This window comes from Sinohyriopsis cumingii, chromosome 8 (genome assembly GCF_028554795.1).
Source record: "Sinohyriopsis cumingii isolate HCF-2022 chromosome 8, ASM2855479v2, whole genome shotgun sequence".
NCBI classification, from domain to species: domain Eukaryota; kingdom Metazoa; phylum Mollusca; class Bivalvia; order Unionida; family Unionidae; genus Sinohyriopsis; species Sinohyriopsis cumingii.
The window spans coordinates 121,808,451-121,878,517 of NC_142968.1; the positions used below are offsets into that span (position 1 = coordinate 121,808,451).

The following is a 70,067-nucleotide window of genomic DNA, read 5'->3' on the forward strand; positions in this document are numbered from 1 at the left end:
TAATTCCATTGATTCCAATGACAGTCTACTTATTCCATTGATTCCAATGACAGTCTACTTATTCCATTGATTCCAATGACAGTCTACTTATTCCATTGATTCCAATGACAGTCTACTTATTCCATTGATTCCAATGTTAGTCTACTTATTCCATTGATTCCAATGATAGTCTACTTATTACATTGATTCCAATGATAATCTACGTAGTCCATTGATTCCAATGACAGTCTACTTATTCCATTGATTCCAATGATAGTCTTCTTATTCCATTGATTCCAATGTCAGTCTACTTATTCCATTGATTCCAATGACAGTCTACTTATTCCATTGATTCCAATGATAGTCTACTTATTCCATTGATTCCAATGATATTCTACTTATTCCACTGATTCCAATGATAGTCTTCGTAGTCAATTGATCCCAGTGATAATCTACTTATTCCATTGATTCCAATGACACTCTACTTATTCCATTGATTCCAATGATAGTCTACGTAGTCCATTGATTCGAATGATAGTCTACTTATTCCATTGATTCCAATGATAGTCTACGTAGTCCATTGATTCGAATGATAGTCTACTTATTCCATTGATTCGAATGATAGTCTACTTTTTCCATTGATTCCAATGATAGTCTACTTTTTCCATTGATTCCAATGACAGTCTACTTATTTCATTGATTCCAATGACAGTCTACTTATTCCATTGAGTCCAATGATAGTCTACTTATTCCATTGATTCCAATGACAGTCTACTTATTCCATTGATTCCAATGACAGTCTACTCTTTCCATTGATTCCAATGACAGTCTACTTATTTCATTGATTCCAATGACAGTCTACTTATTCCATTGATTCCAATGACAGTCTACTTATTCCACTGATTCCAATGATAGTCTACTTATTCCATTGATTCCAATGACAGTCTACTTATTCCATTGATTCCAATGATAATCTACGTAGTCCATTGATTCCAATGACAGTCTACTTATTCCATTGATTCCAATGATGATCAACGTAGTCCATTGATTCCAATGATAGTCTACGTAGTCCATTGATTCCAATGACAGTCTGCTTATTGCATTTATTCCAATGACAGTCTACTTATTCCATTCATTCCAATGATAGTCTACTTGTTCCATTGATTCCAATGACAGTCTACTTATTCCATTGATTCCAATGATAATCTACGCAGTCCATTGATTCCAATGACAGTCTACTTATTCCATTGATTCCAATGACAGTCTACTTATGACATTGATTCCAATGATAATCTACGTAGTCCATTGATTCCAATGATGATCTACGTAGTCCATTGATTCCAATGATAGTCTACGTAGTCCATTGATTCCAAAGACAGTCTACTTATTCCATTTATTCCAATGTCAGTCTACTTATTCCATTGATTCCAATGATAGTCTACTTATTCCATTGATTCCAGTGATAGTCTACTTATTCCATTGATTCCAATGACAGTCTACTTATTCCATTAATTCCAATGACAGTCTACTTATTCCATTGATTCTAATGACAGTCTACTTATTCCACAGATTCCAATGATAGTCTACTTATTCCATTGATTCCAATGACAGTCTACTTATTCCATTGATTCCAATGATAATCAACATAGTCCATTGATTCCAATGACAGTCTACTTATTCCATTGATTCCAATGACAGTCTACTTATTCCATTGATTCCAATGACAGTCTACTTATTCCATTGATTCCAATGATAATCTACGTAGTCCATTGATTCCAATGATAGTCTACGTAGTCCATTGATTCCAATGACAGTCTAATTATTCCATTGATTCCAATGACAGTCTACTTATTCCATTGATTCCAATGATAGTCTACTTATTCCATTGATTCCAATGATAGTCTACTTATTCCATTGATTCCAATGATAGTCTACGTAGTCAATTGATTCCAATCACAGTCTACATATTCCATTGATTCCAATGTTAGTCTACTTATTCCATTGATTCCAATGTTAGTCTACTTATTCCATTGATTCCAATGACAGTCTACTTATTCCATTGATTCCAATGATAGTCTACTTATTCCATTGATTCTAATGACAGTCTACTTATTCCATTGATTCCAATCACAGTCTACTTATTCCATTGATTCCATTGATAGTCTACTTATTCCATTGAATCCAATGATAGTCTACTTATTCCATTGATTCCAATGATAGTCTACGTAGTCAATTGATTCCAATGACAGTCTACTTATTCCATTGATTCCAATGTTAGTCTACTTATTCCATTGATTCCAATGACAGTCTACTTATTCCATTGATTCCAATGACAGTCTACTTATTCCATTGATTCCAATGATAGTCTACTTATTCCATTGATTCTAATGACAGTCTACTTATTCCATTGACTCAAATGACAGTCTACTTATTCCATTGATTCCAATGACAGTCCACGTAGTCCATTGATTCCAATGATAGTCTACTTTTCCATTAATTCCAATGACAGTCTACTTATTTCATTGATTCCAATGACAGTCTACTTATTCCATTGATTCCAATGACAGTCTACTTATTCCATTGATTCCAATGACAGTCTACTTTTTCCATTCATTCCAATGACACTCTACTTATTCCATTGGTTCCAATGATAGTCTACTTATTCCATTGATTCCAATGACAGTCTACTTATTCCATTGATTCCAATGACAGTCTACTTTTTCCATTGATTCCAATGACAGTCTACTTATTTCATTGATTCCAATGACAGTCTACTTATTCCATTGATTCCAATGACAGTCTACTTATTCCATTGATTCCAATGACAGTCTACTTTTTCCATTCATTCCAATGACACTCTACTTATTTCATTGATTCCAATGATAGTCTACTTATTCCATTGATTCCAATGACAGTCTACTTATTCCATTGATTCCAATGACAGTCTACTTTTTCCATTGATTCCAATGACAGTCTACTTATTCCATTGATTCCAATGACAGTCTACTTATTCCATTGATTCCAATGACAGTCTACTTATTCCATTGATTCCAATGACAGTCTTCTTATTTCATTGATTCCAATGACAGTCTACTTATTCCATTGATTCCAATGACAGTCTACTTATTCCATTGATTCCAATGACAGTCTACTTATTCCATTGATTCCAATGACAGTCTACTTTTTCCATTGATTCCAATGACAGTCTACTGATTCCATCGATTCCAATGATATTCTACGTAGTCCATTGATTCCAATGACAGTCTACTTATTCCATTGATTCCAATGACAGTCTACTTATTCCATTGATTCCAATGATAGTCTACTTATTCCATTGATTCCAATGTTAGTCTACTTATTCCATTGAGTCCAATGATAGTCTACTTATTCCATTGATTCCAATGACAGTCTACTTATTCCATTGATTCCAATGACAGTCCACTTATTCCATTGATTCCAATGATAGTCTACTTATTCCATTGATTCCAATGACAGTCTACTTATTCCATTGATTCCAATGATAGTCTACGTAGTCCATTGATTCCAATGACAGTCTACTTATTCCATTGATTCCAATGATAGTCTACTTATTCCATTGATTCCAATGACAGTCTACTTATTCGATTGATTCCAATGACAGTCTACTTATTCCATTGATTCCAATGATAGTCCACGTAGTCCATTGATTCCAATGACAGTCTACTTATTCCATTGATTCCAATGATAGTCTACTTATTCCATTGATTCCAATAATAGTCTACTTATTCCATTGATTCCAATGACAGTCTACTTATTCCATTGATTCCAATGATAGTCTACGTAGTCCATTGATTCCAATGACAGTCTACTTATTCCATTGATTCCAATGATAGTCTACTTATTCCATTGATTCCAATGACAGTCTACTTATTCCATTGATTCCAATGATAGTCTACTTATTCCATTGATTCCAATGACAGTCTACTTATTCCATTGATTCCAATGATAGTCTACTTATTCCATTGATTCCAATGATAGTGTACTTATTCCATTGATTCCAATGACAGTCTACTTATTCCATTGATTCCAATGACAGTCTACTTATTCCATTGATTCCAATGATAGTCTACGTAGTCCATTGATTCCAATGACAGTCTACTTATTCCATTGATTCCAATGACAGTGTACTTATTCCATTGATTCCAATGATAGTCTACTGATTCCATTGATTCCAATGATAGTCCACGTAGTCCATTGATTCCAATGACAGTCTACTTATTCCATTGATTCCAATGACAGTCTACTTATTCCATTGATTCCAATGATAGTCTACTTATTCCATTGATTCCAATGACAGTCTACTAATTCCATTGATTCCAATGACAGTCTACTTATTCCATTGATTCCAATGACAGTCTACTTATTCCATTGATTCCAAGGACAGTCTACTTATTCCATTGATTCCAATGACAGTCTACTTATTCCATTGATTCCAATGTTAGTCGACTTATTCCATTGATTCCAATGATAGTCTACTTATTCCATTGATTCCAATGATAATCTACGTAGTCCATTGATTCCAATGACAGTCTACTTATTCCATTGATTCCAATGATAGTCTTCTTATTCCATTGATTCCAATGACAGTCTACTTATTCCATTGATTCCAATGACAGTCTACTTATTCCATTGATTCCAATGATAGTCTACTTATTCCATTGATTCCAATGACAGTCTACTTATTCCATTGATTCCAATGATAGTCTACGTAGTCCATTGATTCGAATGATAGTCTACTTATTCCATTGATTCCAATGATAGTCTACGTAGTCCATTGATTCGAATGATAGTCTACTTATTCCATTGATTCCAATGATAGTCTACTTTTTCCATTGATTCCAATGACAGTCTACTTATTTCATTGATTCCAATGACAGTCTACTTATTCCATTGATTCCAATGACAGTCTACTTATTCCATTGATTCCAATGATAGTTTACTTATTCCATTGATTCCAATGATAGTCTACTTATTCCATTGATTCCAATGATAGTCCACTTATTCCATTGATTCCAATGCTTATTCTTGAACACCTTTAATTTTATTTTCTACACAGGCCATCGAGTATTTCAGAATTGAATTGGCTTGAGTGTTTATTTAACACCTCTCTCTCCCTCTCTCTCTCTCAAACACCCTACTGGATTAGTGTAACTATCTTTACTGCGCTAATGTGAACCATACGATAACAATTCTTCTGTAATGGAACGTCAACTGATAAAACCTTACGATATTTTACAGTATTGAGAGACTGGCCAATAATTTTTCCAAGTGGAATGGGTTACTAAACTTTTCTTGGACAATTTGATTATATTTCTTGCTTTGTGAAATGTTTAAGTTAATTAATATCGGACAAGTGTGTAAATTAGAGGAGCCCATCAAAGCAAACTATTTTTCTCCAGGAAATGAAAATAAGGGAGTAGCTCCTTTTAACCTTGACTGCACCACAATATAGATTAAATAATCGGTGCATAAAATACATGTTAAAACTTCGTTCGAATGACTGTGTGATTAACGTCCAAGTCTTAAATGTTATCTGAGCGATTATGCTAGGAAACGATGTTGTCTTTTTGATGATCCTTCTAATCCTACAAAATGATTACTGCATAGTTATGACATAGACTGTAAGTGAAAGTCATTTATAACGAATTCTGACTCGCTGGCTCCAAATAGAAAAATGTTCCCGTCAGTGGCAGTCGTATGTCATGAAACTCTTCCCATCAAAACCTTACAGGAGTAACTGGATCAGTCCTTTGCACGGCAGTATATTTTGCACATGTTGTTTTGGACATAATTGTGTTTCGCTAACCAGGTGTAAAAATGCACGAAATTATGCAATATCCGAACTGGACATACTTTGTGAGCATGCGCATTAGAGCCAAGGGAAGCAATAATTTAATCTATAATCAGTAAGTAACCCCTTTGCAACAGCGAAATCATCTGTAGGGGCCCTCCACATATGTTATGAGCTTATGAGAGAGAGACAGGGTTAAGGTGAAGATTTTGCAGTTTACAGCATGCACAATGGAGACAATGTTGGCATACTTCTGTGTTATGTTCATGTAATGATGCTGAACTTATTGTACATGTGGAAGCTGTACGTCATTTACGTACACAGCCAACCAACACGACTTCTCCCATGCGCTCGAACAATCAGCCTTAATTAATCTCACCAGCTTTAGCAGTTATTATAAGGAAAATGAATTCGTCAGACTAGACAATACCACCCTCAGAGAGTGTAATGAACGAACTTCCATATATATGTTGTTGTTGTTGTGGGGTTTAACGCCATTCTTCAGCACACGATAGGTTATACATGGCGGCCAGTATTAATGGTGGACGAAGAACCCGGAAAACCCCCGGAAAGAACCACCGACTCACGAGAAGCTACTGGCAAGCTTTCGCACATACCAACATTGGCTGAATCCAAGTCTCGAACCCACGCAGACCGAGGTGAGATGGCAGTGATCCGTAACGGAAAGCGCTTTAGACCAGTCGGCCACTCAGGGCCCCTATATAACAAAAATATCACCTCTTTTTCCACAATGTGTCCTTGATATCCAGGAAGTGAAATGAAGTGAATATGACCAAAGGGAGAAAACAGTCTATTTACAGTAGTACCTCTAAAGTAACGTCAAACTGAATGCTCTACAATTCATGTTAGACCCATCAATTATATGCAAACATAAAAAGAATTAAACGTTCTTTTAACGGTACCTAAAATAAACAATGTCTTTTTAAAATAGCCAGTATAACCAGTGAGGAAATTCATTTTTGAAAGATCTTACCCTATTGTTACGAGTCTAGGCTCTTACAAAAAGTAACACGAAAAAAGTGAAGATAACAAGCTTTGTAAAATTTAACAAACAAGGTACACATGAGAATAAAAACTTACGGTTCTAAAAAGTCGAATCCAAAATATAATCTAAGAATAATCCAAGAGTTAGAAACAACAATAGTCCGAATCCCGATGAAATCCCAAATGAAATATGCTGTGGTCAGCGGCGTACTGTGGTGTGTCAGTGTGTTGAATCACAGAAAATAATATTCCATTGTTTGAATTTTGTGTAAATTTTGATAAAATGTCCTTGTCCAAGAATTAAAATTTAAATTACTAGTATTTCAAGGGAAAACAAACATGTAATCCAAATAAATTAAATTAAACAAAATAATTAGCCAACTAGCAGTCACAACTTAAAAAACTTTTTACTTCTCAAGTATTAAGGCACTAATGACTATTCCTTCTCAAAACCTCAATAATAAATCTAGCTACAACGCAAAACAGATGGCCGGATGTGGGTCAATCGTCTAGAAAAACCTAATTGATACATGTTATTTGACACGTAGGGCAGATATGGCCTTGATGCCATTTAATGAATCTTATTCCGAGAAAGAATTTGAAAAGATTTAAAAATGTTGTTTACTAAAAACTATGACTGGTTCTGAAACAGGTCTAATACTTTGTCATCATTTGATACAATATTTCTATAAAGTTGGTTACGTCAAAAATAAAAATAGAAATCAGTCAAAACTGAACTAAATCTCTTGACAAACCCAATCCATTGAATCAAGTTATATTACAGGTAAACTTTAAAACTAACAAACACACAATTAAATTAAATCAAATATAAATTAAATCAAATATACATCATAACACTTCCCCCATAAAAGTAAAAGAAAGATTTATATAATAAAGCTTATCGTGTACGTGAAAAAATATTTATATACACGGGAATGTGCCCCTTTTATTAAATTGTCTTTTCCCTTGATGTGCCTGATGCCAACATTATATTTCTGTAACAACAATCACCACCTAATTAGTCTCTGATTTTTATTTTTCATCTTGCCGATGAAAGTAATGGGGTTGTGATCACTAAACACAATAATCGGAGAAGGAGCTGAACGAAGGTAAACTTCAAAATGTTGTAAGCCAATATCAAAACCAAATATTCATTCGAGAATGTTGAATAATTTTTTTAGTGCTTATTTAATTTCTTAGAAACAATTGCACACTGGATGATCAACACCATTTTCGTATTCTTGAATCAATACTGCTCCAACCCCGACATCACTTGCATCAACATACAGTTTAAATTATTGGCTGAAATTTGGAGCTGTAAGAACTGGTACACTTTTAAACATGGCTTTTAACTTATCAAAAGCCTCCTTACAATTTCAGGTCCAAAGAAACTTGCTCTTTTTGTTCAATAAATCTGTCAGGGGTTCAGCAGTTGTAGAACAATTGGAACAATATTTCCGACACTATACAGCTATACCTAAAAACCACAACAGTTGCATTGTACTGATAGGCACTGGGAATTCCAAGATAGCTTTGACCTTAGCAGCTATAGGTTTAACTTGTCAATGTCCAACGATATGTCCTAGAAATGTTAAACTAGCACATTACATTTTTTGACACGTAGGCCAGATATGGCCTTGATTCTCTGAGAAAGAATTAAAAAAATTTAAAAAGGTTGTTTACTAAAAACTATCAATAGTTATGAATCGAGGTCTGAAACTCGGTGATCATTAGATACGTTGTTTCTATAAAGTTGATTACGTCTAAAATAATAAAAAAATCAGTCAGAACTGAATTGAACTTCTGAACAATATCATATCCACTACATAAAGTTACATTACAATAAAATTTTAAAACTAACAAACAAACAATTAAATTAAATAAAAAATACATAGCACTATTCAAAATGAGAAACTGTAGAGTACCACCATAATATTTCATTTGATTGTTCCATATATGCATGCATATATCAAAATGCATTGATACCAAAGAAAATAAAAGGTTCTATTGTACCACTTAACAATAAAATTCTAAAACTGTAGTAATGCAAAATTGCACAAAAGCATTTGGGAGAGAAACCCTTCGAAACATATGTAAACATGAAATACATCATGATAAAATATATAAAGATGCTAAAATTCTCTACAGGGTATATAAAGCTGGAAATAGAGGTACAACAGTTAAAATTCTTAAACATACGGTCAAAATATAAGTCGTATGCAGTCCCCTGTTTATCGGTGTATCTACCTGTCTATATATCTATCCAGTGGATCTCACGTGATTGCATTTCCTATTTGCATATTCTGTATGGGTGCATATAATGTCATTGCATATATTGATTTCTATTAATTTATAGTAAGATGTAAGTCTACCTGTTATTTGCATAACAGGCATATTTAAAACTCCAGAAAAAGTTTGCCGTTATGCAAATAACACACATTAGTTTCACTGTTTATTACGTCAAGAAGGTATCATTGTTCTTACTGAACCGATGAGATGTTTTTGAATTATATCATAGTCTTAAAAATAAATCGTTAATACCATTTCACTGATTATTCTTGGAAATTTGATATCCATTGAAAAGTATCAAGTTTGACTCAACAGATATGTTACATACCTAATGACTTAACGTACCGTATGTGGATTTCATGCATTTTATATTCGATCATTAATTAATTGCATTTGAAATGAAACACTTAGTAATAGCTATCAAGTTAGTCTGCCCCTGTACATTACATACCGTTAGCGGAATTTTCCTCTCCGGGATACGTATTACATATTTTACCCTTTCATATCTTATTGTGTTTCTCTGGGGGTATTTTTTCACAGAAGGGAAGCAAATGATTTATGAAACTGTTAATCAGTATTCATCTCAAATTACTTGAGCCATCGGTGGTACAACATCTATCCTTCTCGCTTAAAATGCATAATAAAAGAGAGAAAACATGAAGGAGTGAAACATCGTAAAACCTCAACAGCTATTAAAAGCAGAAGATAAAATTGCAACACCATTTTGAGATGCTGTATTTGGTTGTCCACTTATTGTGTCGTATAGACTTTCTTTTGTGCCTGTATTTAAGGGTGCGAAAATGCTTTACGTGTTATCAAACAATCTCTCATTGTGACAGAAAGTACAATGCTCACCAATACTCTTGTGCAAAAAATGTAAACTCTCTCTCTCTCTCTCTCTCTCTCTCTCATGCTCTGAAATACGAAGCAGACATCATACATCTTATTTTGTACTGTTTCCTTGGAAGTTTCCTATGAACTATATCGAGTTCGTTGCCGGCTCCTGACAATGTTAATACACTTTGCAAGGGAATTAAATTTTCAGACAGGGCGTATTCTGGACACATGAGTATACTTCAAGAAAACTGACACTCATCAATTACGACAAAAAACTGTGTCAATGTACGGTGGTCTCTTATGATTATCGTTAGATCTCAGACATGGATTTCGAATATTTGAAGTAACCGAAAGACTTGCATGATGTTTGGTGTTTGCATACTCCGGGAATATTTACAAAAAAAGGCTTGCACTGCGGGAAGAACAAAACGTCTAAGTGATGAGAAATATCCATAGAAAAAAAACGAGAACCGACGTCATGCATTATTCATTCCAGTTAACATTCAGCTTCGTCAGTTCAACATAATATAATAATTGATATTTTATCAACAAAAATAGATACAGAAACATAGAGAAAATAAACTAGCAGTTGGAATATATCCTTTTAACGTAATATGAACGTAAATGACATTTAAATGAGATTCAAATTTCCAATTAATGAAACTATAATTATAGGTAAAATATTTAATTTTCTCGTTATTCTAAAGACGGTAAGTTAAGATGTTGTGATAAGTATAAAAATCACCGATTTACCTAACTGACATCGTTCCCTTCATCCATCGGTTTTCCAGTTATTAGATCAGTTCACCATTTAAACCATTAATCTATCTATCTATCTATCTATCGATATACATACATATATCTATATCTATCTATCTATCTATCTATCTATCTATCTATATATATATATATATATATATATATATATATATATATATATATATATATATATATATATATATATATATATATATCTTACTATACGCAATTATGTTTCTCGCTATATTGGAGTATATGGAATGTTGGAAGAGATAGTACCTTTAGCTTTCTTAAGCTGCACACCTGGACAAACCGAATCGCCGATCTCACTGCTGGATCCATGTAGCTGCTTATGGATTGCTGTGGCCCCATCCAGACATACCGTGTCAGTTGGCGGGCTAAACGTAGTGATGGGGTTCGTTTTGTTTAAATACTGACCAGAGGAACATCAAAAGCACAAAGTTTCCAGGGCAGAATATAAGATACTCTGAGCAGCTCCCAAATAATAATGTATTATCTCGCCACAGCCCGCTTGCATCAACGAGCGGACTGAAATCATTTCACCAGGCAAGTCAAAGGAGAATCGAAAGAAGAAACCATTCAATAAAATATAATGCTTGAATATCAAAATCATGACAACTGGAGTGTTCCAAAACGTTCAAAAGATTAACGATGCATGCATAATTGATGCGATACGTTTGGAGCTGAAAAGACTAAATGTTGACATTGCAACCCTCGAAGAAGAGCGTAAATATTAAGAATGATTTGAAGACATTCTAACGAACAAGTTTCCCATAGATTGTCTTCAACCTAATCTTCATGTTTACGATGAGTGGGATCAAGGATTTTTGATGTAGTTGAGAAACTAAAGTCACTGAAGTAAGCCCAGGTTTCCTCAACAGTCTCGGGGGTTATAGCAATTGTGTCCTGTTGGCTTCACAGTTGTGAAACAACTGTATATTTCACATTCTCATGTTTCAATTTGGCTAAATTAAGGCATTTGGGCACCTTTTGCCTTGTGAACTGTGAACGTCTGCTAAGGTGAATCTGGATCTTGAGCCTGTAGATTACGAGCTTGTGGTCAGTTCAGAATTCTGCAATTCCTCAATTGACATAGGCCTGTCTATTGTTCTGCCGATAACGTAATCATTGAGATGACAGTGCTTGCAGCTTGGGTGCGTCCAAGACATCTTATTGCGATTTGGAAGGCGAAGGAATTTGTTGGAGATTAGGAGGTCGTATTCAGTGTATTTCTCCAGGAGGATGAGTCCGTTGTTGTAACATTTGCCACCTCAACTTTTTGCCGGTCTGGTGATCAAAGGTGATGAGTTTGTCACTAAAGATGATGAGTTTGTCACTAAATATGATGAGTTTGTCACTAAAGATGATGAGTTTGTCGGACTTTGGTGCTTCGGAAATAAAAGGTTACAGTTCTTTATAAAATGTGTTCTTGGTCTCATCTGGGGTGATCATATTGTATGCATATCACTGATGATAGTTGCATGTCTTTCTCCAAACACTGGAAGTCTCGTTTGCATTAGTCTGTCATTCGCACTCTTTAGGAGATTTGTGAGTTTGCCTACTAGTTGTGATTTAATGGCGAACCCAACATTAGCTTCAGGCTGCTCGTCTCTACTCTCTGCCACTCCAGAAGAAGTACCTGGGTTCTATTTCGGTGAGTTGTCCTTCCTTATCCACGCGAGTTTTACTCAGGGCTGCTATTTGGATGTTGAATTAGACAAAATAAATAGAATTTAAATCTTCGATACCCAAAATGTTAATAGAAAGATTGTTCATTCCAGGCTGTCAATTATTAAGTGACTTGTAAACATAATCCCAGATGAAGAGGTAGAATTAATACCATACAAGGATGAGAAGGACCTACTATCTGATATATTGATGAAATGTGTGAAGGAAATAGCTTTGAAAAGCTCTATTATGTTTAGTTGTTAGCTTTCGGTTCATGCATCAGCCTCTAGTACAGATGGCTAGAAATGTTAACGATGACAGGTTCTTTAGCATAATGGAATATTTTGGTGACATGACTTTATGAGTATGTACCACGCTTATGCTAACTCACAAGACAATGCGTTCTCCGTTGGTGCATTGATAACTTCAACAGAGATATAAAACATCAGTTTTTGAGAAAGGAAATCTACCGATACTATTGCATAGATGTCTTCAATAAAAGAATACCACTCAAAGAAAAGTGTTGCTAATCACGCAAGGCTACAAATATGTAACAATGGGAAATATCATTGTAGGTCTCCTGTTCCTGTGATTCTACACTTGCATTTGAGAACACTCATCATCATGACCACAACTTAAAGAAAACTACTTTCATTTTCAGAACGTACATAGGAGAAACACTACGAACTTAATCCAAAACACAACTGCGGTGATCTGGATTTAGCACATGTTGCGAGTTGGAGGATATTATGTTCAGTTAGAACATTTGTTTGACTGCGAACTCTTTTAATGATCGAAATTAGAATTCGTGGTACATTATGTACGATACTGCATAAGCAAGCAAAAGAATAAAAAAAGTATTATACGTGGAATGTACATTTAAAAAGACAACAATTCTGACGGAACATGTACCTATGCACTTCGAATCTTTACAGATGGAAAAAATCTAATACAAAACAATGAATAAAATAGAAAATAATATCTGGCAAATAACAAGCAAAATGAATTGATAGAAGAAAACCTGTCTGACTATATGGTAATAGGGATAACGGATGCATATTAAAAATAGATCTGGTGATTCCATTACACACGCAAGACAATTTCAAGGAATTTCCATTAGCTCCAGACAAATTACTTCCATATAAAAGTACTTATCATCCTTGGAAAAGAGATTGACTTGTGATTAAATAGGTACAAAACCAACTGTAGCAAAGCCATTGTCTACATTAAAGAAGAGAAGTATATCAATACATAAAAATGCAAATCTGAACATGCAGTCGGGTTTGAAACCGAAACGAATGGAAATACTAATCTTAATTGTTAACAACCTTGGCCTCATTCCATCAATAAATTACGAATTCGAGATGCAACGCTTTACGTGATTTTGAGAAAAACGTCTTGAAATTATTATAAAGGCATCTTTCAGTGAAGTACTGGAGAATATAAAAAGGATACGAGTAACAGTACATACAAGAGAAAACAAATACGCAAACGTTTTAATAGTATCTATCATTCCAAAAACAGACCACTAACAAAGGTTATGTGATAGTCAGTCCGAAAAGATGAAATTAATCAAGCCTATCTGTGATGGATATAAAGTGCAAAAGAATTTTCCAATTTTCAGAATGGATGTTTACGAAACCTATAATACTAAATTGAAGCTAGAATACGATGATAGGATGAGGCTCTTAGTTCTGATACAGATTCGTTATGCATTCAAGCTGAGACAGTACACATTTACACTTCACAAAAACAATTTATATGGATTAGAACCTCGAATTATATTAACTCAGTATGAATAACGATGAAAAGAATGTATGCGAAATCATAACATATATGTCAATAAAAAATAAAAAATTATAGATATGTCCAAATTTACTTTTCAAGGATAAAAAAAGTGTATCAAATGATGAATTATTGCTGTCATACAACCACGAGCTGTATTTTATCAATAAGAACAGGAAGATATTCATTCGCATTACAATCATAGTGATATTTCGAAATATTTATAAAACATTGTGCAAATATAATATCTGAAATTCTGAGAATGAAAACAAGCTTATATTAATGATACTCTGTCAGCATCTAAAACTTATGTGGTCTTCCAAATATATTCTATATATTAAAACTGTACAGATTATGTACATTACAAACTGAACAGATTCTGTGCATTATAAAATGTATATATTATATGTATTTAAAAAAGTACAGATTATGTGCTTTAAAAACTGTACAGGTTACGTGCATTTCAAACTGTTCATATTTTATGCATTACAAACTATACAGATTCTATGCATTAAAATCTCTACAGATTATGTGCATTAAAAACCGTTCAGATGTTGTGCATTAAACACTGTAAAGAGCGTGTGCACTAAAAACTGTACAGATTATATTCATTAAAAACTGTAAAGCTTTTTTTTTGCATTAAAAACTTTGCATATTACATGCATTGAAAACTGTACAGTTTCTGTGCCAGTATTGCGTGTAGTTTCATTCCCTGTCCTCAATACCATCCAGTAGTATGTGATTTGACGGCTATGAGCGCAATTCCATACCTTTCCATATACAACCTTTATTTCGGTCTGCAAACCCTTCTATGTTGATTTTTAGGTGTGCTACGAGCAACCCCTAGTTGCTTTAAAAATATAGTATCCGTTGCCTGTGAAAACGCTTAGAAAAAAAAAAAACAATTTTTTATTGCTCGTCAAAAAAACTAATTGCTTACTTGTTTGATATTTAGCATCTCGCGGCCGTCAAACCACATACTACTAGAAAAAGAATGATGACTAACGCATTTTAATGTGAGTATAATTACATCATCAAAATGCTTCTATACTATGAGATAAATCTCCTTGATTGTGCTAACAATGACGTCTATCAGGATATTTATAATAACAAAAAAAATTGATTATCAGATGTTGCTAAAGAAATAAGATTTCATGACCCACCAAACAAAAAATTAATCAGTTAAATGAAAGATGAATTCTGCTTCGAGCCAATCATCGAATTTGTTGGACTACGTAGCAAGATGTACTCTGTACTGTCCTTAAACACTAAAAAGAGCATGATGGAGGCCAAAGGCGTTAAAAAGGCGGTTTCTTAAGAAAACGTTTACCCACGATTTATTCAGACAAGTACTATTTGATGAAGAAAAAAATCACATTGCTAAGATGGCCGCTATAAGGCCAGAAAAGCATCAAATCAGAACAGACAAAATTTATAAGCAATGTCTGGTTAATTTGGAATGATAAAAGATGTATGCTGATAGTAGTGAATGGGGACACTTTACGTACAATGGGAATTAGCATTAAAAACACCCTTGGGACACTTTACGTACAATGGAAATTTAACATGGCGAAAAATCGTGGGACACTTTACGTACAAGGGGAATTAACATGGGAATAAATCGTGGGACACTCTACGTACAAGGGGAATTAACATGGGAATAAATCGTGGGACACTCTACGTACAAGGGGAATTAACATGGGAATAAATCGTGGGACAATCTACTTACAAGGGGAATTTAACATGGGAATAAATCGTGGGTCACTTTACGTACAAGGGAAATTTAACATGGGGAATAGATCGTGGGACTGTCTAGGGACAATGGGAAATTTAACATTACGGAAACCCCTGGGGGATATAGCCTCAAGGGAATTTAACATATGGAAATTGAACATGGTGGATCTGTATAGCGTCAAGGGGAATTGAACATGGTGGGACTATCTAGGGACAATGATGGTGGAGGGTCAAACACAACAGAGACAGAAACATACATACACTAGTACAAGCGTGGGATTTATATATAAAGCATTACCAAGACCTGAAATCTTGCTGGGGTGTTCAAAAATTTGCATAATTGTAATGATGCTATAAATAGCTATAATCAAGGAAATGCTCAACGACAAAATGGATGTGACTAAAAGTAACGTTAAAATGACGAAATTGTCCCAGAATTTAAAGGAAAATAAACATATCCCCGAAAATTAAGTTACAATGGTTTAGACTAAAATGGATAAAATTAGTAACTACTTACAATATCAACTTCTGTGACGATCGTGGATAAATACCTATGTATCTATAATCAGCTGAAATTCCTATGAAATCTCACTATCTATTTATAGCTCCAACTTGTGGGTTTTTCCTTTGGAAAATCCCACTATCTTTTTATAGCCTCAGCTTGAGTGACGTTCCTGTTTATGAATTCTAGTATATATGTATAGCTACAAAATGTGGAAATCCCCAAGTCGATATTTATAGTCTCAAAATTTCCACAAAATGTGGAAATCCCCAAGTCGATATTTATAGTCTCAAAATTTCCAGCGTCAGTGACGTCACTGTACTGAACACTAGGGGCTAAATGGCAACAGTGTTGCAAGTGGCTGACCTGAATACGCGCTACTGTAGGTAGGTAGGTAGAGTGTATCTGATAGGGATAAAGTGAGTTTTATAGGGACAAACAGAGACCAATACACACACACACACACACACACACACGCGCGCAGACACACTCACACACACACACAAGCGCGCGCGCACACACACACACACACACACAACATACGCGCAGACACACACACACACACACACACACACACACACAGATAGGGAAGAGGAAAAAACAAACCCCAAATATACTATCCACGCTCGGGAGGAAAAAAAAAACAACCAAATATACGATCTACACAACGTACGCGAACACACACACACACTATAAAATGGATAAAATTAGTAACTACTTACAATATCAACTTCTGTGACGATCGTGGATAAATACCTATGTATCTATAATCAGCTGAAATTCCTATGAAATCTCACTATCTATTTATAGCTCCAACTTGTGGGTTTTTCCTTTGGAAAATCCCACTATCTTTTTATAGCCTCAGCTTGAGTGACGTTCCTGTTTATGAATTCTAGTATATATGTATAGCTACAAAATGTGGAAATCCCCAAGTCGATATTTATAGTCTCAAAATTTCCACAAAATGTGGAAATCCCCAAGTCGATATTTATAGTCTCAAAATTTCCAGCGTCAGTGACGTCACTGTACTGAACACTAGGGGCTAAATGGCAACAGTGTTGCAAGTGGCTGACCTGAATACGCGCTACTGTAGGTAGGTAGGTAGAGTGTATCTGATAGGGATAAAGTGAGTTTTATAGGGACAAACAGAGACCAATACACACACGCACACACACACACACACACACACACACAACATACGCGCAGACACACTCACACACACACACACACGCGCACACACACACACACACACAACATACGCGCAGACACACTCACACACACACACACACACACACACACACACACACACAGAGGGAAGAGGAAAAAACAAACCCCAAATATACTATCCACACTCGGGAGGAAGAAAAAAAACAACCAAATATACGATCTACACAACGTACGCTAACACACACACACATACACACACACACACACACACACACACACGCGCGCGCGCACACCACAGAGGGAAGAAGAAGAAAACCATTATACACTATCCACACGGAGTGAAGAAATAACCCTTTATATATACTATCAACAGAGAGTGAAGAAAATAACCCATTATATTCCATCAACACAGAGTGAAGAAGAAAAAGTTTTTTGAAAGCACCTAAGCCCTCACCTGCAATGACCAACTCTGCCAAACACCTACACCCCACCCCACCCCCACTCCCAACACTACAAAACCCATTTAACCCGTTATTTTATGGCATCAGTGTGTGCTTTAGGAAACATCAAGACACAAAAATGATGGATGAATAGACTGACTATTGTTTACGGACTTGCATGCCTAAAGAGCGTGCGTGAAGGAAAACATCCTTCCATTTCAATTCTAACTAAAACATGATCCAGAGGGATAGAGAGAGGTGAAAGAGCACAATTTCATAAAGTGTGAGTAAAAACAAAACACGCCATCCTTATTATACAATGTCAAGACCAAGAGACACTTACGTTTTCTTTCTAGTCTATTCTCTTTTAGAAGGTAGTATGAAATTTCACATCAGGGCCAACGCATCGGCTCACATTGTCAATTTTTCCATTTCCATGTCTTTACTGGTACAAGTTCTTCATCATCTTCAATTTCTTCTTCTTCTTCTGAATCCCTCTTCTCTGTTTCGTCTTGTATTTTGTTTATTCTCTTTTCTCGTAGGGCACTCTGAATTCCAGTGTCCTTTCTCCTGACAACGATATTAGGTATCTTGACTTTTGTCTCTCTTTCTTAGACGAAGCAGGTATTTTGGAGACAAATACCCATTTACCTTTGCAGATATAGCAAACTTCATTAGCACTTACACACTTTCGTATGACTCTCATCAAATCAACGACCAAAAGAGTAAGTTTTGTTGCCACTTTCGCATGTGAATTATGCTTTCGTATGACTTTTAGCAAATATTTGACCAGCAGGTCGATCTATGCTGACTCTTCCATCTTTGATCGTTTGAGAGCGGAATGAATACTCTGACGCTAAGACACTCTCCTTATATACAGAGACCTGCTGCGTATGAAACCTAGTCAAATGTAATTTTGCAATAAGATGAAACGATTTCATTGAGAAAGTAAAAGGCAATGATGTACCGTATCGCCTCACACAAAACCTGAAGTGTTAGTTCAAATCCGTGTCAGCGATTTCGAAGACGACATAACTGGGCTTTAATCAATGCTCTCCATTTCTGCCACAAAACCACGAGTCCTGATTCATGCCAAAAGAAATTTCGTTCGGTCCATACAAAATAGTATCACATCTGATAAACGCAAAAACGAACTTCCAGAAAACTGAGAACGACGGCTTACACCTACAACGTAAATGTATGAGTTCAAGTAGTGCGTAAAACTTAGTCAAATTAAATTTTTATAGTCAAGACGAAACGATCTCTTTTCGAAGAAGAAAGTAGACACCAAACGACAATGGCGATCCGTGTCACACAACACTTTTCAAAATGTGTATTATCAGAGGTTTGTTTAGCGATCTGCACGGTTAAATTAAATGTTGATGTATTTTGCAATAAGACGGACACAGTTTCCATGGGATCGCCCATGGTACGATTGTCCGTGCATTAGTTTAATTTTTAAAAATATTTTTTTATATAAATCGCCTATAGGATAGACCCAGTAAAGCATGGCCATTCTCGTCACTGTGTGAATAGCTACTCAAGTCAATTCGAAGCGAACGCGGTAAAAAAATAAGTATAGCCAATGAAATGGCTTACAACGGGTGATGCATTGTTTTGTTCTAGGACTGTGTGGCATAATAATCCCTATGTTCTTGCGTTGTTACCATTACAGTGCAGACACTGAAATGTGAACTTACAAGCCCTCTTCGTGTGTGTGTGTTGTACCATTTCCTCTTACCACATCAAAATACTGAGCGTCACAGTATTGGTTCGCGTTTTCAAGCTGACCATTTTTTTTATATCTCACTTAAACATTTCGACATAAACACTCACACTCACATCGGTAGAATCAGAACAAACGTGTTACAGTATTGAGGGGCATGTTATCTTTTTTTTTCAAACTAATAAATTTGGGGTTTGTATGAAGTAAAGAACCGAAAGTACAGTGAAACTCAAGGATGATGACCCAATCTGTCTGTCTATTGATGCGTGTATTTACTTAAGAAGAAATATGACCTCTAAAACACAAAGAGATACGGCAAGCATGATTAGATTAAACACAACGATGTTTTTCCTTCACGCCTGTGTAATTTAGAGTTTCAATCGTCTTTGAAGACAAACTTGGTCTCCTTTTGTAGGGCTTGAAATAATAAAAAAAGCTGAAAAATCTTAAGCACTTTGCTATAGATAATTTCATCAACAGACTAAACAACATAAATACCGTTACAACAATAGAAAGCCTTAAATCTTCTATCAAAAAGAAATGCATGAAAAAAATTAAAGATTAACGATAACTAACCAATGAAACCGAATTTAACAAAGGCAATGACATGTGAAGAAATGCCTCTCACTTTGGAAAGGTAGGCGAATGTACTCTGTCATGCACCATAAACTTGAAAAAAATTATAAACAGAGAGAAACCTGAATTCAAAATTCAGTTGTTTTTTTTTTTCTTCAAAATTATTTCGTTTCTTTTTTCTTTTTGTTTTGGAACAAATCTAAGCACTAATATAGAGTGGAAAAGGGAAAATGCACATACAAGCTTTGATATTTCTGCAAAAATGAGGGGATATTCCTAATGTTCATAACCACCTATATATGCTTGGACTTGTCTGTGACTTATCCACAAAACAAGATGTACATATTTCTGGTCAAGCTGCAAGTGTGTGCGTGTTTTTGAAAATGGTAAAATCTTGGATATACAATTTTCTCGTGACACTTATAAAGTGAAGAGTCTGTGCAAGTGTCGAAAGCCAAAGTCATATAAGTTTTGTATTTTGTACGGCTTGTAAAGATTTCCACTTTAGGAAATGTGAAGTATCACAAGTTATTATCACAAACAGAAGTGGAACATAGGGGCTTGCAAGAAAGAAAATAACCCAGACAGTTGGTGTCATCAAGAGTGCTAGAGACGGTACCCGAACTTGCTTGCTTGCTTACTTGAATTAAAGTGATTTTCGCTCTAATGGAGCATGTATCACTGGTTCAATAACGCACCGCGTGATTTTTAATTACTCCTGGGGAAGGAAAGAGAGCCTCATCCCCCAGGCTTTTATGTACTCACAGACTATTTTTAAATTTAGCCACTCAGGTGTAGGACTAACTAGTCCTTAACAACCTGACTGAAAGGCTTTACACATGAGTGGGAATTGTCTCACCACACACTCATTTTTCTGTCCGAGCGTGGTAAAGGAGGAAAAAGGTGCTCAGCAAGACAGCCATGGATGTTAAGTACTCACCAAAACGCTAGCCCGTACTTATTTCAAATCAAGTCCCGTTTTTTGCTAATCGACAATAATAAGTACCAATAACGTGTTAACCACCTGTGCAATTAGTTCAAATCTAACGAGTCTGTTAAATTTCCTAACATATCTATCTAATGTTAGTACTTAGTGTACATAAAAATAGCCATACTGATCTTATTTAAATTATTATGTCTAAGCGACATATACCAGTTTGGTCACTGTTAGGTTTAAAAAGTTAAGTTTGTTGCAGTGTTCCAATGGGTCAAGTTTGTTTCGAGAATAGTTTAGTCAAGGAGGGATACCAAGCCAAATATGGTTCCCTATTTAATAAAAAGAAATCTTTTGGAGCCCTAAAAAAAGTCTGTTTTTTCTGTTCGAAGGTAACACGTCTCTCTTTTGCTTTCACGTTCTTTCCCGCACTCCTAGTCTCATGAGTCTTGATATCAGGAAATGCGTAGCCATGATGGGCGATAATGTAAGCAGCGGCTTCTACCAGTTGACTGAGGGGGTATCCAGTGTAGGTTTGTCTGTAGAATTGGGGAAGAACTCTGACCCCTAATCCCCATTGAGAAGGTCTTGGTTTAAAGGTGTCTAGAGATCTGTAGGCAACGTATTGTATGGCTCTAATAAACTGCCCTGCTATGTTGACGTCATACAATGCTTGATCTAGCCCCATTTCGGTGTACTTTTCAACGAGGGTCAGCGTCCCCCTCCTCCTCCTCAACCGCCTCAATTTCTTTTTCTGGTTCTGATACTAATTCTTCAGTTGAGGTAGATAGTTTCAAATCCGCCGCTATGGTGTCTGTCGCTGTTATTGTTGTTGTGGTTGTTATTTCAGCTGAGATTGCCTGTAGTATCGGAGTGAGAAAAGAACGTAGTGCCACCGATAATTACATTTGAGTTTGCCATACCGTTTGTCTAACATAATTGGACCTTTGTTTTGCCACCACTCTTTCCGGGACGGGTTGTTTGTTAGGTATAGTCGGCTGTTGACTAGATGTTATTTGTGTTCTCGAGGTGGGTGGAGTGCTAACTAGCAGAAACCGTAAAGTGGGCAAACGACGTCAAAGAAGTTAAAGTACGTTGGAAAGGATATCCGACCAGTTATCATTCTTGGATCGACGCTTCGCACGTCATCGACTATAAAAAGAAGTGACCATCATGCCCTTTCACACAGATTCAGCTACTGCGATCACTCCTTCACCCAATTCTTCTCTGCAAGATTTACAAAAACAACCCTTGTGGGTGAGGTATAGAGAACGTGTGCCTAAAACGCAAATCGTCTTTTTCTGCCAAATCTTCGTGGTGTATTGTGTCATCGGGGCAGCCATCGCCAATTTGAGTTTGCAACAAGGAGACAAACAATTCTGGACCATTGTATTGAGCAGTTACATCGGTTACCTGCTTCCCAATCCCTCCCTGAAATTCTCCTCGAACGGGAACCACGGGAACCTTGTGTCCAGTGTCAGTGCCAGCCACCACTCCAACAACAACTCCATTTTGGGCGGAGACACTCCTTTGACTAGCAGTATCGCCTCGGAGAGCCACAAAACTCTGGAATTATGAGCAATAACAGCCAATTTTACTTAACCTTACCCAGTGACAGTTCCATGGAGGTGTTTTCCAACAACACGTTGTGCTGTTACACGGTCAAATTACCTCAGACCATCCAGTTAGATCACGAAGCCCATTGGGAAGTGGCTTTAGTGGAAATCATTCACCCAACACAAATCAAAAAATCACCGAAAAGCAAAACACTTTCGAGGTGGAAATCCTGAATGCCCAATTGGAGGAAGAAATCAACAAAATCGGGTTTTTAGGGGACACAAGACCAGCCAGCAATCCAGCCTTCATTATCTACACCTTGAAAATTCCTTCAGGTTATTATTTTAGTGGTGAACATTTGGTGGACACTATTGCGGACAGGTTCAACTTAGCCTTTGGCAAAGCACTGAACAGAGCCAAAAAAAGTGTGAAGATTGAGTACCATAAAGTGGCTCATCGTCTCGTGATCAAATTTCAAGATACGGACACATTGTCCCTCAGGTTCAATGGTAGTTTGTTTGAAATTTTGGGTGGACATGCAGAAATGGTCGCAAACAATATGAGCCCCAAGATCAAAAGTAATATGGATTTTTACAGAGCTTTTGGAAACCCGGTAGAACTGAACCAAGGGCTTAATTTGATCTTTGTGTATTCCGATGTGGTGGAGTACAACGTGGTGGGACACACCTCTGTTCCGTTACTGCGTGTCATTCCTTTCAAAGTGGATAGTACCACAAACAATGACCAGGAAGGTGCAAACACCTATCACGTACACCGTGAATTTGTACATCCTCACTATTTACCCGTCAGTAAGTCGTATTTAGACACTGTCAACATTGCTATAAAAGGAGATCTGGGACAAAATATTCCCTTCTCCAAAGGGAAAGTTACAGTGAAACTCCATTTTCGAAAACGGTTCTCTAACGAATTGTAAGTCAAGACAGCGAAGAGGGACATTTTCACCCTATAAAATCCGGCCAGATGCGTGTGGAATTTCAGTTTGCAGAAAATCTACGCGCAGATAATACGATGAACGTCCTCCTGTATGCTGAATTGGACAATACGATATAAACCAACAGTTTGAGAGAAGTCATTCTACACTATTAGAAGTCATGGAAGACTTTTATCAATGTTTGTATAGTAGGGATTCTTTGGACATGGAATGTGAAGATCCTGAGGAAGGAGAACCCCAAGACAAAGACGAAGAAGTCATCATGATGAAGTCTAGATGGCCAGAACAAGAATCACATATAGTTTCCTATTATGCTATAGTCTTGACAGAAAAAAAATTAAGGAATTGATCAAGAAAGATTGCTATGGATGTCATAACGATCATCCCAGTCAAATTCAACACGATAAATGCCTAATGCTGAGTCAAGAAGAAAAATTGGACGAATATCTGGACGAAGCTTGGAGTCTCATCTCGGACGAAGTCGTGTTGCATCAGTGGTATAAAGACTTGCGTGAACATTCTTGTCCACCATTAAACACTCAAGAGATCGATCGTATCGAAGCTCTCCTGAATCAGAGTGAGGAAACGAAACGAAGAAACTGTTATTTGTCAGACATTTTCAAGCAAAAAGTCAGGATCGAATTGATGACTTATTATTACCTGTGAAGAAGAAGAAAAAAGCGCACAAAACATGGATACCTGGGAACTTTATTACCTTTTGAACCACAGTTCGTATACGTCTTCTTGGAATCCCGTCGTCTGTGCTAAAGATGAACTCCCTCATCGCAAACCTCAAGACCATCTAGCTTTACGTGATCAACACGGACGACAGTCATCTCCCAGGAACCCACAGGGTAGCCGTTTACTTTCCTCAAGAAGGATGTGTGGAATATTTCGATTCGTACGGATTGCCCCCTTTGGAAGACGATATCATCGACTTTATGAGAAGAAATGCTCAAACCACCCGATTCAATAATGTGAAATTACAAGGCACAGATTCCTTGGTGTGTGGACAATATTGTGTGTATTTTCTGCATCATCGCAGCCTGGGCTATTCCTTAGAACATTTAGTGACTCATTTTGATCCTCGTTCTTCTTCTAGAAATGATGTGAAAGTAGATCAATGGTTTTGTGACCATTATGCTTATCTTTTGTCTCAAGCTAGGAAACCTAGTGTCAATCAATGGCCTGATGACTTCCAACAGTGGAAATCACAATTTCATTCACAACGTTGTCAGCCCTGTTTAAAGTAGAGTGTGAATTGAAAAAAAATGTTTGGTATTTGAAAAAAATGTTTGATGTTATAGTGTTAGATTATTGTTAAAAAAATGTTAGAGTTGTTTGTTAGTATGAATAAAAAATGTTGTGTTTTGAAGAAAAAAATGCCTTTGTGGTTTGTTTGGCTATAGGAATCTTGATTCATGCTCTTTGACTTCTTTCTATCCCTCCCATAACACTATTTGAACGTTCCGGCTCGAAAACCGTGTAGCAATATTTTCCTTCACGTCCGCTTTGACAATAAAAACGGGGAAGTCTCCAGTCTGCCCATCCATTGTTAACTTATCTTCCTACGTAGATGTGCTCAAGATTAGCCAAGTTGAACGAAGCCTATGTGAATTTGCATAGGGTCATGACAAGTCTGATACCGAGACCTGAAGAGATAGACAATATCATAATGTTGAAAGTCACTGAAGACCTGAAAGAAGAGCTCTTCAAGGAGGAATTCAAGAAGGAGAAAGAAGAATGGATGGAGAAGTACAGACTTCATAAACGGCAGAGAGAGAGAGCAGCAACAGCAGCAGCATGAACCTGACAAAGGCTTTGTCGATTGTCGTATCGACACCAAAGAGTTCTTCTTCTCTTTTCCGAAGAAGCAGATCTTATCCTGTGAGAAAGCCTGTCGTCAGAGGAGGCCGCCATCTTATAACCTAAGCGATCGCCATAGCTTCAAGTTCCCAAAAACATTTCAGGGCTACCCCATACTCTCGAAAAGAAATAACATTGCATTGCCTATGATATGTTAGTCAGTTAGAAGAAAAAATACAGAAGTGAGTCTATCAGCACATGATTTCTTTATCTTGGTTAGAAAGTGTGACTCTAAGTTGTTCGTTTCCGTCGCTTATCAAAATTTTAAAAATAGTAATGTTCTGTAAAAAAGTGAGTGAGTGTTTCTTTTAGGTCTGTGCGTTTTTGGGTTTTTTTTGTGGGTGATAATATGGATAATGTAAGTTCGGGTACAACGAAATTAAAAGAATTAGGCCCAGAACTCGGTGTGGAGGGAAGAAACATACGCAACAGCAGCGGGAGCAAGAAATGCAGACCTAGCCAGTTAGCAATGAGGCATTCTGCGTTTGACAATGCCTTTGATGTCGTACACGTTGTCTTTTTTTGGTGACACGACTTGATTTGAAATAAGTACGGGCTAGCGTTTTGGTGAGTACTTAACATCCATGGCTGTCTTGCTGAGCACCTTTTTCCTCCTTTACCACGCTCGGACAGAAAAATGAGTGTGTGGTGAGACAATTCCCACTCATGTGTAAAGCCTTTCAGTCAGGTTGTTAAGGACTAGTTAGTCCTACACCTGAGTGGCTAAATTTAAAAATAGTCTGTGAGTACATAAAAGCCTGGGGGATGAGGCTCTCTTTCCTTCCCCAGGAGTAATTAAAAATCACGCGGTGCGTTATTGAACCAGTGATACATGCTCCATTAGAGCGAAAATCACTTTAATTCAAGTAAGCAAGCAAGCAAGTTCGGGTACCGTCTCTAGCACTCTTGATGACACCAACTGTCTGGGTTATTTTCTTTCTTGCAAGCCCCTATGTTCCACTTCTGTTTGTGATAATAACTTGTGATACTTCACATTTCCTAAAGTGGAAATCTTTACAAGCCGTACAAAATACAAAACTTATATGACTTTGGCTTTCGACACTTGCACAGACTCTTCACTTTATAAGTGTCACGAGAAAATTGTATATCCAAGATTTTACCATTTTCAAAAACACGCACACACTTGCAGCTTGACCAGAAATATGTACATCTTGTTTTGTGGATAAGTCACAGACAAGTCCAAGCATATATAGGTGGTTATGAACATTAGGAATATCCCCTCATTTTTGCAGAAATATCAAAGCTTGTATGTGCATTTTCCCTTTTCCACTCTATATTAGTGCTTAGATTTGTTCCAAAACAAAAAGAAAAAAGAAACGAAATAATTTTGAAGAAAAAAAAAAACAACTGAATTTTGAATTCAGGTTTCTCTCTGTTTATAATTTTTTTCAAGTTTATGGTGCATGACAGAGTACATTCGCCTACCTTTCCAAAGTGAGAGGCATTTCTTCACATGTCATTGCCTTTGTTAAATTCGGTTTCATTGGTTAGTTATCGTTAATCTTTAATTTTTTTCATGCATTTCTTTTTGATAGAAGATTTAAGGCTTTCTATTGTTGTAACGGTATTTATGTTGTTTAGTCTGTTGATGAAATTATCTATAGCAAAGTGCTTAAGATTTTTCAGCTTTTTTTATTATTTCAAGCCCTACAAAAGGAGACCAAGTTTGTCTTCAAAGACGATTGAAACTCTAAATTACACAGGCGTGAAGGAAAAACATCGTTGTGTTTAATCTAATCATGCTTGCCGTATCTCTTTGTGTTTTAGAGGTCATATTTCTTCTTAAGTAAATACACGCATCAATAGACAGACAGATTGGGTCATCATCCTTGAGTTTCACTGTACTTTCGGTTCTTTACTTCATACAAACCCCAAATTTATTAGTTTGAAAAAAAAAGATAACATGCCCCTCAATACTGTAACACGTTTGTTCTGATTCTACCGATGTGAGTGTGAGTGTTTATGTCGAAATGTTTAAGTGAGATATAAAAAAAATGGTCAGCTTGAAAACGCGAACCAATACTGTGACGCTCAGTATTTTGATGTGGTAAGAGGAAATGGTACAACACACACACACAAAGAGGGCTTGTAAGTTCACATTTCAGTGTCTGCACTGTAATGGTAACAACGCAAGAACATAGGGATTATTATGCCACACAGTCCTAGAACAAAACAATGCATCACCCGTTGTAAGCCATTTCATTGGCTATACTTATTTTTTTACCGCGTTCGCTTCGAATTGACTTGAGTAGCTATTCACACAGTGACGAGAATGGCCATGCTTTACTGGGTCTATCCTATAGGCGATTTATATAAAAAAATATTTTTAAAAATTAAACTAATGCACGGACAATCGTACCATGGGCGATCCCATGGAAACTGTGTCCGTCTTATTGCAAAATACATCAACATTTAATTTAACCGTGCAGATCGCTAAACAAACCTCTGATAATACACATTTTGAAAAGTGTTGTGTGACACGGATCGCCATTGTCGTTTGGTGTCTACTTTCTTCTTCGAAAAGAGATCGTTTCGTCTTGACTATAAAAATTTAATTTGACTAAGTTTTACGCACTACTTGAACTCATACATTTACGTTGTAGGTGTAAGCCGTCGTTCTCAGTTTTCTGGAAGTTCGTTTTTGCGTTTATCAGATGTGATACTATTTTGTATGGACCGAACGAAATTTCTTTTGGCATGAATCAGGACTCGTGGTTTTGTGGCAGAAATGGAGAGCATTGATTAAAGCCCAGTTATGTCGTCTTCGAAATCGCTGACACGGATTTGAACTAACACTTCAGGTTTTGTGTGAGGCGATACGGTACATCATTGCCTTTTACTTTCTCAATGAAATCGTTTCATCTTATTGCAAAATTACATTTGACTAGGTTTCATACGCAGCAGGTCTCTGTATATAAGGAGAGTGTCTTAGCGTCAGAGTATTCATTCCGCTCTCAAACGATCAAAGATGGAAGAGTCAGCATAGATCGACCTGCTGGTCAAATATTTGCTAAAAGTCATACGAAAGCATAATTCACATGCGAAAGTGGCAACAAAACTTACTCTTTTGGTCGTTGATTTGATGAGAGTCATACGAAAGTGTGTAAGTGCTAATGAAGTTTGCTATATCTGCAAAGGTAAATGGGTATTTGTCTCCAAATACCTGCTTCGTCTAAGAAAGAGAGACAAAAGTCAAGATACCTAATATCGTTGTCAGGAGAAAGGACACTGGAATTCAGAGTGCCCTACGAGAAAAGAGAATAAACAAAATACAAGACGAAACAGAGAAGAGGGATTCAGAAGAAGAAGAAGAAATTGAAGATGATGAAGAACTTGTACCAGTAAAGACATGGAAATGGAAAAATTGACAATGTGAGCCGATGCGTTGGCCCTGATGTGAAATTTCATACTACCTTCTAAAAGAGAATAGACTAGAAAGAAAACGTAAGTGTCTCTTGGTCTTGACATTGTATAATAAGGATGGCGTGTTTTGTTTTTACTCACACTTTATGAAATTGTGCTCTTTCACCTCTCTCTATCCCTCTGGATCATGTTTTAGTTAGAATTGAAATGGAAGGATGTTTTCCTTCACGCACGCTCTTTAGGCATGCAAGTCCGTAAACAATAGTCAGTCTATTCATCCATCATTTTTGTGTCTTGATGTTTCCTAAAGCACACACTGATGCCATAAAATAACGGGTTAAATGGGTTTTGTAGTGTTGGGAGTGGGGGTGGGGTGGGGTGTAGGTGTTTGGCAGAGTTGGTCATTGCAGGTGAGGGCTTAGGTGCTTTCAAAAAACTTTTTCTTCTTCACTCTGTGTTGATGGAATATAATGGGTTATTTTCTTCACTCTCTGTTGATAGTATATATAAAGGGTTATTTCTTCACTCCGTGTGGATAGTGTATAATGGTTTTCTTCTTCTTCCCTCTGTGGTGTGCGCGCGCGCGTGTGTGTGTGTGTGTGTGTGTGTGTATGTGTGTGTGTGTTAGCGTACGTTGTGTAGATCGTATATTTGGTTGTTTTTTTTCTTCCTCCCGAGTGTGGATAGTATATTTGGGGTTTGTTTTTTCCTCTTCCCTCTGTGTGTGTGTGTGTGTGTGTGTGTGTGTGTGTGAGTGTGTCTGCGCGTATATTGTGTGTGTGTGTGTGTGTGTGCGCGTGTGTGTGTGTGTGTGAGTGTGTCTGCGCGTATGTTGTGTGTGTGTGTGTGTGTGTGTGTGTGTGTGCGTGTGTGTATTGGTCTCTGTTTGTCCCTATAAAACTCACTTTATCCCTATCAGATACACTCTACCTACCTACCTACAGTAGCGCGTATTCAGGTCAGCCACTTGCAACACTGTTGCCATTTAGCCCCTAGTGTTCAGTACAGTGACGTCACTGACGCTGGAAATTTTGAGACTATAAATATCGACTTGGGGATTTCCACATTTTGTGGAAATTTTGAGACTATAAATATCGACTTGGGGATTTCCACATTTTGTAGCTATACATATATACTAGAATTCATAAACAGGAACGTCACTCAAGCTGAGGCTATAAAAAGATAGTGGGATTTTCCAAAGGAAAAACCCACAAGTTGGAGCTATAAATAGATAGTGAGATTTCATAGGAATTTCAGCTGATTATAGATACATAGGTATTTATCCACGATCGTCACAGAAGTTGATATTGTAAGTAGTTACTAATTTTATCCATTTTATAGTGTGTGTGTGTGTGTTCGCGTACGTTGTGTAGATCGTATATTTGGTTGTTTTTTTTTTCCTCCCGAGCGTGGATAGTATATTTGGGGTTTGTTTTTTCCTCTTCCCTATCTGTGTGTGTGTGTGTGTGTGTGTGTGTGTCTGCGCGTATGTTGTGTGTGTGTGTGTGCGCGCGCGCTTGTGTGTGTGTGTGAGTGTGTCTGCGCGTGTGTGTGTGTGTGTGTGTGTATGTGTGTGTGTGTGTGTATTGGTCTCTGTTTGTCCCTATAAAACTCACTTTATCCCTATCAGATACACTCTACCTACCTACCTACAGTAGCGCGTATTCAGGTCAGCCACTTGCAACACTGTTGCCATTTAGCCCCTAGTGTTCAGTACAGTGACGTCACTGACGCTGGAAATTTTGAGACTATAAATATCGACTTGGGGATTTCCACATTTTGTGGAAATTTTGAGACTATAAATATCGACTTGGGGATTTCCACATTTTGTAGCTATACATATATACTAGAATTCATAAACAGGAACGTCACTCAAGCTGAGGCTATAAAAAGATAGTGGGATTTTCCAAAGGAAAAACCCACAAGTTGGAGCTATAAATAGATAGTGAGATTTCATAGGAATTTCAGCTGATTATAGATACATAGGTATTTATCCACGATCGTCACAGAAGTTGATATTGCAAGTAGTTACTAATTTTATCCATTTTAGTCTAAACCATTGTAACTTAATTTTCGGGGATATGTTTATTTTCCTTTAAATTCTGGGACAATTTCGTCATTTTAGCGTTACTTTTAGTCTCATCCATTTTGTCGTTGAGCATTTCCTTGATTATAGCTATTTATAGCATCATTACAATTATGCAAATTTTTGAACACCCCAGCAAGATTTCAGGTCTTGGTAATGCTTTATATATAAATCCCACGCTTGTACTAGTGTATGTATGTTTCTGTCTCTGTTGTGTTTGACCCTCCACCATCATTGTCCCTAGATAGTCCCACCATGTTCAATTCCCCTTGACGCTATACAGATCCACCATGTTCAATTTCCATATGTTAAATTCCCTTGAGGCTATATCCCCCAGGGGTTTCCGTAATGTTAAATTTCCCATTGTCCCTAGACAGTCCCACGATCTATTCCCCATGTTAAATTTCCCTTGTACGTAAAGTGACCCACGATTTATTCCCATGTTAAATTCCCCTTGTAAGTAGATTGTCCCACGATTTATTCCCATGTTAATTCCCCTTGTACGTAGAGTGTCCCACGATTTATTCCCATGTTAATTCCCCTTGTACGTAGAGTGTCCCACGATTTATTCCCATGTTAATTCCCCTTGTACGTAAAGTGTCCCACGATTTTTCGCCATGTTAAATTTCCATTGTACGTAAAGTGTCCCAAGGGTGTTTTTAATGCTAATTCCCATTGTACGTAAAGTGTCCCCATTCACTACTGCTGATGGTGTTAACACGTGTGCACGAGGTCATTATAAAACCATCATTTTATAGAAGCGTTTTCAGATATATCTAATAATTCAGGATTGAAAAATATGAAATTGCGCTCATAGCGAACAATCAGGATTGATTTTTAGCTGTTTTTAGAATAATATTGTTGGTAGAGATGTTATCTAGTTTTTATTAATATCGTATTTTAGGAATAATAACGACCAGAAAAATATATGCTAATTTTATTGTTAAAAGGTTTTGTGTTGATGATGTAATTATACGCATATTAAAACGCGTTAGTGATCATTCTCTTTCTTGCAGTATGTGATTTGACGGCCGTGCGATGCTTAATATCAATATCAAATATTATATTAACCGAGGCTACGACAAAGACCTGATAGCAAAGGCAAGCCAAAGGGCCAAACAAACAAAACAAAATGACATACGAAATATGGAGAGAAGGAAAAGACTGATAGGGTACCATTTATCCTGACCTACCATCCAGACAATCCTAACATAATTATAAGTAGTTGCTCAATAATCACCCAATAGCCTATACGTGTTACTGTAACAATGTAATATCCGAGGTATAATTTGTTCTTACATAAATTTACACAAAATAACAGATGTCGTTATGGATCTTCAATTTCTAGGTCAATATAAGATATTTTCCAGCAGCCGTAACAAGTTGAAATAAAATAGTTTAAACCGACTAAATTTAAAGGTTTCATTCCTGGCGAAATAGTCATGTAAAGTTTTGCAAACACAGCGGTTTTATGTTTTATTTGTTATTCTTGTCTATGTTTTGTATTTGCCTCTGAAAAAGACTCATTCAAGGTCGAAAGCGCTCAGGCTAAATAGATACTAGTTTTGTGCTGTTCGTTGTCAGTTTATTGCATATATATATACACACACACACACACACACACACACACACATATATATATATATATATATATATATATATATATATATATATATATATATATATATATATATATACTGTTTCGGACCATATTCAAACAAAGTCTAACCTATAACACATAACGCCATATTATTGGGTTGAATATAGTTTGTTACTAGGCTAGATATTTGATAGCTGTACAGACTATTGAAATTCAATTATATGCTGTACGCATTAAATAATTGGAAATTAGTTTGGTACTAGGCATACTAATGTACGAACGTGACTTGTATAATAAAAAGTGTATAAAGTCGTTATAATAAAATAATTTAATGTGTAATGATGTTATTTCATGTGTAATCGTTCGTAATTTACGACCGCTCCGGTGGCTTAGTGGTTAGAGCGTCCGTCTCGGATGCGGGAGGTCGTGGGTTCGATCCCGGGCCGAGTCATACCAAAGACTTACAAAAATGGTACTAACAGCTGCCTTGCTTGGTGCTCAGCATCAAGAGGTTAGTGTTAGGACTGGTCGGACTGGTGTCAGGATAATGTGACTGGGTGGGACATCATGCTACATGTCTGCGGCATGATGCCCCAGTGCTAGACATCAGTATAAACTGCCGCACTGCAGACATCGTAGCAATATGACTGAAAGTTTTTTAAAGCTTCGTTAAAAAATCCAACACACACACACACACACACACACACACACACACACACGTAATTTACGCCCGAATATTTTTCAAGTCATTCCATTTGGCCTCCGTGTTGGCATATGTGACACGTGTCAATCATATGATTAAAATATACCATTAATTTATGAGAGACACAACCGTTTCAAGATCATTTTTTTTAAATTCTTGTTTCATGAATACACACTTTTAATATCATTAAAATCGTAGCAAGACTCATGGGCAATTTATGTACCTTCCTTACGGACACAATTTATCAACGTACCGGTGGAGTTAAAAGTCCCGTGGTACGTACCACCGGAAAACAATACCTCAGTAAACCGGTACACTGGTAATACCACGCATCTCTAGAAAATAGGTACTATACCTGGAGAGGGTATCACTCCCGGGCATGCTTCCCATTCTATGGCCTAGCAGCATCTCTGAAGCCGAGTCAACTCAAGATAACCCGAAATATTCTTTAAAACTAAACCTCCGGATATTAATTTATGTTTTAAATGATTTAAGAATATCATCTGTTGACAATTATTGTACTTGACTGCTTTAATGAAAACAGATGCATATATTTATTCTTTGCTGCAATTTCAATTTTAGGTAAAATTAGAAGAAAACAAGATCGCGTAAAAGGTTTTAAAAAATATCTTTTCAAAAACGGTAACATCGTGTCTGCACTTACTGCATCTGTCGTTCTAGATTGACGGCAATTATCAAACCAATTATAACTAGATTTAATGTAAATCAAAGATGACTGGATTTAATGCACATCAATGATAACTGGATTTAATGCAAACTAGTGATAACTGACTTAACGCATCAGTGATATCTGGATATAATGCAACGATTTAATGTAAATCAAATACTGGATTTAATGCTGATGAATGAAAACTGGATTTAATCAAAATCAATGATAGTTGGATTAAATGCAAATTAATGTTAGTTGGACTTAATGCAAACCAAATAATGGATTACGGTGGCGGGGGTAGTTTCATAAAATGGTCCCCAATAAATGTTTCAACTTTAAGCTACGGTGTTACCTTTTCAGCTATTGTTGTTTAATAAAGATATGGACATACTTGTGAATTAGGCGTTTCGGGCTTATGTTGTTCTGGTAATTGATGTGATGCATGTACACCTCTCCTAGTTACTTTGCAGTATGTAGACAGTGATATACAAATAGTTGGTTAGGAAGAAGAACTAGCCACCCATAACAGTAACCATGCGGCTTCTCGGCAAGCAGATTATCTCAAAAACAGCCTGGATGTCAGCTATTTTGAATTTTACTCAGCTGTTTAGGACACAATGTTTGGCAGAATTATCACCTAGAAAAAGTGATTGGGTATGCACCGTGAGCATTACACTGTGTAAAAAATGACCTTTGGACGTAAATATGCACGTATAAATTTGGGATTGGGTGCTTACGGTAAATTTGCTATGAACTGCCGTTGTTTTAATATAGTATAACGGTACAAGCTTCTATTGAATATTTCAGTAGATGAAGTCACAGTACATTCTTTTGTGGTCAGCGTGACACGTATCCATGAAGATTGATCTATTGGTTAGTCTCGCAATAAATGTTTCATTGCTCAGATTGGGATATGAACTGAAATTAAATTAGGACCCGCTTGTTTAACAGTTAGTAGGAGACTAGAGGGCAATTTTAAAGCGCTGCCATATCGGTAAACTGTCCATATAGACATATACCAGTGAAGATTTTAAGGACTTGTAGTCCATTTGAAATAGGTCTCAAAAAATGATACTTTCTAAAGTAGTTATTAATAAAAGCGGACTGGAGAGAATTTTCTGACATCGATGGGAAATAAAGATTTTAGGCAACTTTAAGTAGTAATCCTGCTTTGTTACACTAAACGAAAGGGCTGAGTGTTCGAATGCAAATTTTCGGGAATTTAGAATAGTTCCCCTCGTCAAATTAATCAGTCCCAGTTTTTCTGAGGAGGGAGAGAGTCTGAGGTGCTACGAAATCAGTAGAGAGTACTCTTCTCGCTAAATAAATCGTCTTAAGGACGCGTATTGAAAAGTGAGGAACACGAAAGGAGAAAGATTTCGACAGCACAGGGAGGTACGAAACTCTTTTAAAGCACAAAGGTAAAACAAGATAGGTCCATACGGACTGTACATATGAAAGATAGTGCACACTGCAGCCGAAAGGTTGGTAACCCGAAGAGGCTAATAGGCTAGAGAGAGAGAATCAGAAGGTAACAGACTGAAAGCTGGCCAATCACCAGGAGCGATTGGAAAAGGACGGAGGCACAAGATGCTGTCACTTCGTCAATCTGAGTTTGATTAGTCACTCAATCATATGATGAAATCAGATCTATCAGTAACAGAACGGACTATTGAAATTTGTTGCTGAGAGAAAGTGAATCATCCACGTGTCATGTTCGATTTTATTTTGTTTATATCATTTTTAACCTTGTCCATTTTGCATACAACGGCTCGTGTTATGCTATTATATAACTCTGCTCAGTTATTGCAACCCTTAATGTCATATTTTATATTATTAATTATTCGATCTGGACAATAACACCGTGGTCGATCATCTCCTAGATAACGATAACCAAAAACCTTAAGGAGTACGGAGGATCTCTCACATCATCCACCACACCCCATGACGCATAGCTATCCAAAATATGGACCTTTTTAACCTCTATTATGGCAAGTTTTATGACTTTTATGCTAGGGAGGTAAATACGGCATTAAATTTGTGCACAAAGCTGCCCCATACACACTTCATTTAGCATACATACGCACTAAACTTTCCAAAAGTTAGAAACTCAGATTTCAAAACATCTAGTAACGATGTCATGGTATAAGGGAGATAAACCAGTGGAAAATGTGCGATGTTGGTCTCTTTAGTTGTAGCCCTGAAACATATAAACTCTTTCTGATTCTGACCCAATACCAGTTAATAAACAGCACGTGAAATGTGGTCACACATTTTTCCGAAAAAATATGGAAGTTAATTTTGACGAATAAAAACATCGTACTGCTTCCTATTTATGAAGGTCTTTTACAAATGGCTCGTGGATCCCTGTAGTTATTAATAAAGATACATTTAGTTAAAGGGTATAGATATGGCAAGAGATTTATACAGTAATAGTGATAGACCCAACATAACCCTTTGTATCAATTGTTCTTAACCCATGGGTAGCGATCTGAAAATGGGTGGCCATGCTGTTTTGAGTAGGTCGCAGAGATCAACCTTAATAATTTTAAATTTATAATTCAATTGTTTACTTTTTAGCATTCGAAGGGGCGCGAGAGTAACACTGCAAACATAATATGGGTCGGCTTCCTGAAAAGTTAATAACGACTCGCCTATATACATGTCACAATTTCCGGCTTGAGACGCAAATCGCTCAACAATCTTATGCAGTTAGGTAGATCAGGTCAAACTACGTCGTGCGATAGCTGATACAATGTGGCAAATTGCAATGATAACATATGCAGGAAATGCTATTTAGAAACAAACTGTGCCATGTTTCCCCATTCTAGTAGCATCGGTTAGATGAAATCCTGTGGTATGGATCGTGTGAGCTGGCAAGGACGGCACTAGAACTAATACCCCTACTTCGTGGACGAGGTATTAACATGAGCCAGCCTGTCGTTGTTGTTGTTGTGGTGGTGGTGGTAGTGTTTAACGCCATTTTTCAGCACACGATAGGCTATACATGGCGGCCAGTATTAATGGTGCAGGAAGAACCCGTGAAAACTCCGGAAAGAACCACCGACCCACGAGAAGCTACTGGCAAGCTTTCTCACATACCCACATTGGCCGAATCCGAGACTCGAACCCACGCAGACAGAGGTGAGATGGCATTGATCCGTAACGGAGAGCGCTTTAGACCACTCAGCCACTCGGGGCCCCGTGAGCCAGTCTGATTAAAATGTTTAAAATGAGATGTTCATTGTTCTGCTGAAGATCTGACGACCGATTAGGGGTCATGTTCTGATGACCTATGTTATTACCATAATCGATATTTTTTGAGCCAATCAGATGAAGTTATATATCTTCTCGTTAGGGAGTCTGGCTGAAGAGTATATATGTGTGTTGAGGCTACAATCCGAACCTATACCTTACAATGGAGCCAATGAAAACTATTTGTCAAAGATATGAAGATGACTGTAGTTAAACTATTCTAAATAAAGCTATGTTTTTTCCAATAATAACATTATTAAGTTTATATCAGTTAATGCTATTGGAATGTCTTCGTTAACCATACCTTGTCCACTGTAACAGATAATACGAGATTATCGCGGTAATTCGTTTTCAAAAAAAAAAGGCTTGCTACGCCAAAGTGGCATATTCTGTTATACGTTATTCAATGCATACCATATTTACTACGACCCGTTTATGTTTCTAAATATGGCAGTAATGTCCTTATGAAAACACAAAAACAACACAACAAAGCAAGTGGTTGAAAACGGAAATAGTCATCGGTTGGACTAATTATTATGGCGGTTGATCCAAATGAAAATATCGGATAAAAAGGTAAATGATATTAACATGTATTTCTATATTATTTGCAGCAATTGTGGTATTATATAAGATGAATATTTAATTTCTTTCAGCATATATTTAAGGAACACGTTTATACAGTTTTGACAGTAGGCTTCACGAGTGCCTGATTTGAGTCACACCCGGCTGCTCCTTTGATACAAATAGGCTCATGTTATAATCTGATCTCCACTGTCCTAGGTGATCATCTGCCAGTGACCACATCGGGGTCATGTTCTGGTGACCTTTGAATCGAAATGGAAATGCAGTTTTCAGGAATTTGAAAGTGAATCAATTCGTTTGCACACATTGATAATCTTCAGCTATATTGATAATAACATAGGTCACCAGAACAAGGCCCTAAGCGGTCGCTGTCAGGTCTTCACGTAGGACAGTGTTGATCTGATCTTAATAAGTTTGCAATGAGAAAAACGCATTTCACCGTGGAGAGAGATGATTTATGTTGTGAGGATAGATTGTCAATAAATCCAAATACTTTGTCCATCCTTTATTAATTACACCTATTGAACAGAAAAAATGTGCATCCATCACATAAAAAATGTAAGTGCAGACGGCATTTGGCAAAGAGTAGAAAGTATTTATGAATGAACGACAGAAAGATGTGAAAATGTTTTACAACTGGCCATTAACGAAATGTTTCGCTGACACGTATTTTGCTCATTATACCTGCAAGATGAAAAAGACTCGTTCAATACAACTTGAAATAGAATGCAGGATCTTATTCTCTTTCCTTGCTTTCTTTCACATGTTGGTATTTTTTTTCTTCAGAATTTACGGTCTGTGTTTGATCCATTCGTTGCTTTCAAATCTAGCGCCTCGGGTTTTGGGGGTGCATAATCCTCTACAACATGATGGCTGGTTTAATTATATCTTCACCTAATATAAAGGCATTTGAACACCCCGACCACATTCAGGGCCGTAGAAAGCAATCACGGACCCTTTGGTAAGAAACACGCGGGCCTCCCCTCCCCCTTGTCGGCCATGACTACATTCCCTTGCAAGCGCCATCTGATTTGCATATAGCCATGTTTGGATGCCTATACAAAGTCCGCATGGAAGCGCTATTTGACGCCCACAGTAGACATCAGCCATTTTAAGCTCGGCGGAAACCCACTAATACAACCTTCAAGCATCGAGTTAAACGACCATGACATCCCATCACGTGATTGCTATTTAAGACAAAGTCGTAATCTGCTATTTAAAGCAACAAGATCGGCGTCGCCGCTGTGCTATATGGAGACTGCAGATTGCCTTGAGCCATGTTATTAAGATATGAATTTATGTTGTACATTCATTTTTTTCTGATTTCCCTACTCGGATGAGCATGCTTTTTCTCCTGTGATTTCATTATACAACGATTCACACCTAGCTATTTATCAAACTGGTCAGCGGTCGATTGTAATCTCTACTGTGTAATAGTTGATTGACACGTGCCAGCCAGTACCATTGGGTCCGTTATAAGCGGCAGTGACACTCACTCTTACGTCGATTTACTATGGTGATGACTACCAAAGTTCATACTAGTTGTGCCGTTTATTAATTGGAATAATGACAACCAAATGTAATTGTTCTACCATTTGTTTTGGCAAATAGTTAATTGACTGATATCGATGAGTTAATTATTAGGAACCATACAATATGGGTGTCACTCGCTCTTAAGGTCATTTACGATAGTGTAATAAAAATAGTTGCGCCGTTTTGATCGCGATATACTTACTAAGAAATGAAATGTTTCGACCTTCAGTTTTAAAGTTTCCATACGAGTGTCTCTTGTAGAGGGGCAGGGAAAATGTGTAAACTGTATTTACAGCTTGTATTTTGATTCAGTACGAGTGTCTCTTGTAGAGGGCAGGGAAAATTTGTTAACTGTATTTACAGCTTGTATTTTGATTCAATACGAGTGTCTCTTGTAGAGGGGCAGGGGAAATACGAGTGTCTTTTGTAGAGGGGCAGGGAAAATTTGTTAACTGTATTTACAGCTTGTATTTTAAATTTAGAGGCCAACATCATTTTGCTTAGTATTGTGAAGAACGCGAATCATAATTATCATTTCATTGATTGCACTAGTGTGTTATTTTATTTATTTTATTATTGGAAATAAATACAGTCAGTCTGATGATGTAACAAAACATACAGGCATCTGGACATCATAAACGTACTTAAGTTGACGTTTTCCAATTCTCTCATACTCTCTCTCTCAAAACATTTTTATTCATGTTGTCTACGTTTTCGTACATACGAATTATATAGAGATAGATACTACTAAGCTTGAATGAAGAGTTGCGTATTGATAGCGCGAAGAACGGACAGACGCAGTATATCCCAATAACTCCGACGTCTTTAATAAACGCATTAAAATAATTTGATAAAGCCTGTAAATGACTATGTATTTTAAAATGCTCTTTGAATAACCGCAATGTCCACCTAGCCAATGTTTGCAGAAAAAGACATGAATAACATCATTGAAGGGACTGAACACGACCATAATACTCACTCCTCTGGTATGTATATCAATCGTTTCACATTTGAAATCACGCTTTCCCCAAGATTTTTGTTTACACTATTTAAAATATTCAATGCCAGGACCGCATATCCTGGTTGCCATGAAAATGAGTTCTTTATGCGATTTACAGGACAGATGTTACCTTAAGAAGGTCTTCGAGTGTTAAGACCGTATGAAAGAGTTACCATATTATAGTTCCGTCTTAGACGTAAGCGTTGGTGAGTGAGTGACTAATCCTGGAGCAGTTGGAAAGAAATAAACCAACACGCGTATCGTTGAAAACAAACAATATGATCGTTTGCCTGTAATCCGAAGAATGTAAACGGATTCATTGCCGGGAAGTGACTTAATTGTGATGGATATTGAGACATAATTGTATATCAAATTGTACATTACACTGCCTGGTAGTACGGTGTACCAAAAGGGTATAAACCATCGGTGTAGTTGAAGCGGTATCCAATTATCGTGCAACGCTAATTTTTGAGGATGAAACTTTCAGCATTAGGAGAAGAAACAAAACAAAAAAAACACTTGCTGTTGGTAAAATGCAATAAAAATTATTTTTGCAAGCAAATGTTATATTACGATTAAAAATACTGTAGGAACAAACCTTGTGCTGAAAATAGTGTTACAACGATATATCTGATATTGCCGTGGTTTCGACCAAATTTTGGTATTGTAACGAGAAATGGATACCATAGCAACGGTACTGGTAGTTTAGGGCCTTTTGTTTTGCCACGGTTTCATTTCCTTTCGGTGTGCGCCCCCCCCCCCCCCAATCCCGGCTAACACGCATGCATCTACCTTCACAGTAGACAAAAGTCAAAACAAATGTTGGCTACTTTTTTCCATTGGACAGATAAATCTATTTAATCTTTTCAAGTACGAGATATTTGTTATGATGCACTTTACAATTGTGTAATTACCATCACGTTGATAATTTTATCAATTTAAGACTAAAACTTGTTATCATAGTGTTTTCTGCGATAATCTTTATTCTAAACACGTAAGCAACCCCTTTCATGGAAAAAATATGAAAGAAAACAAATATTTTAGTAAGTCCTTTGTTGATTCCATGTGTCTTCCAGTGTCAGCCACGCTGAATATAATACATCAACATATAACCGAGTCATATTGTTGTCAATGTTACTTGTCATTACTACATTGTAAGACTGATTAGTGGCTCTTGACTTAGGGGATTATTTCCGGGGAAGTGTCGGTGTGATATTGTCCCTCTGTAAGATCCGTATCTGCACGTGATCGTACTTGTATACTTGTAGCACTGATTGATTTGCAAACTGGATTTTCCAATTTTCCTCATGAAATGTGATTTAAGTGGTGCATTCATCAATAGTTGGACTGTACTATATGTTTGAGGGATAACAATTGGAACGCTTTTCTAATATATGCTGACGAAGTGTTAGTACTAAGTGTCTACTCCATGCAAAAACAGGTATGTACTGGTCGAATAATTTTATAATAATTCTCAAATATATGTACTTTACTGCGATTACAACTGCAAACGTTTATATTATAATCACAATTGTCTAAAATGTGGAAGGTTACAGAAAATAAAGTTAGGTTTTCTTGCTTTGCGGAAATTAAATATGCTATTGGTGATGTCAGGCGTCCACGTGGACTGCTGATCTAAATCGATTAGGTCTAGAGGATTTAACAACAAATTATAATAATTGATTTTTGAACGCACGTGACATGCTGGAATTTACTTTGCTACGTGGGTACCAGTGAAAAGAAAAGGATTAAATTATGTATTTCAAATTTATTATCGCACATTCAAAACTTTGATGGGTGATATACTTTTAAAAGTTAGAGTTTTCGGATTAAATTGTGCTGATTTTGAAACTAGAGAAATAATTGTTGTCATGCAAGGATGCATGTGATGCAGAAATTGAAAAGGCGGATGGGTGCGATTTGCAGCTCCAGCAAATCCTGGTCTATGTTCTAGAAAGGTTTAGTCAACCAGTAACGGGTGTATGTTGTTCATGAGAGAACTGTTACATGTTCCGACAAGGATATTTTCCAGTCAATAACGCGGTCTTGTTCAGGAGACAACTGGTGCCTGCTCCGACAAAGATCGAGCTAGCCAGGATGGCGGGTTTTTTTGTTAGAGAAAATTAAAAAGTAGGAGCTAGTATAGTAATCTTGTGTCGTGACCTCATCACTACTGTGTGTGTGTGTGTGTGTGTGTGTGTGTGTGTGTGTGTGTGTGTGTGTGTGTGCATATTGTCATTTATTGGATCAGAGATTTCAAATGAATGTATAGTATTTTCACCCAGTCGTATCAGCCATTTGTAAAAATAGCTTCGTCGCCTCTTTTCCTATCATAATCAATGCTTTTTACAACCTCTACGATTTTTGCAATAAGAAAACATTATTTCCTCTAATTTGTAAAAAAAAAAAAAAAAAAAAAAAAAAAAACCATACACACACACCGAGTGGTCTAAAGCGCTCTCCGTTACGGATCACTGCCATCTCACCTCTGTCTGCGTGGGTTCGAGTCTAGGATTCGGACAGTGTGGGTATGTGAGAAAGCTTGCCAGTAGCTTCTCACGGGTCGGTGGTTCTTTCCGGGGTTTTCCCGGGTTCTTCCTCCACCATTAATACTGGCCGCCATGCATAGCCTATCGTGTGCTGAAAAATGGCGTTACACCCCACAACAACAACAGCAACAACACACACACACACACACACACACACACACACACGTGTCTTACTCTCCCGATACTTTTTGACTCCTATTGCTTTTTTGCCATTTCTGTAGAGTTTTAAAGCTAAATGACAACTGACAGTCGATATTTTGTTATTTTTATAATACTCTATTTTAATGTTAAATTCCAATCCATAATATCACAAAAAATCTCTTTCAGTTTATAGGTAGCATATTCTGACTTTTGTTGGGATATTCATTTACACAACTATCTGACACTGTTTGATTAAAAGCCTCAAAATTGTTAATCTTACACTGACACATTAAATTAGTATGTGTATGAAGTGTCATAATCGACATAAAAATCATCAATATAAACTTAATTTTGCAGGAAGGAATTTATTTCAAATATACATTCCGAAGTGGATGGTTGAAAGGGGAGGCAACCGAGTGTTGGCATCGCTACAGTTGAAAGGTATAAAATGTTTGGTCCAGTTAGTAACTTCTATGAACACAGCCAAAATGAAACTGTGTCACTAGAACACCTAAACGAGGAATTGTGGGTACTGAACATACCAGCTGCAGTCTTTGTCTTGTTCTGTATGATTCTAGGGTTTTTTGGAAATATTCTTGTCGTGTACATTTATTGGAGAAAGTTTCGCCGGTCAAACCACCGATACTTCATCTTGTGCCTTGCATTTTTGGATTTAATAGGCTGTTTAATCGGTGGAAGCTACATGACGTACAGCCTACGCGTGCCATATTTGATGACGTCAAATACTATATGCAAAATCTCGCGATACTTTCATTACTTAGTGAACCAGGGATCTGCAATTTTGCTTCTTGTTATTGCCGTTGAACGCTTCAGAAAAATATGCCGACCTTTCAAAAGACAGTTTAGTCACAGACAGACATTTTTACTATGCGTCCTTGCACTAGGTTTCAGTGCTGTAGTTTCCATTCCAGCGGCAGTGTTATATGGGGACAGTACAATAGATACTGGAGTGAAAAACATATCTGGAAAAACTTGTTTTATCACTGACGAATACCACAATTCGATATTTTCTATATCATACATGACATATCTTTTTGTTGAAACTGTTGTTATAACAGTTGTGATGGGTGTTTTTTATATCTTTATCATACGAAAACTTTGGTCTCAGAAAAATCTTGCCCTTTCTGACGCCATGCTTAGTGTACGCGATCGACAGAATGCAGAAACGGACGTTGCCAACACCAGTTCGTGTTCACTTGAACATCTCGATGAAAATGACAAAAACATAGATTGTAACAATAGGGTCGATAAAGATGGCAAGGAGACACACAATAAGAATACAGAAAACGATTTGTATCAGAAGAATATTGCTAAGATTTCACATAACGACGAGACATTGCCTCGTCAATGTAGCAAAACAATGCCGCATGCTACAAAAGCAATGGAGATAACTGGCCTTGAACTAGGTTCTCAAAGTATCAGTAGCGATGTTGGAAAAGTTCCTGATATGAAAATTGGTAACGACCGGCCGAAAATTGATCCAAATTCCAAAGCTACTAAACATGGACGGACATTTTATGATAACTCCGCAAAGTTTGATGCCTCCAAAAGAATTACAAGAGAAAAGCAAAGAAAGCGGTCCATTGAGGTAATTCGTGTAACCCTTATGTTATTTCTAATCACCCTGGTGTTTTGTTTATCTTTCTACCCTCACCTTGTTCTCATTCAACTTGCAACAAGCCAGGATACATTTGTGGAGAAGCTTACGGCCCCGGAAGTGACGGCGTTTCAACTGTTTTTGAGGATCTTTATCATCAATAACGCCGCCAACCCCATCATCTATGGATTCTGTGACGCAAAGTTTCGAGCCGAGTGTAGAAACTTGTTTAGTAGAACACTTAGATGCTAGCTTATTCTGTGTGATTTAAGAACAGCCATCTGTATAGTATTCTGCGCCAGACTCGTCTGCACTGTGCCAAATATCATGCCAACAAATTTGTGAGGAAATAAAGAACATTTACATATAAACTTCCTCTCCTTGAATGTCTATTTCCATGTTTTGTTTTCTACGGTCAGTTCTCTCCGGCGGTTTTTTTAAGATTATTGTCGAATAATTGCAAATTAGATCACGTTCATCGCGTTTTCAAGGGATAGAGCAAACTGAAGTTCCACTCGCATGTGTCACGATTTTATGGGACAGAAGTATCTGTCGTCACTCCCTTGACATAAAGATTAATCTCTTAGTCGTCGGAAAAAAATGCCGCGTTTTCTATAGTTACCCAATTGTCATGTGGCCTTGAACAAGAGGTCAGGTAAAATCTCTGGTAATTTTAAATGGCGAATTTAAGTTCACACGGCCGTGATGAAGCTTGAAATGTTTTTAATGAATGGTACATTTTGACGACGCCAGTGAAACAATCTTTAGGTAACTGGTATTTGAAGACATGGTTTTCAGCCTGGATGTGGAATCAAATAATAATATTAAAGACAATATTGAAGTCAATATTGAAAACGTTTTTTAACTTCAAATCGTCGAACGGATATTTTGCTCTGCTTGAGGCCAACGCCAGACTGATGTTTCCAGCTTGTGATAGCAATTTGCCGAGTTTGCAATCTCAATTTATAAGCGTTTCTCTGGGAACAAAATAGCTGTTTTCTAAGTAAGGATCAGATACTCCTGTTTCGGATTCTGTCGATCGACGGGCACTTCCTGGATATATTCTTTTCCTCGTGACAGGAGGATCCTTTTCAAAGCCTGCATTCCTTGGCGAAAGAATGGTTTGTTGAACAGTGCGAAAGAATGATACGAACATACGCCTTAATCCATGTTCTGGATGTCGAGCAACTCTTCGGAGCTTGGAATACTTGATGTAACAAGAATGAAACCGAATGGATATCGATCAAGTGAATGAGGTGGTTTTGATAATCAAGTACCAGTCTATATACCATAAATACTTAAGCAACGATCAATCAAATGACACGTAAAAAATTTGAAACAAACAAGGAAACCCTAGACTAAAAATCTGGACATAATACGCATTGCCTTATATAAGGCGTTAGTGTTCTTTCAGGGTTATAATTAAGCAGGTGTGTTATGCATATACGTACTATAAACAAGACATTGCAAGACATTAACGCTAAAGCTCGAGCTACACACTCCCATATAAAAGCATTCACCAGATTATATTATGCGTTATGCTAAATGATACTGACTTTGTCATATACAAGCATTGACTAGATTATATTATGCGTTATGCTAAATGATACTGACTTTGTCATATACAAGCATTCACCAGATTATAGTATGCGTTATCCTAAATGATACTGACTTTGTCATATACAAGCATTCACCAGATTATATTATGCGTTATGCTAAATGATACTGACTTTGTCATACACAAGCATTCACCAGATTATATTATGCGTTATGCTAAATGATACTGACTTTGTCATATACAAGTCATGTATTTTTTGCATTCACCACAGTGTGAACAAGCTTTTAGTGAAAACGTTGGTGTGATTCATATACTCAGATGCATTGTTCAAAATGTAAACTTCACATTTCCAAATTCAAGATTCACATTGTTTGAATGAAAGGGTCATATGCTGCCATAACGCCTTTCATAAAATATGCATCCGATCAACCATAGCAAAATACCAAAGTAGCATATGTCAAGGAACTACATACTTAACGATATCACTAAAGTCCTTTAAATGCACACTGCATTACTTGTATGAAGTCAGGGCTTTTGCCCCACAGACCCCTTTGGGGCCCTTGCCATCCATCCTAGCCTCTACCGGCCTCATGATTTTTTCTAACCCATATACGACTCATACATATTTATATGTTTTAACTTTTCGCGCATGCGAACAAACGTGGTTAATACCGTACCGGTACAGGTCCATAAATCTCACATTTGTTTAACTACTTTGCACAAAATCACACAACAAAAAAAAAAAAACAATGCATGCAACACCAGCAACAACATCCTACAAATCCAAGCAACTATGTCTATATTTTCGTCCACTGAATAATTACCCCAACCCCGAAACATAAATACCAAAACAAAAATCCTAAAACCAAACACTAGCTACACAAACCAAATCCAAATACCGAAACTACGAAAACCGAGACCGATCCAGTGGCATATTGGTTAGAGCGTCCGCCTTGATTGCGGGAGGTCGTGGGTTCGATCCACGGCCGAGTCATACCAAAGACTTATAAAAATGGTACTAACAACTGCCTCGCTTGACGCTCAGCATTAAGAGGTTAGTGTTAGGACAAGTCGGCCTGATGTCAGGATAATCTGACTGGGTGGGACATCATGTTACATGCCTGCGGCAGACATTCAATGCTCAGTCAAACATGGATATGATTTTCGGGTTCTTTGTAATAGTACCAACAGTGATGCACAATACTATCTTCCAACACTCGATGCTGCGACAAGAATTGACGTAAATCTGATAACAGACTCATAAACATATTCTCCTGTTTGTAATAGTCACACATACGTTTCCAGATTACCCCAGTAATAACTTAAGCATTTTATTACAAGCACTGATGACTTCCTGTAACTTAGAACTAAATACATAACTTGACTTATTTTATTAATTAAAAAGGCAACAAGAATCAAATCAATGTACTCGAAATTATCCGAGACATCTTTTTCCTATCCCAATTGGTCCTCCTCTTGTCACGGGCGGCCTGGAAATATAAAATATGATTAATAAACATATTCTTTTATTTTTATTATTATTATTATTATTATTATTATTATTATTATTATTATTATTATTTGTTAGCGTTTAATAGAATCACTTATGCATTTAGAGTTTTGAATCAAGTTTAACATAGGCGACTACTGTAACCTTTTGTACCCATTATTAATTTGGGATGGCAACGCACGGCGTTTTCCTGTCATACTATCATGCAATATGCAGGATAACTGAATTGAACCTCAGAACGTATTTTACTTGCGAAGACTTAATGCAATGGATTCAAAACCAAATATTTCATCAATATTTTGCATATTTACAATTCGGAACCATTTCACATGATTCTTGACAGAGTTCGTTTTTAATCGTATTAGTATTATAACGAATATTTTACAAGAATGTCATCCGTCTATTTCATAAAAACTAAATAATGGATACCAACTGGCTGGAATAGGAAACAAACGAAGACAAGACAATACATTTTCCGGTTGGGGTAACATAGTCATGTACCAAGAATCTTAATTTATATCTTACATTAGTCACCTTTATTAACGTTTTCTTTGGATTAAGTATTATTAAATGACACACGCTCTACCCGTAATCTATAACATGTAGTCTTTGACACGTGCACTACAGGTGTTTTACAAGATATCGTATTTGACACATGCCCTACTTATATTTTATAACATTTAGTGTTTTACACAAGCGCTACTCGTTTTTTATAACATGTAGTTTTTGACTACTTATAAAGTAAGATTTTAGTGAAGTATACACTTTTTATCATTTAATCTCAGATATACATTAGACTAAACTGTTTTCATAATTTGAATACAATGTCATACTTATTGCACCCAGCATCAAAGTGGCAGGTCTGAGGAATGCATCGGTCGCAGTACAGGAAATGGTCACAGTCTAGTGCATGTGTTGTCACCGTCGGGGTAGTGGTTGTTGTTTCCATGGAAACAGTCGTGTTTGCTTGAACAGGTATTATTCTACATTTTGTTTAAACAAAATTGCAAGATTTTATAAAATGACTTTAATGTAAAGGGTCAATTATTAAAAATGACTGGTAATGTAGCTGATGTATACTTTACAGGTGGCGATCTAGTTATTATCTGTATTGTATTAATTGTATTTCGTATACTCATTCAGGGGCCTGCAATAGAAATAAATATTTTGTACTGTTCTATTTCAATTCCAGAGCTAATTGCAAATATAACAAGTTTACAGAATATACATCCACTTCCTCGGTATATAACATATTGATGTTGAGACATTCTACTTTCATATGTCTTCCTGCAGTGTTATATACAACACCAGACTATTCGATATCCAAATTAAAAAAATAAAATAAAAACAAATCGTAGATGTTTTCTTATCTTTTAGAACCTAAATCTATATATGAAAATATTATGCAATTTATATCAAGCTAAAAATATTAAAGAAATAACACCAGCCAAAGTGGGAGAGAGTTATCTCACTTGCCTGGCTTCGACCTAATAGCGAAATGCAAGAGCAGTAGGCCAGTAACTGTTGGATAAGATCCTTTGTGGTAAAATATATTCTAATGCTATTGTTTGCGTGTAGAACTTAAATGATTATCCCAACATTCGATATAGAATTCTGTATGCGAGTATTCGAATAGAAAATTGTTAATAAGTATTCGTTTGTTTATCCTGTCACGATTCAATGATAACAGACTAAGTAATAGAAGTAAGCGAAACCAAACGTTTTTGTAAATCTTAACAAATAATGTAAGTAAACTAAGTCGTAAATGAAAATGTGAGAGGAACATAAAGTATTATGAAGTGAATCCCCCAAAACGACCCGAAAGAGTCATGTTGAAAATAAAAAGAATGAAAACTTCCGTATAAATTTCAGAACCATACATGTATTGGTCCACCAAGAATCGTGATTTTGTCAAAAAGTTGTCGTGAATTACTTTGAATAATTAACAACAGTTTCAGAATATTATAGTCCCATGAGCACTTTCTATTTTCTCTTTACAATCCAAACTAGTGTTTTTCCTATCAAAAACTATCTTAGTATAACACAAAACACGTCTGCAAACTTGATGTTACAAGAGGAACACAAGAAATAAGAATGACTCCCAAAAACGAATGAATCTGATTGTTCAGTTCTCCCCTCACATACACATTCAAGAGTCTATGACGACTATATGTCGTAATATACCCCACGTGACAGATCTTACTATTCAGTCTAATATTTCACAATACCTAGTCATGTGGCCTACCACAATCAATGAGAATTAACTTAATTATTCTACCACCCAAAAGGTCTGTCCAATGGGAAAAGGCTGAATCTCGTCAACACGTTTAATAATAACTGAATTGTTAATAACTGTCAACACGTACGTAAGCATTATTTATAAATCCAATACAATTTTGTATTCAGTGATATCTTAGAATAGACCCTATGCAAGTACGCCACCAACTAAAGATAATCAGCACAATTTACAGCCATGAATATAGATTACAAATAATTTGATAAAACGATGATCATTATGTCATAATTCTGAATACTTGCAATGTTCACAAAGTTTATATTTGTCTTCTAATACCTTTGAAAAGATAACGTGTAATAAAGCAAGATGAGGAATAAAGGCCATATCATCAAATCCTTACGTATCAGTTAAACAGAAATCGGAAAAAGTCATAAACTATTGTCAGCCATTCGTTCTCTTAGGACCAGCTGTAGTCAGTCATGCAAACCATTACCACTCCAACCACCATTCCCTCCCCGCCTCCCGATCGCTCCCCTTCCCTCACTTCTCTCCACGATATCTTACCTAAGAAAGTTAACTCCAAGATAGTTCTGCATTTGGTCCTTTAGTTATTTAATAAGTCATTATACAGATATAGAATTACCAATATGCTTCAAATCTGACACAATTTTTTACTTTATTTGTTGTAATGCAGATGTCGTTTTCATGTCACTATGATGTACATGGGGCAGATGACATTACTATGCAATATACTCATTTAAATTGTAGGGACCGAGATTTTGCTACTAAAATGAAAACTGGCTACTTTCTGCTTTTGTTGTTTATTAGTTATTGTCATAGAATTTAATTCGTGCAGGAATTTTGTCCCTTTTCCTTTCTTACGCGTTCTGAACATGACTTAACTGATTCATGGAAATCCCTCTTTGCCCATGAAATTTATCGGTCTTCACCCTACCTTGTTTGGTGCGGGGAACTGGTTATACGTATCTGCCCTTGGAGAGGATGCATTTTACTGTTTACAGAAGCCACAGGATCGTTTCACACCGTTTTGTAATGTCCATTCCACCTTACTTATATGCTGATATTAATACATGTGTATCGGTTTCGGTTAAACGAACCAGTGACTACATCTGGTCATTTATTTCTTATGGCTTGGCAGAAAATCCCAAAGTCCTATTTGGGATTTAAAAATACTATTTGGGATTTAAAAGTCGGTGATACAGTCAATCCACTTGGGCCTGTCAGGCATATATTGGCATGACAAAGTCGCGAGAGCTGCTATTGACATATCCAAACTAATTCTAATTACATTATCTATGGGATTTTGATTGTGATCATAGCACTTCTCAAAAGATATTTTTTATTTTATTTTCATGTATTTAACAGAAACGGTAATCGAATTTCTACCTTGTACCGTCCGTCCAGCACTAAAGGAACGTTCATGTGCACCGTGTGTAAAGATAAAAAGGAAAACTGACACCCACATTCATTTAATTTTTGGTCTGGATCGTCGAAATATGTTTTAATATGAGTGAAATTTTATTTAATTAGATGTAGACGGAATGTTTTGATTACAGTGTTTTGAATCAGGATTCAAGTGGTGGAGGTTGGGGTGTCAACAATTACCTCGAGCAGCAGTGGCATTTGAACGTCTAACGGGAGTCCGGTGTTATACACGGTCAAAAATGTATAGCTTTTAACGTGAAATGACATTATGCCGCCTTTTTAAAATGTATGTTTATAACAGTGTTATATTAAGACTGTGTGCTGTCTAACTGAAACACCTTATGACGTCATACATATTTCCAGACTGCTTGTTATATAAGACAGGATATGCGAGTTTCTCAGCACTTGAAATATAATCCCAAATATTAGTTCATAGTTATATATATATATATATATATATATATATATATATATATATATATATATATATATATATATATATATATATATATGGAGCATGGGGAAGTACTTAGGATAAATTCAGGCTGAATTTTCGAGCACATAGAAGCAGCCAATTTGGTTAACAGTGTCATTAGATCATGCAGAATTTCCCAAAGTGCAGTGAGTAAAGACATTTCAGCCACTCTTGATACACTCTCTTTATATCACTCTGTATGTCTGTCCGTCTGTCTCTCAATGCATGATACTATTACAAGGGCTGTAAGAATTATGAGAATGATCAGAGCTGTAAAAGGGGTATTTTCACACCATGAAAAAAATGATTACTGCTGCTACTATGACTACTACTATTACTACTATTACAATAATAATAATATAATAATAATATAATAATAATAATAATAAGAAGAAGAAGAAGAAGAAGAAAAACAAGAAGAAGAAGAAGAAGAATAACAATTGAATGCGCAAAACAGAAGATTATGTCAGTTTATTTATGTAACTTTTTTAAACAACTTGCATGCCCAAAAATATAGAACCGTTCATATGATACTTTTCACTGATCGTATGAAATCTAGAGGTTAGCTTGGGATGGAAATTGATGGACATCTTAGTTTAGGTGTGGGCCATCACGTGTTGACTCTGCTAGGTGTCATAGAAATGATTTAACAATCGTTTGTTACTGCTCAGTTAGAGAGATTGGAGAGAAGAATAATGTCATAAAGATAGATTTTAAAATGGCAGGCTAATTGATATTTCCTATTAAAAGCTTTACACTTTGATCCTGTTTAACAGTTGGACAAATCTGCAACATACTACAGCTACCAAGGTAGAAGAAACATGAGGATGGATTTGAAATGTTAACATCGACGAATATTCCAACCCTATTTGAATCCATTCAACGGACATTCGAATATAAACATTTGGTATTCGCTTCGGCTCCAATTATATATTTATAAAATAATTGTTTCAAGGGATCTCCGTTTTCTATCTTCATCCATATCTGATGGCAAATCTGCATCATGTGTCCAATATTGAAACTCTTCAAAAGCAAAGATACTTTCTGTCAAAGTTGGTCAATTTCTATTTATTATTTGCGTAAAGGTAATGTTGTGTAAATGGCTCTTTATATTTGGTGTAAAGGAGGACACATTCTAAGGTAGATTGGTATCATTCTTATACATTTGAAACCATTTAGAACTAGAATGTGTTCTGTCTTAAATGTTCAGACTCTGTTATGTGGGCTGTTGATAAGTACCTTTTTAGGTTTCAGTAATTTTAGCAACTGCATTCATACTTGATTGCATGTCAAATAATTTAAAACCCCTTATAACACTGTGCTTTCTGCCAAATTTCTTTGAAACTGATCCAGTAGAATTTGATAAGAGGTTAAAAATACAAATATTAACGCACGTATGACCGACGACGCATGACACAAAGTCGTGACAGTCATACAATGAGCTCACATGGCGTTACGGACAGGTGAGCTAAAAGCGGGAAAAGTCAAAACAATGTGAAACTACCCTAAACATCTTTTCCTTAATCCAGGTGTGTGTCCATAAGTTACGGGTGGTCTGAAAGAAATAAAAACAACATACCATTTATGACAAAATGAGGGATACAAGGAGTAAGATCTATTAAATGTAACGGTATATTAGTCTCTGAACGCAGTTATTAGTTCTTATGTGAGTGTTTGTCATTAGTTCTTATGTGAGTGTTTGTCATTAGCTCTTATGTGAGTGCTTTAGAGGGATCATTACGAAAACACAAACGATTCATAGTAGATAGTCACATTTACTCTGAATCCGTAATATTTCAGCAACAGTGTAATAGAGTTACTCGTAAGAAATAAATAAAGGTAAAATGCATTCAACAGGTTTGAAAGCTAACGTTGACATGATTTAACAATCAAGGAATGCTCACGACATGCTTGTTATCTTTTATGGAAAGAAAGACTGGAATTGAAATTAAGGCCCCGTTTACTAGAATAAACATCTGATCGTTAAATCAAGTTATCAATAAAGACAGCATTAAAATTGAGATTGAACCCTCGACACCTCTCAAATCCTCGTCATGCCAGACCTATGTTCAAGCTATATGAATCACATCCATAATCTGAGCAAATTTACAGCAAAAACATACTTTGTTACAAGTTAATATAAGGAATCTAGGATCAAGTAGTTCGCGTAAAATAAATTTTGTAGGAATCACATATGGTAGATGTAAGTAGTATAGGCTGGAATTATGGGACACTTTGGACAGGTGTTGTAGCCTCTGGAAATTTAACGTTATGGATGACACTAGGGGACCTTGTGAAATTTTGGCATCTAGAGACTGTATGGGGTCCTAAGTGAATTTAACATTATGGATGCCACGTAAGTCCTCAAAGGAAATGTTAACCCAATGGGCTGGTATGAGGCCAAATGGAAAATTAAGATTATGGATAGGTATTATGATGGAAATTTTATACGATTGGTCAGTAGTGGGAACATGTGGAAATTTACCATGACAGATGAAAGAGACGAGGGGCTGATTAGTTTTACCGTGATGAGCTGGCATGTGGAGCTGTTAAAATTTAACATTATGTATGTGACTAGAGATTCATAAAGGATTTGTAAATGACGGGCCAGTATAACCTTATATGGAAGAAGAGACATGCAAATGCACACAAAATTACATACCATACCGGCACATGCATACTAATATCGAGGAGGTAAAGGGTGGGTTTTTGATAAAAGAACTAATATATTTTTACAGAGCAATACACACCTTCAAACAGAAGCACCCACATATACAAACCAAAGTCTTGCTAAAACTCATATTTTAACACCAGCATGCACACTGAAGAACCAATGTATAAAGCGTATAAATGTCACCTGACCCTGGTACACATCATCTGCGATTCTAAATCGCAGTCCAGAAGCAACAGTAAAGGTGTGTGTGCGCGCGCGCGTGTGTGTGTGTGTTACGGTAGCTTAACACTTTTAGTCATATTGTTACGATGTCTGCAATGTTTCAGTTTAGAGTGATGTCTAGTACTTGGGTAGCGTACCGCAGACATGTAACATCATGTCCCCCCGTCACATTATTCTCACACCAGGCCGACAGGTCGTAACACTAACCTCTTAATACTGGGCGCCAATCAAGGTCTTTGGTATGACCCGACCGGGGTTCGAACCCGCGAACTCCCATATCCAAGGCGGACGCTCTAACCACTCAGACCACCGGAGCGGAATAATACTAAGGTTTTTAACTTTCACTTGTTGTAGGAGACACTTTGCAGTTTTCTTATTAGAGTCTGACTTATTTCGTTTACTTATTCAGATAATTCTACACGTTGCTCAAGCATTCTCCTTTTCTTTTTCGGTGATAGTTTTGAAATCGACAGTGTTTGCCATAGTTAAAGTCGGTGATGCTCTGATTTAGCCTGGAATGCATAAACACTCTGTTCAACAAATGCTTGTTTTGCTCATTATGTGTGACTTTCTCTTCTTCTCCATAACTCTTTATAGTGTTTCGTGATGTTAAATTATTATAGGATGCCTCACCGACCCACCATGTTACATTTTCGTAGGGCCCCATAGTATCATCTGTTCTATTAAATTTCCATAAGGCCCTATATCGACCCACCATGAACAATTTTCACAGGACATTATAACAATTGATCATGGTAAAATTTTCATACATGACTATAGTAAAACCCGTCATGCTATATTTCCATTGCCGTTACAAAATCTTAGAATTTCAATTAGTGTCCCATGTTGTCATCCGTAATATTAAATAATATTAACTTTCCATATGACCAAATACCCTCTCATTTGTAAGGTTCAATTCAGGTTGGTCCCTTCTTATCCCTCTATACTACTTATATCCAATAGTCACATTTATGTGGAATTTGTTAGGTAAAAATACATCGTATATGATATATAACGTGTTCCATTGACATATATTAAATCTAGAGCATACTTGTTGCAACCAGCTGGATAGTAACAGGTTGAGGGAATGCATTTGTCACAGTACTGGAAGTGGTTGCAGTCTGGGCTCTGCGTCGTCTCCTCAGCAGAAAGAGAAAGACTGTTAACTAGATAAAGAACCATAATGTCTTTAAGTAGAACACTTCTGTAGCGCCTTCATGCTAAATTTGATAATAAACCTCCAACAGACTAGAAATCTGACGTGTGAGTATCTATGTTAGATGTATTATGTGTGTGAAACAGATTTGTGGGACATGTATGTTTCTTTCTTTAGAATTGAATGTTTCTTATTTTCGAGAAGCCTATTCGTTTACGAAAGCTCGCATTTACACTGAAGAAAAATATGCTTCCAGAGATTTAATGGAGAAAAGCTGAAAAGGCATTGTTAATTTGTTTTACATATCTTTTTTTTCTGTTGGACAGTAAGTTAAGTTTTTTTGTGCGGTATTCGCTTAAGTATTATTGTGATCTAGTTCAGCTAATAAGTTGTCGGGAAAATTGCTTCCACACGTTTGGCGCAATCAGAATATCCTCGTATCTATCTACGTGGGTAACAGAACTTCGACTCTCTCTCTTTCTCTCTTTCTCTCTCTCTCTCTCTCTCTCTCTCTCTCTTATCCGGGGAGAGGCCAAGGGGATTGTAATTGATAGTCGTCAAGATCACGATGTTTCAATTATGGCCTGAGTGCCTTATATTCGTGTACGTCAAACCATATGCGTGCCTTAGAAGATAAAGAGAAGATAACACGGCCTAAATGTATGTACTAGTTTCTTCTGCTATATTATCATCTCAAATGTTCATAATGCGAATGAAGTCGATTGATTGTCTGAAGTCATTGATGATGATTATGAAATTTTATCAATTTCTAAATTGGCTTTACTGAGGTTTATAGTTATGTCTAACATTTTAGTATCATGCCGCAGACATGTAGCATGATGTCCCACCCAGTTACATTATCTTGACACCAGGCCGACCAGTCCTAACACTAACATCTTAATGCTGAACGCCAAGCGAGGCAGCTGTTAGTATCATTTGTATGGTATGACTTGGCCAGGGATCGAACCGACGACCTTCCGCATCCGAGGCGGACGCTCTAACCACTAGGCTACCAGAGCGGTCGGATTAATATGGTTAAAATACGGACTGAGATAATTGATATGGATAAAATAGGGACTGAGAGGATCGATATGGGTAAAATACGGACTGAGAGCATTGGTGTTGATTAAAATCGGACTTACCAAAAAAGATACAGATTACAGCTGCTAGATACATGTATGTGGACATCCTCTTTCAGAATAAGTTTCGTCCAGGAATATATAAGAAATGGAAATAAAGGTTATTTATACATGTTGTCTTATCTCAGTGCCCTGAGGTATAAATACACGTCCGATAAGCTGCCACACTGTGTCCCTTGCATTAACATTTCTTTGGCTTTTAGAGCAAAGCCCCGAATGAAATTAGATACATTATTCAATATAGCGAGCGGGGTTCATATTCGCCGATACGCACTATATAAAGATTTAATCCGGAAAAATCCATGAAGCGCTAGTATTGCAGATTTCGTGCACGCTGCATGCCTTGACTTTAATTACCCCAAAGCAATCATTTGTACTTTGGTAGATCTGAAACGTTTTGCATGGATGATGCTAGTTTTCAGGAGCTAAGCTATAGTCTTTATAATAAATATAACGATGTGTCCGTATCACCAAATCTACTTCTAAAATATATCCTATATCACAACTTCAAATAGGTATTTTTGCAATATTTTACCTAACAAAATTATTTTTAGGTACATCATTTCAAAATTATAAACTGGTACATAATAGCACCATAATTAATCATGAAAATTAAAATTGTTTGAATCATAATCAATCAAACAATTTGAATCCTAATAATTTAAATGATTTGAATCTTAATCAAGCAAACGATTTGAATCAAAATTCATCAAACGCTTAGAATCCTAATTATTTAAATGATTTGAATCGTAATCAATCAAGTGATTTGAATCCAAAACAATCAAATTATTTGAATCGTAATGAATCAAACGATTTGAATCCTAATCAATCAAATGATTTGAATCGTAATATGCAAATGAATTTACTCCTTATAAACTAAATGATATACTAGGTTTGGTTCTATTATACCTAAAGTAATTCAGTACTTCCCACTTATCATCAAAGTTTAATGTGGCTGTTTTGTTCGTATATACACGCTTTAGTCACTCATCTAGTACCACTCTCATTCAAAGAACATATAATAATCACTTAATTGCTCATTTTGTACCACTCAGTCATTAAGAGCAAAGGAGCACAGGAATCGTCCATTTTGTACCACTGTAAGTCATTAGGAACACAGGAATCACTCATTTTGTACCACTCTAAGTCATTAGGAGCACAGGAGCACAGGAATCGCTCATTTTGTACCACTCTAGGTCATTAGGAGCACAGGAGCACAGGAATCGCTCATTTTGTACCATTCTAGGTCATTAGGAGCACAGGAATCGCTCGTTTTGTACCATCTAAGTCAATAGGAGCACACGATCACAGGAATCGCTCATTTTGTACCACTCTAAGTCATTAGGAACATATTATAGTAACCTAACAGCTAATTTTGTATCACTATCATAGAAACACTTGAATACTCATCTAGTACCACTCTAAGTCATTAGGAACATATTATAGTAACCTAATAGCTCATTTTGTATCACTATCATAGAAACACTTGAATACTCATCTAGTACCACTCTAAGTCATTAACAACATATCATACTCACTTAATTCATCTTTCACCACTCTCACTCATTAGAAACGTAGGAATAACACATCCTGTAATATTATCAGTTATTACGAACATATCCTATTCACTATTGAGCTCATCTAATTCCATTCTTAGTCATTCGGAACATGTCATAGTCACTTAATACCTCATCAATATCAATCTCAAGTCTTAGTAACACGTCATAACCACTTAATTGCTCATATTGTATCGCACTCAGTCGTTGGGAAATATCATAGTCACTTGATAGTTTATCGTGTACCACTCTTGTTCATTATGTAACCATTTCAAAACTCATTTAGTACCATTCTTAGTTATTCAGAACACACAAATAAAACTTATTTCACGCTACGCACATTCTATACTATCATATTAATGTCATTTAATAGCTCATCTAGTACCACTTTTGGTCTCTACGAACATATCATATTCTCAAAGGAGCTTATCTCATTCCATTCTTAGTCATTCGGAACATGTTATAGTCACTTAATAACTAATCTAATATCAATATCAGTTCTTAGGAACACATCATGACCACTTAACAGCTGATCTTTATTACTCTCAGTCATTAGAAAAATATCATAGCCACTTAATGGCTCGTATAATGCCACCCTCAGTCGCTACGAATAAATCAGTGTCACTTATGTTACATGTTTAGGACCTCATGAACAGTATCAAGAAAAATGTGAAGACAACAAGCTTTGTAAAATGTAACGAATAATTTCATTCCCTAGACAAACAAGGTATAAGGGAGGAAAAGAACGTACGGTTTTAAGAATAAAGTCCAAAAATAATCCAACAATAATCCAAGAATTAAAAACTACATGTCTTAGTCATACGATGACATAGGCTATAGTCAGGATAGTATTGATTTGTCTACAGTTCTTTGTTGAACCACATAAAATAATATTCCGATGTTTGAATTCCGAATAAAAATTTTATAAATGACTTTGTCCAAGAATTGTGTATGAGCACTTAAATATTCCCAGGAGAAAGAATATAAATACATAAGAAAGAACTCAAAATGGTCACAACAGAAATAACACAGACATTATAAAAATAGCACACTGGATAATCAACACCATTTTCGTCTTCTTGAATCAGTATTGCTCCATCCCCAGCATCACTTGCATCAACAGACAGATTAAATGATTATTCAGAAATTTGGAGCTGTAAGAACTGGAGGTGCTTTCAAGTATAACTTTTAACTTATAAAAAGCCTCCAGACATTTTTCAATCCAAAGAAACTTGTTTTCTTGCTCAATATATCTGTCAGGGGTTTAGCAATTATGGAAATATTGGAGCAAAAGTTTCGATAGTATCTACCCATACCTAAAATTCGCATAAGTTGCTTTTTACTAAAAGGCACAGTGATAGCCTTGACCTTAGCATCTACATGTTTAACTTGTCCATGTCCCACGATATAACCTAGAAACGTTACACTAGCACGGCGGAACTCACTTTGTGATAAATTAATTATCAAACCTGCATCTGTAAATCTGTCAAACAATTTCCGAATTGCCGCTAAATGTTCTTTCCAGGTGTCGTTGTAGATGATGACGTCAACGATGTAAGCATCACAATTATCTAGACCAGAGGTGATTATATTCATTAGGGGTCAAAAAGTACTTGGTGACCCTTTCATCCCAAAAGGCATCACTTTATATTCATAAAGTCCATCTGGAGTTACGAATGCCGAAATTTCCTTTGCACTTTCCGTTAGTGGAAGTTGCCAAAATCCTTTCGGAAGGTCAAATTGGTGATATACATGGCCTTTCCGATCTTATCAACGCAGTCTTCGATTCTTGGTAATGGAAACGAATCTGTTTTTGTTCATACTGTTCAACATCCTATCATCAGTGCACATAAGGAAAATTGTATCTAGTTTCGGAACATGTATAATGGTGAACTCCAGTCAGTTTTACTGGGCTCTATGAAATTATTCTCCAGCAAATACTGAATTTTTTTATCAAGTATTCCTGTTTGAGAGGGTTCATCCTGTACGGATGTTGTTTTACAGGTTTGGAATTTACAATTACAACGTCATGGAAAATTTTGTTTCTTCTTGTATGAACGTCTGGAAATAAGTGCACATATTCAAATAATAACTGTTTAAGTTAATTTCTTTCTTGTGTTGCAGATGTGACAGTTTCTGGTCCAGATCATTCATAATTTCTGAATTCCGAAGATTTATTACTGCAATGTCAGGAGAATCCGATATTCCTTCACTTAAATCTTGACTCAAGCACAACTAAATTAATTGCATGTTTAACCTGGCTACCTCCTTCAGTATACTGATACTCCATTAATGTATTTAGATTTCAGGAGTACAATTATTATAATTTAACTCATTCGTTTTCTTCTTAACTTTGTAAGGGCCGTATTATCGAATGTGAAGAAAAGTTTGAAGAATGAGCAATATATACAGAACTCTATCACCAGACTCAAACGTCCTCTCCTTTGAAGTTCTGTCAAATCATAATTTCACTTTTCACTTGAATTGAAGAGTGCTAAATTCAGTCATAATTAGCTGGAACGTTTCAGACCTAAATTTTACCCGATTGGACAGATCTGCGAAGGCCAAATTGAATAAAAACTTTATCAAAGCTTTTACTCTTATTTTAGATTTAATATTCCTTCAACGAATTATCTTTGTAAACCTTGTTGACGCACACACTAACTCAACAAGTATTGGTCACCTAACTTGGTCTAATGTAAGGGACCAACACAATCTACCAATATTTTGCTAAATGGTTTGTCAAATGCAGGAATAGGGTGTGGTTCGTCAAATGCAGGAATAGGTTGTGGATGCGCCTTAGGTATTTTTAGAATGGGTTTTCTTACCATTTGACAAGTATGACAAGGTCTGCAGTATTTACAAACATCACGTTTATTTTTTGGCCAATAGAAGTGAGTCAAGATCTTGTGATAGCTCTTATTAATCTCTAAATGACCAGCCAAAGGAGTTTCATTTGCAAGAATAAGTATTTCCTGAATGTAAGATTTTAGAACTAAAATTTGATGGTTCACTGAAAACTCGTCGCCAGCATATACCTCAGGAGGGTTCCATTTTCTCATAAGAATTTTATTTTTAGTTAAATAACATACATATAATTCAGTAGCTTCAGTTTCCTTAATGGCTTTCTGGAACAAACAGGATGCCTCATGATCATTTTCCTGTTCGACGACAAGTGATTGTCGTTCGTCACCCTGATTAAAATAAGGGAATTTGTAGTTAAAAGAGGATCACTGTGATCAATACCGTTTGATTGATCCAAACAAGGAGTGAAAGTGACCTCATCAAAAGCCTGACCAATACATGTGTCAGCTAAAGGAATAATTTTGTATCAACATCATTCTCAAGAGCTTTCTTTACCTTAGCTCTGGTAAATGCACAAGCTGGTTATAAATCAGGGAATCCCTTTTCTACTGGATCGACTTTCAGATCCAAATAAGGCTTGTCAGTTGCACATGGATTAACCACATCCTTGTCTTCAGCTAGGTCGTTGCCTAGTAATAAACGAGTGCCCCCAACGGGTACAGCAGAAACTGTTCAGACTGTTTAGGGTCCTGAGACTAAGTTTGATGACACATTTACACATTGAAGAGGAACAGTAACAAAGCCGACACTACTCCCTGAATAAGAACAATCTCATTAGAAGACAACTTCTCAGAAAAAGGCTAAATTCCTGAAAAAAAAGACTCTGAGAAGCTCATGTGTGCCTTAAAATTTTAATAAGGATGGAATGGGCAGAATCACCCAAGAGTGATATAGAACCCGTTGATATGAATGGTTCATAATTCTCCATAATAAAATCAGACTGGGGATTATAAGACCAAACCAATGTACTGCCTTCAACATGTGACCATGACCTTGACCTCTTATAAATAAGAGCATTTGGAATAGGTCTGTCGTGATACTGATGCTTATTTTTCAATTTGTAGCAATGGGAAATAACGTGTCCTTTCTTCATGCAATAGGTACACCTAGGCAGAGACAAGGATCTTTGCTCAAGCTTATCTAACGATTGATGTTTAAAAGGTGTGCCAGTTTGAAATTTAGAAGGGGTTGTATAGGCTGAAATTTTTTGTGCCAAAAGACTGCTGAGTGGAAGTCTTTTTTTTACATTTTAACTTTATGAGCTAAAGAATACTGTGAGCAGCACGAGCAGCATTTTCCAAGGTTTCAACCCTACGCTCATAACTCCTAATGTCACTATGGACTAAGTTTTTGAACTATTCAACTAATATCAGTTGCCTAAGACTTTCGTAATCTTGATTAACCTTTTTTGAAAAGTATCACCTATCAAATTGTCTTGCTTTTTCCATTTTAATTCGACAAAGGTCTGGTCAGTTAATTTTCTAAAAATCCTAAAACCTCGTCGATAAGCCACAGGGACTAACTCATAACCCTTTAAGATATAGCCCTTAACTACATCATAGTCAGCACTCTGTTCTCGTGACAGTGAATTGTAAATATCACTAGCCTTAGCAGCGAGTACACATTGTAATAATGGAGTCGAAAACTCTCTTGGCCACTTCAACATTTCAGCAGTTCTTTCAAAACGAAGATAATTTTGATCTACTTCTTTTTCCAGATATGGACGTAATAACGTGATATTTCTTAAAACGTCAAAAGTAAGGGAGTGTTTTACTTTTTGCCAGCTCTAATTCTTTTAACCTAATTTGAAATTCCTTTTCATCCGTTTCCCTTTCCATTTGCCATTGTCTTTCTCGCTCGTGACTCTCCTTAATCAACTGCATTCGTCTTTCTTCCATCTCTCTTTCCGTTCGTATTTTTTCTATCTTAAACTGAACCTGTCTTATCTCTAATTAAAACTATTTTTGCTGAACTTAAATTTAACAAAATTCGATGCTTTGATGATATTGTAAGAAAAAGCTTGCTGATTTAAAAAATATAAAATAATACTTGGGAGTTCAATTTTTTTAAAAACTAGAGGAATTCAAATTTCGAAGAAGAAAAAAAGGTTTTTTGAAATAATTTAGTCAAAATTCATATATCCCGGACGACCCACCAATTTTCTGTTTTACTTGTTTAGGCTCTCATAAATAGTGACAAGAAAAAAGTGAAGACAACAAGATTTGTAAAATTCAACAAAATAATTTATTTCTCATGAAGAACAAAGTAACAATGAGGAACTTACGGTTTTAAGAATCCAATCCAAAAATAATCCAACAATACTCCAAGAATAAAAATTAGAAGTCCATGTAATAAAATTACTAATGAATTTGATTTCGAGTCCTGACGAAAATCCAAAATGGAAGGCAATGACGTATGCTATAGTCGGTGTAGTTCTGATGTGTCTAGAGTTCTTTGTTGGACCACAGCAAATAATATTCCGGTGTTTGAATTCAAATAAACTTTCGATAAATGTCTTTGTCCAAGAATTATTTATGGGCACTTAAATATTCCCAGGAAACAGAATTAATATTTCCATAAAATAGAATGTCAACTCAATCTGGTCACAACATAAGTATCACCTTGACATCTAAGTCTTTAAAAGCCCGACTGAAATTATTTCTCAAAATATCACTATTAAATCTGGCTACTGCGCAATTCCAGTAAAGCCAGAATTTCGAAATAGAAGCTATTTGTATGTCTACGGTCACGTACACCCAGTACAACCTCAATTTCACCCTATAAATCCCACATTAAGAATGAATAATAAAAAAAAGAAATTGTTTACTGATTCTGAATCAAGGTCAGGATTAAGATACAAAGTTCTAGTCAGATCAAAATAATTTCTGGAAAATGTCAAAGTCCAGTAAATAAAATTACATTACAATAGCGTGTAACGAAATAAAAAATTTTAAACTAACAAACAAACAATTATATGAACTCAAATATAAATTAAATCAAATATACATAACACTTATTAGCTCAAGCTTCACTCTTGAAAACGTTAAACTTGCACCCTCATTAGGGCTACATTCACCGAACGTATGCTTTGTGTCCAGTTTATGAGTTCTCTAAACAACTGCATATGTTTTGTTCTTACATTCAAGTAATGCAAGGGTATAGGTTAATATCTTAAATTGTCACTTGAACCGACGATGATACACAATCTTGCTTTTGGTATTTTATTTTGTTATAAATTGTTTATTTATTATCTTTTTGTTTGTCTAAAGTAATTTTTCTAACATTAATGGCTATATCATATCAAAGGCATAGTAGATAAATGCTTTTGCCATGGTCCTGCCGACCAATGATCGACCTGGTTCGGTATGGAAAAGTTGGAGTACGAGTTCGAAGCTCTACCAGCTGAACTCCTGTCTCGTTTGTGCTATGGTTTCTGTAGCTACTTTGTCATATTACACATAAATATTATTAAGTTTATAGTCCCGGTTTACTGCACCATATTGATGATAAATATTTTCTAATACACAGTCCGGAGTTACTAATGTTTTGCATTTCCAATTTTTCAATGCAGTCATAGATTCATTTCATTTGAAATGAATCTGCTTTGGTAACACTCTTTACTTTTTTATAGTATGTGTAGATTAGGAAGTTATTACCTGGTTTCTTTACTAGAATACATGGTGAACTCCTGGTGCTTTTACTTGCTTCTATGAAATTATTCTCCAGGAATATTCTGATTTTTATCAAACATTTCTGTTGGTGAGAATTCATCCTGCAAGGATGCTATTTCACAGGTGTAAAGCTACAATTTCAACGTCATGGTAGATTTTGTTTGTTCGTGTTTAACCTCATGAATCAAGTGCTCACATTCACGTAATAGCAATTGTAGATCACTCTTTTCTTGTGACTGTTGATGCGAATGTTTCTCGTCCGGATTGCTTGTTAGTTCTGAATTCCGATGATTAGTTACACTAATCTTACAACAGTCCGATTTCATACCATGGTTTAAATCCTCACTGTGTAACTAAATTCATGGAATTATAAATAGCGCTATGTCATTGAACATACCTCTTTAACAAATTTATATGGCTAAGTTATTTCTGCTCCAGCCTCTCAGAAGTGTTAATGATATATTTTAAAGTACTGACTTATGATCAAGTTCGTCTTAATCTCATTATATCCTTATCATACTTCCTGAGGTTTGACAAAATCAATTTTGGAGTGATAAGCAGGAGACTTAAACTGTTTGATACCTAATGTATGCACAAAATGCTGAAATTTCCAGCTATAAAATTATACAGTTGATCAAATTTGATATTTTTGGAAACTCATCAAGTGCAAAATAACACTTTTATCAAAGCTTTTTTTATTGGTTTTGCTTGTAATGTTACTCAAAGGAATTGCCTCTGTAAATTTTGTGAATGCACTCATCATGATAAGTTGGTATTCGTTGCCTGAATTGGTCTTAAGTAAGGGACCGACACAGTCTACCATTATTCTACTAAATGCAGGAATGCGTTGCAGATCAGCCTTAGGTATACTCTGATTTGATTTCCCTACCACTGGACAAGTGTGACATGATGTACAGTATTTATAAACGTTTATTTTTTTGAGCATTGAAATTGAATTAAAGTCTTCTGATTACTATTCTTGACTACTAACTGACCTGCCAAAGGAAATTCTTACGTTAGACTGAGAATGTCCTGTCTATATGATTTAGAAACAACAATCTGATAGCTCGCTGACCATCCATCAATAGCAGATACCTCAGTTAGTTTCCATTTTCTCGTAAGGAACCCATTTTCATAAAATAAGATTGGTACCTTTGTTACTTCCAGTTTGCTAATAGCCTTCTGAAACAAATAGGAAATCTAAGGATCATGTTCCTGTTCGAGAACGAGTAATTCTATTTTTTCACTGTGATTTGAATAAAAAGAATCGGTAGTAAAAAGAGTATTAATATGGTCAATGCTTCTTGATTGATCAATACCAGGAGCGAATATGATCTCACCATATGATCTCACCAAACGACTGACCAATGAATGTGTCAGCTAAAGGAATAATTTGCCGATCAGCATCGTTTTCAAGAGCTAATTTTTTCACAGCTTTATGTAACTGCAAGAACAGGGTATAAAACGGAGTTCATTTTCAATAGAGTTAACTGTTTGATCCAAACACGTAATGTCAGTTACAATTGGATTAACCACAACCTTATCTACAGCTAGGTGATTGCATAGAAATAAATATATACCCTCGAACAGTAAGGAAGTCACTGTTCCGATTTTTACGCGTCCTCAAAGTCCGATGACACATTAACACAATGGAGAGAAACATTAACACATCCGAACTGTACTACTACCTGAATAAGAACACTTTCACTAGATGAAGGCTTCTCAGATACAGGCTAAGTACCTGATAAAAAAAGACTACGAGAAGCTCCTGAGTCCCTTAATATTTTAGTATTGATTGGCTAGACAAAATCACTAATAAGTGATATAGAACCCTTCAACATAAATGGTTCACAATTCTCCTTGATTCTGTTGTTTATATTACAGTTTGTAGCAATATATAATTGATATAGATCCCTTCAATATAAATGGTTCACAATTCTCCATGATAAACTTTGACTGGGGTTTGCTTGACACAACACATGTGAACAATTGGAATAAGCCTGTCTCGATTATGTTGTTTATTTTACAGTTTGTAGCAATCAGAAACAACGTACCCTTTCTTCTTGCAATAGGTATATGTAATAAGAGATAAAGATTTATGATCAGTCTTATCAGAAACTTGATGTCTAAAGGTTGTTCCAGTTTGAGGATTGGAAGCGCTGATATTGAACTGAATTTTATTTGACCAGAATTCTGCTGAGGGGACGACTAGCGACCAAGAAAATTTATGAGCTAAGGAATACTCCTCAGCAGTACCAACAGCGTTTTCTAAACTTCCGACCTTATGCACATCAAGGTATGTCTTAATTTCACAATGGACAAAATTTCTGAACTCTGCAACTAATATAATTTTCCGAGATTTTCGTAGTCTTTATTAACCTTTTTAATGGAGCACCACATATCAAATTGTTGTGCTTTTTCTCTTGCAAATTCAACAAAAGTCTGGTCAGTTGATTTTCTAGAATTCCTTAAACCTTGTTAATATGTTTTTATTCCTTAGCTTATTTTTTATTTGTTGCAATCAGAAATAACGTTTCATTTCTTCTTGTAATAGGTGCATGTAGGAAGTCACACAGATGTCTGATAGGTTTTGTGAGAAGTTTAATTCTTACAAGTTTTCCCAAACTTAGATTTAAAAGTGCTCGTATGAGCTTGCGATGACCTTTATACCCAAAACAAAATGCTGCAAGGATGAATTAGTGACAGTTTAAACTTTGTGAGTCAAGGAATAATCGTCAGTTGTACGAGCAGCAATTTCTACAATTTCGACGTTTTGGTCAACAAGGAAGGACATGATGTACTATGAACACATTTCTTGAACTCTTCAACGAATATGAGCTTCCTGAGAGTATTGTAATCTTAATCAAACATCTTGGTTGATCACCGCGTGTCAAATAACTGTTCTTTTTCCCCTTGCAGATTAAACATGTCTGCCCAATTTCTTTTTTAGTTCTAAAACCTTTGTAGATAAGCCTCAGGTTCCAACTCATAACCCTTTGAAATACATGCGTTAACCACACCATAATCAGCACTTTTTTGTACCGAGAGTGAAGTTTAGACTTGACAAGATTTGCCAAAAAATACACTTATAATAATAAGTCCAGTGCTTTATGGGCCATTATAAATGTCCTGCAGATCTAATATTTTAGTCTAAATTGCATTTCCTTTCTTCATTTTCTCATCGCATTTTATCTGCCTCTCTTTACATTCTTCTTTCTCTTTTTTGAATTTGCATTGCATTTGTTTTTGCATTTCTCTCTGCTCTCTCTCCTTTCCTCTTTCTGCAACTGTATTTATCTTTCCTATTTCTGAATTTGATTTCTATCATTTCATTTTGTGACTAAATATTTTGTAACTCATCTTCCATCAGTTTTTTTATTTCAATTTTTTAAATTTCATTTTAGAGCCAGAAATTGACATGCTAATCAAACAAGAAGCACATCTAATCAAACTAGCTTTCTTCAAAATAGTGGAAAGTATTGTCATTTCTTGTTTCGTTAACTAAGCGTTCGTTTGATAAAGATAATATTTTCGGGCAAGGTGAAGCCATTCTCCCTTTTTTGGTGTCTCTGCCCCTTCCTGGATAGGATTTAAAATAAAGCTGTGACATTGTGAAACCTTGTGGGTTTCATTAAAGTGTTCTAAAATATGTGAAACATAAATCACAGGGACTAGCAACAAATTCCGAAACAATGTCAGTCTAAATCTACACACAAAAAAATCAAGTTATAATTTTCTTAAATATTTAACTAAATTCGTATCCCAGAAGAGACCTAATTGATTTCGTTACCGCTCTATGGTCATAAACTAAGAAATCTTAAAGAGCGTAAAAAAATATGTCTTTTTCAAAAATCCAACAAATAATTTATTTCCATAGGAACCTAAGTGTATTTTTAAAAAGAGATAGAGTATAGTAAATCAGAATTAGATCCCAAATGTTACTAAATGTTCTAACACAAGCCGGAAGGAAAGAGTATTCCAAATACAACCAGTCGTGTTCTCAATGCATCCCAATTGTTAACTTGCTGATATGCCTATATCCTCGAATACGCTAATGTGCCCATATTCTTAATGTATCAATGTGATATAATCCAAATTGTCCTTAAATTAATTCGGAATAATTTTTAAAATATTAATTTAATCCTAAAGTCGATGAGTACTTTGTAATTCCAATGAATAGTTTAAATAAAGAAAACGTCTCAAATATTAACTGAAAGGAAACTAAAATTGTTTCCTCTAAAGACTGATGTTCGGATAAGAATGAAGCTTAGTATTAAATACTAAGATACAATTGAGAACCAAGATGCGGGTCAGCTTGATGAAAATGTCTCTAAAACAGTAGGCAAAATTCAATTTTCTAAAATTCTAAGGTCAGAATCAACTCTGCATCTAGAACTCAAACCTGTGTAAATGTTTTTAACACCAAGCATTACTTTTAATATATAATCTGCTGTGGTAGACAATATTAGCTATGTATTATGTTGTTTATAAAGAAATAAGCTAATCAGGTACGCCCAACTGCTAAACTCAACTAGATAATGGTGAATACAAATTAAATATACAAAACAGGTTATAATGTACTAAAGCCAACACAAAATACAAATTAAATATACATAACAATAGTTGTTGCCAGTATATTGCTCCCCTTCTGAAAAAAGCTCCTGCAGTTATATGATATTGCTTTCATCGTTTATTTTGAGCGCCTTCGTTGGCGTAATAAAAAACCACCAATATACCAACATACACAACATCCAATATGATTTTGCATTGCGTAGTTTTAAACATAACATTTATGTTTCTTATTGAATTTT

General features: G+C 36.1%; 2 protein-coding genes across 2 annotated transcripts; one reads left to right on the forward strand and one right to left on the reverse strand.

The window, feature by feature from the left end:
* The first annotated feature begins 41,716 nt into the window (after positions 1-41,716).
* LOC149794537 (uncharacterized) lies at positions 41,717-45,119 on the forward strand. The gene is made up of 2 exons (XM_089968797.1): positions 41,717-41,881; positions 43,488-45,119. Exon 2 carries the CDS (start codon positions 43,579-43,581, stop codon positions 44,998-45,000), a length of 1,422 nt encoding a protein of 473 aa, XP_089824923.1. The 5' UTR covers positions 41,717-41,881; positions 43,488-43,578; the 3' UTR covers positions 45,001-45,119.
* Positions 45,120-45,271: 152 nt separating this feature from the next.
* Positions 45,272-57,318, reverse strand: LOC149794538 (uncharacterized). Its single transcript, XM_089968801.1, has 5 exons — positions 57,168-57,318; positions 55,921-56,035; positions 53,478-53,528; positions 48,650-48,799; positions 45,272-47,796 (listed from the first exon to the last, which is right to left on the reverse strand). Exons 1-5 carry the CDS (start codon positions 57,211-57,213, stop codon positions 47,742-47,744), a joined length of 417 nt encoding a protein of 138 aa, XP_089824927.1. The 5' UTR covers positions 57,214-57,318; the 3' UTR covers positions 45,272-47,741.
* Positions 57,319-70,067: the final 12,749 nt, after the last annotated feature.

Bases quoted from the DNA above. Each gene is read 5' to 3' on its own strand.
- LOC149794537 (XM_089968797.1), top strand. From the start codon at position 43,579: ATGTTTGGTCCAGTTAGTAACTTCTATGAACACAGCCAAAATGAAACT.
- LOC149794538 (XM_089968801.1), bottom strand. From the start codon at position 57,213: ATGTCCACATACATGTATCTAGCAGCTGTAATCTGTATCTTTTTTG. The intron at 48,800-53,477 runs GTAGTTTCACAT...AACAAAATGTAG, and splicing joins TTAAGGAAAAGATGTTTAGG to AATAATACCTGTTCAAGCAA. The intron at 47,797-48,649 runs GTATGACATTGT...TTATATTTCCAG, and splicing joins TTTGATGCTGGGTGCAATAA to GCCGCCCGTGACAAGAGGAG.